The following is a 69,736-nucleotide window of genomic DNA, read 5'->3' as shown; positions in this document are numbered from 1 at the left end:
AACAGTGACGCCTAGCCTTTGACCCGACGAAGCGGTGTCTGAACGCCGGCGTCTGCAGGATCTGCGGTCTGTGGTCTGCGTTTGTGGGCCCCAAGCACTCCCGTAAATCCGGCGGAGTACAGCCGCCCGGTGGAAGCCCGACGTCAGTTCTGCTTCCGTCACGAGCACCTGCGCATGACGTCAGGTGGGACGTCACCGGGATTCCAGCGGTGGAGGGACCGACCAGTCCCCATGGCAGTCCACCGAGGTGATATAAGGGGCTGGATCGGACCGCCCATGCAGTGGAGCCGGCAGTGCCCTGGGATGAACGTGCTTTACGTAAGTGCCGTTGGGGAATGGCGGAGCCGCTCCGCGGTCGCTCGGCTTCAGGGAGGAGTCACTCTTCGCGCTGAACCGCGACGTGTAGAAGTGTTGCCTAAAATGTGTTGCTTTGGTGTCTTTTGAGCGCTTCGGCTACGCGATCATGTAACACCTGTAGGATGTGTCTTAATCAAAGATGTTAGAACTTCCCAAACGGGCTGTTGCCGGGCGTTCATTACTTTGGTAAGTGGACATAACGAACCAAAGTTAACCTTTGCTCTAACAGCGGAGGGGGGGGGGGGTATTGCGACACCCCTTAGGTATTCCGGAGATCACCCCCCCCCCCCCCGGCAATCTTGCAATCGTGCGCAAATTTTCGGTAGCTCGTGAGACCATCCATTTCGCATGTTTTCACATCAACAAAAACATATTGCTGGCTTTTCTTATTTCAAGGAAGTGGGCTCTTTTTAGAAACACTGTACAGCGATCCGCGGGTGGCGCGGGAGGCGGGGGGCGAATGACGAATCCGCCGGCCGCGTGCGGCGGGACGACCCTGTTACATTAACGGAGCCATACACCAGACGTGCATACTCGAAACCCGGTCAAGTGACATACCAGTGTACTTAGGATTGACTCAGGAACAGGCCTGTATATGTTTCGTGTCACTTTAAGGCATGGTGACGTACGTATAAGCAAGTGGATCTAAAGAAGGTCGATTTTCAGGAAAATTTGACCTTCCGCCCGGGAAAATGACATGAGCTGTTGACCTAGCAGCACTCAGCTTTCTGCCAGGCGCGCAAATCTGTTGAGAACAACTTACTGGTGATTTCCGCTAGTCGCTATCTTTCTTAGTCCGGAAAAAGCAGAGGTCCCATCGAACCACGTTCTATATGGCAAAGTCGTTGACAGAGAGGGATGGGCAGCTGGATTGTGGAAGTTAAACTTCTACGCCATTGATGATGATAAGAAATAATGTCATGCTTAAAACACTTCCTTGCAGCATTCCATCCGCCTATAAAAAAACGATCTGTGAGGTGGTGGCAAACTCTTGCGTAAACAAGACGTTCCGACGAAAACCTCTAAAAAGGTTTCCATGACAACACAAATACGCTGTTTCGAGACCTTCATTAGAAAGCCGCAGCGCCAGGTGGAGTCATAATCCTTTTCAATGTCGAAGAAAATTGTCTCTAAGTGGAGGCGCTCTTTAAACGCAGTGTGTATAACAGTGTCAAGTGATACAAGTTAGTCCTCTGTGCTGCGGTTTGTTCTAAAGGCGTAGTAAATACTGCTCAGAATACTTTTCTGCTCGTAATACTACGGCAATAGGACAGCTGCCACTTTTCCATTTATTTACATGCCAACCACATAAGAGAGATGGGCCTATAATCTCGCTTTGTAAGACTCGTACTGGCATGCGTTTCTAGTCGTGTTCTGTATTTGTATATGCGCAATGGTCACAGTACATGGGCTTAAAAGACCTTTGGATAGATATAATGGAAAAACGAACATGATAACGTATGCGCTCACCAAGCGCAACATTATACGTCCTGCCTCGTGGAGATGTATTATCACAAGATAATGCTATCTTCGCACCTTCGAGATTGGTTTTGGTTCTTGTCAACGAGCATCGTACATTTATCGGGTATCCAGCTACACAATTTACCGACCGAAGTATCGTCATATAAGTCAGATATCACGGGTGTGCAAGCTTTACGAGTGCGCGGCGCCTTCCTTTGTCTTTGAGACCCGTATTGCGATCCTTGATCTCGGCGAATTGGCATTCCGCGGTGTATACACCCCGTGTCGGGCCCTCCGCCCGGCGGCCCTCCAAGCCACAATCCCGTCACGGGCTTAGCTGGTTGCTGCCACGCCAGGATGCCGCGAAGGCGGCTTTGCTGGGGACAGACAGTGAAGGCATGTTACATGCAGGATGGCGTTCGAGCACCTCACCTCACTTATGATCTGACCTCACGAGTGACCTCACCTCACGTAGGACCTCGCCTAACCAAGATCTCACCTCACGTATGACCTCACGTGATCGGCTTCGGCGGCGACACCCAGTCCCCGGCAATCGCTGGCCGTGTCGCCTGGCTGCTGCACCGTCCGTCCCGGCCGCTGCCCCGTGCACCCGGCCGCTGCAATGTCCGTACCGGCCGCTGCCCCGTGCACCACGGCCGCTGCTACGTCCGCCCCGTCTGCTGCTCCGTCCGGTTCAGCCGCTGATCTGTCCTACTCGGCCGCCGCCCTGTTCGCCCCGGCCGCTGCTACGTCCGCCCTGGCCGCTGTTACGTCTGCCCCGTCTGCTGCTCCGTCCGCTTCGGCCGCTGCTCCGTCCTACTCGGCCGCCGCCCCTGTCCGCCCTGGCCGCTGCTACATCCGCCCTGGCCGCTGTTACGTCTGCCCCGTCCGCTGCTCCGTCCGCTTCGGCCGCTGCTCCGTCCTACTCGGCCGCCGCCCCTGTCCGCCCTGGCCGCTGCTACATCCGCCCTGGCCGCTGTTACGTCTGCCCCGTCCGCTGCTCCGTCCGCTCCGGTCGCTGCCCCGTTCGCCCCGGCCGCTGCTACGCCCGTCCCAACCGCTACTACGTCCGCCCCGGGCGCTGCTACGTCCGCCCTGCCCGCTACTCCGTCCTATCCGGCCGCCACCCTACCGCCCCGGCCGCTGCTACGCCCGCCCCGGCCACTGCTACGTCCGCCCTGGGCGCTGCTACGTCCGCCCCGTCCGTTGCTCCGTCCGCTCTGACCGCCGCCCCGTCCGCCCCGTCCGCTGCTCCGTCTGTTCCGACCTCTGCCCCGTCTGCCCCGACCGCTGCCCCGTCTGCCCCGGCCGCTGCCCCGTCTGCCTCGACCGCTGCCCCGTCTGCCCCGGCCGCAGTCTCGTCAGCCGGCGCCGTGTACATCACAGGACACGGGCTGTTGGACGTTGGGACACGGAATGCTACGTTCCGCTGGCTTTGAATAGACACAAACAGTTTTTGAACGCCGCTCACATACGATCGTTGTTTATTCCGTGCAAGGCAGCCGTCCCAAGTGCTGGTAGCCTGTTGGTAGTCCCAACTGTTGGTAGTCCCAACTGCAAAGCAGCCGTCCCAACTGCTGGTAGTCCTTCGGTTACAGCACCTCCGTGCTCTTGTACTGCTTGCTGTACGGATCAATGAGCGTGTCTAGACGGCTGAAGGGCGGGGAAATCCACTCAGCATCGCACCTAATGCGAAGATAGGATCTCCGCAAGAGGGATATGTTGCACGAGTTAACCAAATGCCTCCAAAACGGTGAGAGAAACATCGAAGACAGTTGCACTTGCATGACGCAAGGGTTCCGCAAGTAGCCCGCAGCTTGAGGGGTGTCAGCATGCCGCACGCCCCTGCTTCGCGCAGTATTCACAAGGATGGATTTGCTGTGCTTTGATAACTCAAGTATCTACATCTTGTGTTGTTGACATAAGCCATTTATGTGATTTAGTTTCGTACAAGTGCAACTGAATGTCTATTGTCGCATTTGTGGCGGAAGGAATGGCGCCCCCAAGACATAAAAATGCCTGCATAGCGATCCACTTGCACGTCATATCAGCTTGAATGTCTCACAACCACCTCACGCACACACTCACGTCCAGTGAAGACGTTTTACTTCAACCTTGGATCGTATGCCAGAGCAGCCGTCCCAACTGCTGGTAGTCCTTCGGTTACAGCACCTCCGTGCTCTTGTACTGCTTGCTGTACGGATCAATGAGCGTGTCTAGACGGCTGAAGGGCGGACGGCTATTGCGCAGCACGTGATTTTTTGGTCATATCAAATGACCTTGATGATCGGTCAAGGGTGAAGCTCGTGGTCATTCATGACTAGCATGCTTAGCCGCCAGGAAGCTTTAACCATTTGACGTCACCGCTGGTGAAAACACCAGGGGGTTCAGGAGAAACCGTTTGCAGACGTGGAACTGTCTGTTGTCGGGCAGCTGGCGTCGGCTGGGTGGGCGCTGTGCTGAAACGGTGGAGTTGGTATCTCAGTTGTTCCGACTTAAATCTGGATCAGATGATCTCCCTCATGGCAGGGCATATATATATATATATATATATATATATATATATATATATATATATATATATATATATATATATGTCCTGTTATGTGTGTAGATGAAAAGTGCATGTGTAGATGTGTAGATGAATAGAAATGAGTCTCTATGCTAGTCTTAGCCTGGAGTTGAAGTTCTCAAAACGCCCTGAAGAACAGGGCAGTGTGAATCATGCCGCCTGCAACTGAAATGGGTCCATTGTGCTAACGGTGAGCGCCTCACGATGGTCGTTTATCGTGCGACGCTTATTCAGGTGGACCAATTCGCGGCAGGCCACCAATGCCAGGGTCGAATGCCGTTGAGAGTGTTGGCATCGTGTTCAGAAAGCGGCGCCAGGGCTTCGGACACGAGCAATTAAAGACTCGCGCGGGTTTGCCCATCACTTGTCCTTGTCTCACGACCAAGTCTTCCCAGAACTGGCTCGAATTGCAGGCAGCATGTTCACATGGATGTCGGGAAATGACTGACCGCCCTGAGCTACAGATTAGCTGGCACCCTTACCGCTTTGCCGGCCACCAGGGCCGTAGGTCCGTTCTACACAGACGGACGCTACACCCAAGCTGCTCCCCGCAACATCACGTGCCAATGCATTTGATCGCATGATTAGGATCGATGACCTGGTTTGATCACACAACGGCAAGTTTTGCGACTTGTCGCAGCTTACGTTCCAGTCAACGCACTGGAATTTCAGAAAACCTTGGCATGGTTGCGAGGCTCTCTGTTTGTACCTTCATTGGGTGGCTGCTCCTTTGTCGTGGCTGCTGTTGCGCAGTTACGCGATTTGTGGCGCAAACTTATTCCTTAGGTTCGGCTAAAGAGGTTACGCACGAACCGAAGGGCAGTGGATGTGACCGGCCCTCCCCCTCCCCAGGTCATCTGTTTGGCCCTTGTGGCCGGCTGGGCGGCGGCCGACGTGTGCATGCCGCTCCTGGAGTGCAAGGAGCTGCTGGAGGAGGAGCCCATCGTGGACCCGTTCGCGGCCGGACGGCTCTGCACGCTCAGTGACGGCTCCGTTGGCGTGCTGTGCGGCTCTAGCGGCCTCATCAGCAGGTAAGCTCACGCTGGACTCCACGCGACCACTCTGCGCTCGCGTGATATGCTGCTAGCCTACCTTACTTTACGTGTGTCTAATTGGATAAGACCGGCCACAGGCTGTCCCCTCGGGCGTAGTATGAAAGCCCGAGCTCAGCGTGCATCAAACGAAGAATCCAACGTTTCTTGGAAGAGGTTTGCGCCATGCTCAGTGCCCACGACAAGTCAGACTTCGGTCATGCCCAGGAGACATGTCAGTATCCCCAACAACGTTACAGCTCTTCCTGTGTAACCAGACTCGTCTCGCCGCTTGACGAGCACGGTGTTGGTGCACGACACGATGTGTTTCTGACGAGCACGATGTGTTTTTCACGGGCTGCAGGTTCGGCGGACCGCAGGCGGCGGCGCCCTCTCCGAGCATCTTTTTCCCTGGCGAGATCACCGGCAGCAAGGGCGTGTTTGACTTGCGGCCCCTGAAGAACCGCCTCAAGGACCGACAGGAGCTGGTGATCAGCAACCTTGTGCAGGTACGGCTCGCCGCTGAGGGCTTTTGGTTTATATGCTTCGGCCGTTCTCAAGTCCTGTTCAAAGCTGCCGCCGTCATGAACTACTTGGGCTGTGGATTTTGCGGCCAGTGGTAAGCGATTGAACTCAGAAATATGCTACGGGCGCTGGAATGGTCCCCAGCGGTCCACCTTGCATGAGTCGGCTGTACATGTGAAGACAATACAGATCAGATTGGTGCTGGGTGATATGCATTGTTCTATTAAACCCTCGAGAGATTTTGAGGCCTTTGCGGTGGCTTTCACACAATGACGCAGGTCTTTTTTTCAACGCTAACTTTTCTCTATGCTTTTCAGAAGCTGTCAGTGGTAGCGGAAGCAAAGAAGAGACTAGAGGAGGTGGGGCGGGTGGTGAACCAGCTCGCTCAGAGAGGGGCCAACAGGGCTCGCGCCAGGTCACCAGAGAGCCTGCAGCTGTTGTTCTCGCGACCGCAGTCGAGTGAGGCTGAGCGGTCGGCAGAGGCATCGCTGCAGTCTGTTGAGGTACTGACGAAGCTGAAGGAGATGCGCGCCGTCGGCTCCAAGGCATTCAGCGCCGAGGCACCACTGTTCGGAGTGGGTCTGCAGGACCGCGCCAACTTCCCCGCCTTCCCCGTTCTCGGCGACGACAAGATTCCCGGCTGCGAGGTGCCCGCGCGCCCCAACTGTGCCGGATCAGGCAACTTCCGCACCTTCAATGGCGAATGCAACAACCAGGATGAGCCGCGGCTGGGGCGCGCGCAGACGGCCTTCTCGCGTTTCTTCCCGGCTGAGTACGAAGACGGCATATTCAAGCCGCGCTCGTCCGGCCTTGGCGGCCCGCTGCCGTCGGCACGGCTTGTCAGTCAGCGCGTGGCGAACACGTCCCCGCGCGACGACAACTTCCGCACGCTCTCCGTCATGCTGTTTGGCCAGTTCATCAACCACGACATGATTTCAACGGCGGCGTTCACGGTGCCGGGCGGCGGGGGACTGGCTTGTTGCAACAGTGACAACTCGTTCCCCGATGAGCCGCTGCACCCCATCGGCTGCAACCCGATCCGTGTGCCGGACGACGACCCCTTCTACTCGCAGTTCGGCCGCAAGTGCATGAGCCAGGTGCGCTCGCAACCGGCTCCGTTCGAGGACTGTATCGCCGGTCCGACCAACCAGCTGAACCAGGTGTCGCAGTTCCTGGACTCCTCCAACATCTACGGCAGCAGCAAGGAGCAGGCGGACCGGCTTCGTGCCTTCACCGGTGGCCTCATCAAGAGCAGCGACGGCAACCTCCTGCCGCAGGTTGGCGGCCGGTTCATCTCGGGTGAGGGCCGCCTAAGCGAGAACCCTGGGCTGGCCTTCATGCACACCATCTGGACACGCGAGCACAACCGCGTGGCAGCGGTGCTGGCGAAGAACCACCGAGACTGGGACGACGAGCGGCTGTTCCAGGAGGCGCGCCGCATTGTCAACGGCGAGTACCAGAACGTCGTCTACAACGAATACCTGCCCACTGTACTTGGCTTCAAGTACACGCGTGATCATGGTCTCGACCCAGCGTTCGGTCACTCCTTTGGCTACACGGGATCAGGTGGACCCGAGCGTTACGTCCGAGTTTTCAACAGCCGCCTTCCGCTTCGGACATTCACAGGTCAGTGCTTCCTCTCGAGCTCGTCTCCCTTCTAGAGGTTCGAGTTTCTGCAAGCCGGATCTGTTCTAGATACTCTCTGGTCATGTGTGCATTTTTGGAGCCCGGTCCGTTTCGGATGTCCCCATTTCAGTGCCCTGTCGCTGTCTGGCCACCGCCATTAGCTTGCTCTTCGGTTTTTATGCCACGGTCATAACCACGGCACCCACCCTTCCTTCAGTATATTTCGCTTTATTAGCAAATAATCACCTACACACGTCGCGTCATCACGGCCGCACATGCTGGCGGAACGTGCCATTTTGACCGAACGTCATCCGCTTCCACAGGTACAAGACTTGTTCATCCTACGCAGCGAGACAGGCCGCATCTTGAAGACGCTGGCCATGGAGGACACGTTCTTCCGTCCCGACCTACTCACCGGACCGGGTGTTATGGCGCAATTCGCGCGCGCACTGACGCGCCAGAAGCCGCGCTCGGTCGACAACACCTTCTCCGCCTCTGTGCACGAGAAGCTGTTTGCTCAGGGCGCGCCATCCGGGCTGGATCTGATCGCTCTCAACATCAACCGCGGTCGAGACCACGGCCTGCCGACCTACGTCACGGCGCTGGAGAACTGTCTGGAGCGCTCGCTCGACGGCGAGTGGTCTTCCCTGGCGCCGTTCTTCGATCCGAAAGTGCTGCAGAGCCTGCAATCGGTCTACGACAGCATCTATGACATCGACCTTTTCATCGGTGGTGTGGCCGAGAAGCGAAAGCCCGGTGCACTGGTCGGCGAGGTGTTCCAGTGCATCATCGGCGAGCAGTTCTTCGTCACCCGTTACGGGGACAGGTAAGGAGAAGATGAGAGGCATCCGTGGCTTATGGACTTTTGGATTGGATTGTAGTTCGATTCGTGTAGTTAAAGCTACACTGTTTGTCGTAGAGGTTAAAGCTCATTGGCAGAATTACGCAGTCTGCAATTTTATGTTCTTTTAGAACGAAGCTGCATCTTTGCGCCATCTAAATCGCTTTAGAGGCAATGAAGCATGCAACGGATCCGAGGTGTCATCGCCATAGATTACTTTTGATGGGCGCTTATTCCGCGTGGAACTTAAATCGACTTTTCAGATCCTCATCCCACTACATAAGTGATTTCCCTCAAGGGCCATCGGATCATAGAACCCTGTGCAGATAGATGAGCCGTCAAATGAATTCGCAGTCGCAGCAGCTCCTGACGACTATCGCTCCCGCAGGTTCTTCCACGACAACGGCGACATGCCCCACAGTCTGTCATTCCGGCAAGTACGCGAGATTCAGCAGTCAAGCTGGGCGCGTATCCTCTGCGACAACATCCAAGGCCTGCAGGCGGTACAGCCGTTGGCGCTGTGGCAACCCTCCGTCTTCTTTAACAGTTTGCGCGACTGCAATTCGTTCGCCATTCCCCGTGCCGATCTCAGCGTGTTCTAGGCGTGCGCACAACCTCCCCCCCCCCCCCCCTCCCCACCACCACCATCACCCAGCTCCATCGCCGGGTGGGTGCTGTCGGCGCCCCGGGTTTTCGTCTTGCTGCGCGACGTTGTGAGCTATGGCAAGTTCTCACAGCTTGGTGAATGCCGCGAGAGCCGTGGAGGAAGAGGGGCTGACAGTATGGGCGACTACTGACAGCTTAACGCTTGCGTTGCCTTCAACTTTATAAGCACATACCCGTCTGATGAATCTGCCATCACTGCAGCTGACCGGTTTTATCGAGGTCGCACCTTGTGACCCATTGGTTACTTGTATGTGATGTAATCGTGGAAATTGTGTGACATTCGTGACCAGGAGCTACCCATATCAACGACACCGTGGATAACGCACTGTTCGGCTAGCGCTCCCGCTAGCTAGCGCTAGCGCTTGTGTGCTCCTTCAGGGAGACCGCCTCTACGCCAGTGATTGGGTCGGGGAGCCGATTCCGTGAGCTCTGTTAATGAACGTGACGTAATCGCTGCCATATCAGTGTGTCAATTCAGGTGATCCGCTGCTGTCAGTTTCACGGACCTTGCGCGCGTCTTGTGTGAACCATGCTGCATGGCGAGGGGTAGGAGTCGTTCATAGTGGGGACGTAACCCTCCCTGGGCGACGAAGTTTGCGGTGGTTTTTGCTTAAGAGCGCATCGTTTCGCAGAGCGCAGTTCCCGGCACACTGACTTGAATGTTTTGGTGAGATACATGCGCTTTGACTATGTCTGTGAATGCAATCAAGGGTGCACGCAATCGTACGGCATCAGTGGTAACTGGTGTCGGTTTGTATTTTTTTGTGGGGGCCTTAGCCCCCCAATGTTGAGTTGAGTCCTCCCAGTGTTGGCTTGGATCCCTCAATATATTTGACTGGACCGCTGCAAAAAACGTAGGTAAGGGATGACCACAACAAAAAGGACTACCTTATTTAATGTTTCTGCGTAGCGGCGTCTCGTACTACTCTCATAACGTAAAGCCATGGATGTTCTCGCCGCCAGATACAAATCGTAACAGCTGAGTGGAAAAATGATGCAATAAACTTCACATACCCAGGGTCTAGACACGCGTTGGTTTGTAAGGTTAAAATGAAAAGCTCTGGAATGTGGGATGTCCTAATTCTTTCATGGCTAACCCCGTCCTCGTCCCCCACAACCAAAATACGAGCCGCCTCTCAAGGGCGCCATCGGCACCCTAAGGTGGCCTCTAAAGGGACGCCTTCACTTCCGATTAGGAGCGATGCGTGTGTCCAGTGCCGGCTCCCTGAATCCACTCCTGAATGACTTCTATGCTGCTTAAATTAAAGACTTATAAACTATGCAAAGAATAGCAGCAGATATTGCCTTTCACCACAATGAAGTAGGCTAAACCGGTGAGAAAAAGATGGGGGGATGGTAGGCTGTCAAGCTTTCGGTTCGCCGCCTCTTCCCCCCCCCCCCCCAATAATTTAAAAATCGATGCCCCTGTCAATGGTCATCTATGGAAGTAAACAGGTAGCGTCCATAACTTGATTTTCGAGGTCTTAATGAACGTCGCACCACAACATAAACGGGCCCTTGCCAAAAGAGAACCTGACATCCAGACCGCGCTATGTGAGCCTTCCGTAACTGTCGAGAACAGGCTGGGCAAAGTGACCACCAAAGCGCATGCGCACAGCTGACGTCAAGTACCGAACAGAGGGAATGGTCTCGTAAGAAAAAGGGGTGTTGCGTTTATAACATCAGCAGCATCAGCAGGGCCAAAGATTGTGTCAGTGCCAGCAAGGCCAAAGAAAGACGGGTTGTGAAATACCTTGACTGTGCGCTTGACGGCCGCAGCACCCGCACGATCTCCTACTAGAGCAGAAGGATGCGCAGGTGAAGGTTGTGCAGCATGGGCTCTATCATTGCGAGTCTAGCTGCCAATAATTCTTGGACTCAGTGATCATTGTTGCGGAGATATTAGTTCATCTCTATGACCAAAAGTGAAAGCAAGAGTGGAAGAGGTCGGCGAGAGGATCCCAATTCGTCCCAGACTCGGGGGCGTTCGTTGGATGGCCATGTGTATGCACAGCTTTCTTCAAGAGAGTCGGCATCATCAACGTCGGCTTTGCTCCTAGCGGTGAAACAATCAACTCCACAAGGTACGCGCCGGCACTGAAGATGGTGAGGGCCGGGACTGAACACAGTCATCTAAGCGAGGCTACATATTCTAGCTAAGCCTGTCCACACCAGGCAGCGTCCATCCCACACGTTACATGAGACAACGATGTTTGTTTTAGGAAACGTGGGGTATTCACGACCGGGCAGCCACCCTCTTCGCCTGGCCTGACCCCTGCTTACTTCTTCCTGTTCCTGAAACTCAAGAAGTAAATGGATGGAAAGCGTTACTTGACGCGGAGGGGCTGGAGCAGTACCTCATGTACCTCATTCTCGAGGGTGCCGGTAAAGAAGAGCTCGGCGCGGCGCAGAGAACATGGATGCAATAGCTTCGTATCGCGTGCGCCTTGGTAGTGAATTCTGTAGAGGCTACCGTGTGAAGTTGTGGAAACGCTTTAAGAAATTAGCTGATGTGCTTGGCGGACCGCTCGTAAAATTTTCATACCTAAGTTGTTCAGTGCATTAGCGGGGAATACATAACTGCATTCATCCCTTCTGCTAGTGTTTCGATGAAGGCATGTTTCCGAAATATCAACCCAACTATATCTCCGTTATCCTGGTTTGTCTCCAAGAAATAAGGCTAATACTACGGTCTGATCTAAGTGAATTTTGATACCGGTTAGTATCCACGAAAATCGGCTTACGCCTCCCGTGTGTTGTATGTCAAGGCCATTTCTAGCCAGACCTTGACAGCCACGCCGGATTATAAAAGCGTAACCCACAAAGGCACGCTATTATCTGCATCGCTTGGTAGTAGGGAACTGCTGCATCTTCCTTCTGTGTGGCAACCAGACAAGCGACAGGCAGCGGTAGAACATGCTCAAATGCCGCGGGAAAGGACCCCGAATGCATCAAAGGGCATTGATCAGTTGGAATAGCCTTAATCCTAGCGCTCAGGAAGGCCTGTTTAAGGAATCGGCAAGATTCGCCTTTAGCCGCTTATGACGCGCCAATAAAAAAGACAGAAACAAACAGATCAGGGCCGCGTAGGGGCTGCCGCTTATTTTGCCAAGATCCGTGAACCAGACAACATCTACCACGAATCGGTTGCCTGCGGGATCAATGACGACTGTATTTTGCTGTCGCGTGCCATTGGCGCAAGCATTTCTTTGCAGGCCAGGGCTGTCCTGTGAGCAAACGTAGGACTTACTTATTGCATGTCTGATATGAATTCTGATATGAATATTGCTCACTTATTGCATGTCTGATATGAATTCTGTTATCTTCTGATTGCGGAACATCATCTTCAATTGTAGCTTCAGGCTGCGGCGCGGCCAGCTAATAATTTCGATAAGTCGTTGGTCATCGGTGTTTTCGACCTTCATAAATTTCAAGCAAAGCATTCCTTCATTGTTGTATAAATGCTGTGCGAAGCCATCGTGACCAGGCTATGGAAACCCCGCATAAGCTGTGACGCTCTGTGCCAGCTAGAAACTTCTAAGACGCTGCGGTACCCTCGCGGTTGTTAAAAGGTTTCCCATATACAGACACGGCGCAGCCAATTGTGTTCAGAATCGGGCTCCTGGGGGATCTTTGCACTTCTGTGGACAACAGTGAGCATCGCTGTCTTATGTTGAGCCTCTCGGATGTCTCTAGCTCTATCGCATCGCTGTTTTTTCTGCAGCGGATGAGTAGTCTGTCCTGCAGCAGGGCGGGCTAATCCGGCCACGAACAATCCACAGCCAGCGAGCTAGAAGACCGATGGTTTGGGGTCTGACGGAGCGCTTGGTCAAACGCGGTGTCAGGGTCGACAGGGCTAGAGGAACGATGGCTCGGTCTGGCGGAACGCTCGGTCAGGCGCGGTGCGGTGTCAGGCTCGACGGAGCTAGAGGAACGATGCCTGTGGATCTGGCGGGGCGCTCGGTCAGGCGCGATGTCAGGTCGACAGAGCTGGCTACTTCATCAATGAATACGCGGAGACTGTGGGACTTACGGTGGTCTACGACAGGAGCGTGACTGGTGGTAGCCCTGAAACGACAGGAGCGTGACTGGTGGCAGCCCTGAAACGACAGGAGCGTGACTGGTGGTCAGCCCTGAAACGACAGGAGCGTGACTGGTGGCAGCCCGGAAACGACAGGAGCGTGACTGGGGGTAGCCCGGAAACGACAGGAGCGTGACTGGTGGTAGCCCTGAAACGACAGGAGCGTGACTGGTGGCAGCCCGGAAACGACAGGAGCGTGACTGGTGGTAGCCCTTAAACGACAGGAGCGTGACTGGTGGCAGCCCGGAAACGACAGGAGCGTGACTGGGGGTAGCCCGGAAACGCTTTCAGTGTGCCAAAACACCCTCTTATTTTTTATATTGCCAGAGCACTTTCATTTTCGAAAAGAAAACATCAGACATAAAGCAAACGGATCGAGGCCGTGTTCGGAAGCGCTTGTCATCAAGCGTTCCCTCTATCGAGTTCGAGGACAAGACAGTGTCAGTGGCCGCGTCCTGATCGGGGTCAGAGCTGAAAAAAATGGCCTCGCCCTTTTTTACACTTCACGCCCACGGCGGATAAGCGTCAAACCAAATAACCCAAACGCTGGGATGTGCGCGATTTAGCAAACGATATGAAAACGAGAAATGACGATTAGAAAAGCCCCTTGCGGACGCCGCAAGATCATACAGCAGCAAACGCATCAGTTCCATCTCCGGTTCCACGGTATCTGTTGATCGCGGTCACCGAGCGCTCTTCATAAAACGGGTCCAGGGACAGTAAGCCATGTTTAAACAGCCGCAGTTTCCAGAGCCTGAGTTCTCTGCAACGAGGCTGGGGCCGGCCCGGGCGCGACGGCCGCGGCCCAATCCAGCACACGTGCATCGCTGCATGTTCCGCACGTCGTGCAGGCGCCTGCACTGACGAGCATGCGCTAAAAACGGCAAACATTTACACAAATCTACGGTGAAGCGAACACCCGACTGCATAAACACGAGGAGGCCAGCGGCCGGCCGGTAGCCGGTGCGTGACGTCACCGTGGGGTTCAGCGCCTGCTCCCGCGTGAGCTGCAAACACGTTGTGCAAGTTGATTGCGCGTGCGTGGGGCTCAGACTTCCGAGATCGGGTGACACTGAGTGCCGGGTGAAGCAGGGCGGTGAAGAACACCTGACCGCCCAAGACAGAGGGATGTTTGATGCGATGCGGTCTGTGTGATAAGGGCGTGGGCAGATGTGAGGATAGCCCACTGGAAGGTGTACTTCGGTGCACCGATTAAACGGCTTTTGCGATGTGGGACAAGCGAGGGGGTGGCAGATGGGAAGCTGTCAGTTGCCATCACGAAAATGACGCTAAATAGCAGTGTATTGGGGCCACTCATCCACATATAGTTTAATGTCTGATGAAGCCACTTGTCCATACATAGTTCAATGTTTAATTGAGTCATTTGTTGACAGCCTGATGTGACATGCTCCGTTAACAGTTTAATGGAGCAACTTCTCTGTCGTACTGTCCTGTCCATTACTGACGTACCTTTACATTGTACAGTTTTGGGGTCTGTTCGGGGCGGTGACCGGTACGTTTGTCTCAATCATTCAGCTGGTGTCACATCTTCATTCGCTTTGGTTGCTGAACTTTGCCAGTAATTCTTACAAGTGTCAAAAGCAGGCAGATCCGCGGTTTGTGTAAGGTAGTGCGAGTCGTCGTGTGATCTGCAGATGCGTTCATCGACACACTCTTTTATCGTTACGACAGTTCGTTTTCTTTCCTCCGCAAGTTATAATCTGTCTCGTGCTGCTGCAACTCCACCCCGTCGAGCCGTGGACCCGGCTCCGCGGCTCCGACATGTTCTTTGAAGCTGCTTTTTACAGCTGAGATGCTTCTCGTTTCCATGTTGATCGGGCGGGGGGGGGGGGGGAGCAAGTCACGGCGATTTTGCAAGGTTGCAGAGAATCTGGTCAAATACCTGGCACGCCAGTTACCAACGATTCACATCGCACGCCGTATAGAGGATCAGGCTCGTTGTTGCTGAAAGCTGCAGAGGTCTGTAAGCTGTTGGGGAGTGTAACGGCCCAGCTCAAAGAATTGCTCAAAACTGATGTAATGCCCATCCGGCATGCGGATATGCTGGCAATTCCTGAATGACTTCTCTGCAGCGTCGCACTCGGCGAGCTTTGACGACACGAGCCCCGTATATTGCTTTTTTCTTACAAGAATTCCGATACTCCATCCATAAAGCAGCTGCAAAGCGCAAATACATGAAATTATCCAACAGTTAAGTGAGCTTCTGCAGCCTTTTTCAGCAAGTTTTAGCTAAACATTGAACAGACCGATGTAACTAAGAGCATAGGGTTAGTGCTCCTCAACGGGTGAGTCGATATTGGCATCGCAAGTTCAACAAGTCTTGCTCGCCGCATTGCATCACGTTGTGAAGTACAACATAGTGCAAGTTAATGCTTAAGTGACACTTTGTGTGTCATAATAATGACTTTGATGTGACTCACTGAAGTGGTTAAGAACACAAGAGCTTTAAATTATCATCTTTTGTTTTCTTGGCAATTTGGACTCCCGCTATCCGACTAATTAATGCAATTTAGTTGCATTGCATTATAAAGCGAAATGCAATCATCCACAGCCTTACTTCCCCAAAGGACATGGACAACATACCTAGAGCTGGCGTCAAAGGCACTACACCACGTATGCTCAAGCGGTTGCACTGCGCGGTAGGCAGCATGATGCCGCGAATAACACCAAAAATATGATGAAATAGATTCATTCCAAGAAGTGGAAGGGCCAAGCCTCTTGCTCGAGTCCATTCCTCCCATGCATCATCGTGAGGATAAATTTAAGCTTTAACATGAAGTGAGATCACGGCCCAGTGCCTTCTTCGCACGCGGTGATACGCACCAGTCGTATTCAAATCGCAATGACGTTCTGCCGCGCCGCGGGTAAGGCAGAACGTCTGAGCACGTCAAGAAGCCGAGTGTCGTTGTGATCACTGCATATTTCAATGTCAGACTTCCTCGCACGTGCCAGATGATGAAGACGGCGATGATTGCTTGTAATCAACAAGCGGTCTGCGATATTAAGGAGCATAAGCGTCCGGTCGACAACCGGGATGCAACATGTGATCACGGCCATTGGCAACGCTCTGCTGGACTCCCGGCCATCGCGCCAGCTATCGGACCATCGGAGCAGCCGTCGGACCATCGGAGCAGCATCAGACCAGCGGAGCAGCCATCGGACCGTCAGACCAGCTATTAAACCATCGGAGCAGCCATCGGACCATCGGACCATCGGGGCAGCCATCGGACCGTCGGACCAGCTATCGAACCATCGGAGCAGTCATCGGACCATCGGAGCAGCTACTGAACCATCGGACCAGCCATCGAACCATCGGGCCAGCCATCGGATCATCGGACCAGCCGTCGGACCATCGGACCAGCCATTGGACCATCCGACCGGCGATCAAACAAGCGGACCAGTTATTGGACCACCGGACCAGGCTTGGTCCATTGAATGTTGATACTGACATCGCAGCAGGGCGCTGAGAAACAAACCAGCAACGTTGAATGCGCTGATTGGATGTGACGCCTTTTTTACCTGAGAGGTATGAAATCATTTGGATTCATGGGTCCATTTGCCACCCAAGTAGCCACTGCATGACAGGTTTGGCAAAACTAGGCATGATATAAGCAGCGTGAAATCAGAAAAGTGGTCAGGGGTAAGACGTTACCCAGAACAATTCCGAGTGCAAACGGATATGATGTGTTCATTCTTTCCAAAGCATAACGCAGAGCTAATAGAATCGTTTTGAAATGATGAGGATCCGCCCAGCGTCTCAGTTAGCAACCGAGGTCCACCCAATAAAGTAACCTACCTTCGAAGACTCGCGGTCTTAGGGAGATTCAGCCGGCACGAAAGCATGCTCTAATCCCATTATTCCGATGTTATTTTCTTAAGACGGCTAGAGCCGTCCGACATATCCTCTGAGAGTCAACATTTCGATAGGCGCTGAGGCTGGGTCATGGCGTACCCCGAGGCGGTCAGCTGCTGCTCCACACACTGCTGCCTCCCAGCACCCACCCAGTAAGATGTCGCTCGATCTACGATAGGTGGCATGCGGCTCTTAACGTGCGTGCGCCTCATGCATGCATGCACTGCCTCCCAGTACCCACCCAGTAGGATGTCACTCAATCCACGATAGGTGGCAGGCGACTATTCGTGCATGCACTTCTCGCAGATGGCTGGACCTTCGAATGCAACAGATCGACTCGAGCTGCCGCCTGTACTGCCTCAGCGCCAGTAGAAAATATGAACCAAAAGAGATCACAGCGATCTCAAAATTTGGCCTTGCCGACCTAACGGTGGAAGCGAACCAAACGCACGGTGAGTTCAATGCGGGCGTTTCTAGCTGCACGCTATCACCACCGATCTTTCATCAATGCCGATGAAATAAGAAGGAACCTAGCGTCAAAAATAAATATTGTTCTTCATCTCGTGCTTACAGGAGTTGTGGGATCGTGATATACACTTTTTAGGATATGTAGGACATGCTAAATAAGGACGAACAAAAAGGGTACGGCACCCGGCAGCAAAATATGTGCAGAAGTCAAACGGTCTTACGTGAAACCCAGCCATTTCCAGCGGAATTTTCTCGCCGACCAGAAATACCAACGTTGGCGCCGTGTTCGCGGAGATCCGGTGGGTAGGTAGTTTCCAGCTTTGCTGCCCGTCGTGCGGCAGCCTCAGAGCGCGGTCCGCTGCGATAACGGCAAGTCAGCACATTTCATTCGCTTTGGAGTTTTATCTCCCCACAGCGGCATGACGTAAGCCTGGGGAGCACAAGCGCCGACGGCACGACCCGGCAGCAGCCGACCTAATCCCAGCACTTCCGCCTGCGCCAGTCGCAGCCGAAGTCGCAGCGGCCGCGGCCAAGCGCGCAAGAAGCCGTGCACCGCGTAAACAACCGCCGAATCCGGAAGAGACGGAGAATCCGGGTGGACGACCAATAAATACTCCGTGTATAAAAACTGACGCCCATCAGATAGAGACCACCGGCGCGGCGCCTAAAACCGTTACGCAATGTTGTGCATGTTCAACATTACATGACATCGGTTATATCTACTTGTATCGTGCCTGAGCGGGTTGTAACATTGGATCCGTATTGCTGCTTTGCTTTGCTTCTTTTTTCTTACCTTTGCTTTTAGCATCTTACATCTTAGCTTTTCCGACATCTTACGACGACTGTTCTCAGCGCTCGTTTTATTGTTCACGCACTTATTACAACAGTTAACGTTCGTGATCTGGTGATGGTCATCTGTGCCTATAATGGCACCCTGTGATGTAACCACATTCAACAATTTTCACGAAACGCAAGGCGATGTTGTTCTATTCGGTTCCTAACGAAAAATAAGCTGGTGCAGAAACCACCAGTTGATACAAAAGGACGCAGGTTTTCAAAGTATACTAAGTCTTGTTATGCTCGGACTACTTGGAGGATAAAGCTGCACCCGTCTATGTTATCATATCATTCCTGGTACCTGGTCTCTGCCCGTAATTGAAAGATCGTGCCATTCCGTCACGGAAATGACAAGTTACTAGTTCCCCATGTACACATGCATCTGAAGGGGTTGGGAACCAATGTCTGGTGTTTGCAAACCAGCTGATAGGATCCAGAAGCCTGGCGTTCGTGTTTATGAAACCACAAACCAGAACCAGGATCCAGGGTATCGCTGTTATGATGGAGAAGTGGGAACCAGGAACCAACACTGGGAGGCAGACACATGCCTGAATTGATAATGGTGCTAATAACAACCATTAACATTATCATGACCGTCATCTTCATCTTTTTATGCCTGCTGAAGATTGTGACCAGAGGGGGGGGGGGGGGGGGTGGATAGACATCAGAACGACGAAACGCACTTGAACCGCGAAATACTCGCCGTTGTTGCCATTTGAACCGCAAAACACTCGCCTGTTGTTGCCGGCTTTGTGGCATGCTAGTGTTGTCACCTGCACCGCAGGCTGAGAGTGCCAACGCAAATGGCTTCGCTCAGCTCGATACCACCCACCTCCCTTCGGAAAGCCCGCCAAGACAGCGGGGCCTCCCCCAGGAGGCCCCGCTGTCCGGCTGGCTTCTGCTGTGAACATTCTTTTAGGGATTGGGTGTACAGCCCAGTCATCCCGGACCACGTGCTGCGTTTCCACAGGGACGTCGTCCGTTGTTATCGGCGGGGCCCGCAGTTGCCCCTCCCCCCCCCCCCTGCGGCGCGACCTGTGCGCGCAGGCGCCTTGCCTGGTGGGCTGACCTGTCGCTAGCTTTCTGGCTTACGTATAGCGGCCCGGCTGCTATGCGGAGTAAGAACTGCAACATGGTGAGGGAGGGGGATGTAATAGGAGCGATACTAACAAAGGAATAGATACGCACGCGGCATTGGATAAAAGTAAGCTCCGCCTTACAGTGTCCTCCTACCAAGCGATGAATATCGTGGAGGGGATTGAGGTGACCTTCAAAAAATGTGATGTGTCATGATGCAGACCGGCATTCAGGCATAAACCACCACCCGATAGAGTTGCACCTGGGGAAACAGCCCAGCTTAGACCGTGGGACTGCCCCGCTAACCACTGATCACCCGGCTGCGACCCCGCCCTAGGATTAACCAAGCGAAGCTGGAGGCTGCGGCGGCGCGGCGGCAAGAGAAATAGCTTCGTCACGTGCGAAGCTCGTACTGAACGATGAGAACTTCGCTACTCCCACGGTTAGCGGATCTAGCGGGGGGTCATCATCGCAGCTTGAGAAATTGGTCGGGCTGGCGGCTCGTTAACGTTAGGCGGTGACGTCACAAAGTCACACCGGCTTGCGCGGCGGCGTTGCACGGCAACGCCGACTGCGTCAATTGGAAAACAGTACCCACTATTATACGGCCTTGTGGATCTAGCTACTCCGTCGGCCACGGAAGACTTTGTAAAGCTAGCGGCGAAGTGCACTGGTGGAAAGCTTCTACGCCATCGGCGGAAGCCCCATCCCCTGACCTGTTCCTGCTCAGTGTACTTGGGGCTACCGGGCCCGGACCTGCGTCTCGCAGCTCCCTCTGAGGCCGGTGTTAGCCGCGTGGTTGCAGCAGCAGGGCCCGCTACGCTGGCCCTGGCTCCACATGCCTGGCCCCCCGCTATTACGTTTAGGGCCTTGATTCCTTTCTGCGGAGTCGCACGGCATAATGCCATGCGCGGAGAATGGTGGCCCTCATCGGCTCCACTTCACTTCGTTGTTGATGACTGAAGGCATCGGCATTGCGACATTGCAAGGCATTGATGATGACTGACAGACGTGTGATGTACGACGCCACGGCGGGCCAGGCATGTGGAGCTGTGCACCCAATGCTTTCATGCCATAATTCATCCGTAATCTTGTCTTATTTGTATGCTCACCATGGATAATGCGAGACTATTATAAGATGGGCTTGTAGCACCTTAGGTCATGGAGGATCAGATAGGTATCGTGCATTGCATGTCCCTGCTCAAGGTGTCCTCTTCTGGCTGTTCAGCCGAGGTGGTGCTTGGTGTGACGTGCTGACGCCGGACATGAATGAAAGCAATGTGGTAGTGATAGCCGAACGAAGTGTGTTGTCTGAGATTTCAGCCGGCCAGACCAGGCCATCTGCCCGCTGGATGTTTGGTCATCATAGTGGTTCATGTAAATCCCTGCTATATATTCCCTCTCATTTTTGTGGCCAATGGAAAAGCTAAAGGTCTGTAGAACTATGCGACGTAAAGTGCAAATATCCCCTAAAAAAACAGATAATTAGGATGCACCGCAACCGACAAATTTGACAACATATAACTTGCACCGTGCGAGACTAATGTGTGCGACGAAGATATGCCTTCACAGGAATCCATGGACAGAAAGGCACCAGACAGCTAAGTTGATCAACGACGTCACCTCGCCTCAGACAAATGTCGCACTGCGACAGTACATCCACGACAGTACAGTTTGCGACAGTACATCCGCGGGACAGTTTTATGCCTCAGACAAATGCTAGCTACATCCACGGGACGGTTTTACCCTACTTAAACGGCCTTGACACTAATCACACTCACTTAAAGACGGTACGGTGATGTTAACCACACTTAAGTGACGGCGATGTTAAGCACACTTAAGTGACGGTGATGTTAAGCACACTTAAGCCACGCTGCGTCCGATGGACTGGCGCGCCAGCGCCGCTGCCATCGTCAGCGGTCGCCGCGTGCCGGCCCGGCAGCAGGCCGCCGTCCGCCGCCGTGAGACCGCGGCGCCAGGGCTCGACAAGGCCAGCCAACGGCGTGGGCCCGGCCGCCGGCGTCAGATGGCGCCGATTAGGGGGACGGCGGGGGGGCTGCAGCGGCCCGGCCGCCTGGCGGACCCGGGCTGGAGCCGCCGCCGCCGCCGCCGCCGCCGATTATGGAGGCGACGAGGGGGCCGCACAGCTCGGCCGCCCGCCCCCCCCCCCCCCCCCCCCCTTCTCCCTCCTCGCCGCCGGGGATGGCCCAACAGTCTAGCCTCAACAGCCAGTCCCTCCGAAGGTAATTACGGTTGGCGGCGGCTTCCCAGTGTGCACAGTTGGTTGACGACGACGGAGTTCACACTGCCAGCTATAGTGAGCTTTTAGCACGAACCGTGCCTGGCATGGCGAGTGAATGAGTATGCATGAAGTTGAATGAGACAGACTTGCCGTCATGTTGTCAAGCATTACGCTGACTGCTTTTAGGACTGTCATCTGCATCATGTGAGGGGACCCTGTCAGTGTCATCTATGTCAGTGTCATCTATGCTTTATCTGCATGACATAGTTTGTCTTCCTGTTTGTTGTTTATATGTCGCATAGACTCTACATAAATTAAGCTCAGATATCCTGCGCAGCAGCCCACAAAGATGCATTGCATCGTTTGTCTTTGAAGTTATACTGTAAAGTACGTTGGATTTATTGCTTCGGATAAACTGCCTCAAACTGAATTGCAATGAGCAGGACAATCGTTAGCTGAACTACTGTCGGAATGACGCTTCGCAACAATTCACCTCCCGTCCTCATCGGTGCTAATACACGTCTCAATACCACCGACGTCCAGAGCACCAGACTGGCGGACCGCATATCTTCACCTTGACACAACATGATGGCAACTTTCCCTTGTTGTACGTTATGGACACCGTTGCGCGTCATCTGTAATGCAGATCCCGGAGCGACGACGCACTGGTAGTGGCTAACGATACACTCAAACCTGCGATCGATTTTAGCGTGATCCGGTGGGAAAAGACTGTCCTTACTCCGAACGGCCGGGATCTGGAAGTCTGATTTATTCTCAATAATTCTCAAAACCGAATCGACTCGGACTCTACAAACATGTCACGGCGCTGTCTGCGTGAAACGCGTTGGATATATGTATATGTATATATATATATATATATATATATATATATATATATATATATATGGCAACACCGTGATCTGTCACGGTGCTGCCATATCCAAAGTGCTTTGCCATGTATGCATTAGTCGTGCCGCTCTGCTCTGGGTCCTAAGCAGATTAAGGCATGGATAGCCATTCCATTACGGTCTTCAAAGCCAGCTTGAGTTTTAACAACAGCGACCGTTATGGCGTTACCTGAGCGTAAAGCGAACGCTTCTTCACATTTACACGCCAGCACTGACGTCATGGTGGACTATCGATTGTTCGTGTTGCTGTGCGCCACTAATAATCAGTTCCAAAGTGCAATCTAGAAGCTGTCCTGGTGAAATGTGGGCCGGGACTACCCTGAACGTAAATTAAATGATTTTCCAAAGCCTTTGAGCGCATTATTCCCAACACAATATGCATATATACCCGGCCTCCGCCGCTAGGTGTCGGCTGCGGCGTCAATACCGCGCGGCAACAGGTGACTGTAACGCCGGTTGTCAGTATGTTTGCTATCAGACTATTGAAACCGCTGTTTAGCCAATTGCCTTTTGTCGTTGGAACACTCAATCTAACATCGGTGCAATTACGGATACATACGCGGTCATGCTTTTATGCTAATGAAGAAAACACAGACAATGAGTTTTGGTGCTCACGTGATATTTCTATGACGTCATAATACCTGGTAACCTTAAGATAGCACGCGCCGGGGGTGTAATTTCCTTTTCAGTTGGAAAGCCCCCCCCCCCCCCTCCAACTTTGAGAAGCATAATTTTTCATTGATCAGCTCTCAGAACCGCGTTACAAACTACGCCGTGGTCTGGGGATTACACTGTACATGCATATACTTGCATCGAGCCCGGGATATTGTGGCATGTACTTGCATCAAGGCCGGGATATTGTGGCGAGAGGGGAAGACATGGGACGGTAGCGAGCTGAGCCAGCTCAATGTCACCAACTCCCATAGGCGGATCCTGAACGGGGGGGGGGGGGGCCCGGGGCCATGATCCCCCAAAACTCTGAGAGTATGTTTTGGCCCCACAAATATATTCCCAGAACTTCATAAAAGTTTCGTCTTCTTACTGTCTGTTTTAACTTTGATGGTGCGGTGTCAAACATTTCCTTCCGTTTCGGAAAAACTTCATGAAGAAAAGTTGGCAGCGATTTGAGTATCAAAACAAAACGCGTGTTGACGCGGCTTAGTCATACTCGGCTTATGCTACGAGCTTTGTAAACATGCATGCTGTATATAGAAGATTCAAAAGCATTTCGGTGCTTGAATGGTGTCCCTACTAGGTACTCGCGAGAGGCACCATGCACTGGACCTCGGATCCCCCACCAGCCATCTAGCGACGAACGGTTGCCCCCCCCCTCCCCAAAAAAACGACTCCAGGCTAGATCCGCCCCTGCAAAAACTCCTTCAACACCTCACGAGGGAAACATCTCTATCCATCATACACAAAGACGCGGTGCACGTTTTAACACTAAATGTCGCCTACTTCCTGATCTACAAGGAATCGTCCAATTCGGGACTCGCAGGCACAGCGTGTGTTCTACATCACTGCATTGACTTCCACTAGCTTCAGCTAAGCGTTGTCTGATGCCAGCGGAACTTTAGCGGCTAAGTGGAAAAATCAACACAATGAAATCACAATGATCAACACACAATCACAATGATCAAGACAATGAAAGCTCAATGGCTACTGGCGATATCCATTCTACTTTCAAAGAATATATAGATGGTCCAAGTGTTAGTATTATAAACATGGTATTATGTGATAATGTTACAAGTTTGTAGGCGACCTGCCGCTATCCTAAATTTGTTGTTTTACACATCCGGGAACAGCTTTTTCTCTCGCTAGCAGTACTTTTATCTGCCTGTTATACTCACTTTAGTTTATGACCGGGCAGGTGTCCAGAATTTCAGCTGAATTGCCGGGGTACGGCATTGTTCTCTCCATAGACCTTTTGTGATCTATTTTCACACTGTTCCTGATAATGTTTGGGGCACTGATGATCAGGTGAATGAAGGCCGCATGCAGTTCCGGGTGCATACCCCGCACATGGGAGCACCTGGGCGGACCATCTACCACACATCACAGACCAGTATTCACGGAACATGGCAGCAGATGGAAAAGGTGTGGGCGAACGTGGACCCACCAACATCAGGACAGGACTCAAGGACAAAACCGCCGAAGTGGCCACGCGAGAGGAGCCCGCTTTGATGACGTTCTCAACAATGATCACTCATCACTGATGAGAACGCTGCCGGACCCGCAAACCACATCCGAAACTATTTTTCCTGATAAGTCGACACATTCGACTCCGAAAGGCATAAAACCCTGCGAGCAATTGTGGAGAGTCAATCACCAACGTGGAGAGCCCCGGAGCGATCGAAAGTGCCCATATAGGGCACTAGTCTATGCCCATCGAAGCCGTGACAGAAACTGGATGACCATCAACTGGAAAGCCGCAACGTGAGCGAGCTTCAATTCATTAGATGGCATGGAGCAGTTTATGTTTTTTTCTCAGCTCAGTACAAGCTAAAAATACCACTGAGCGTGACTTGCAAAATCGGGTCAATAATAAATGATTCTCGTTCGATTAAGACCTCACAGAGTTTCTAACGAATCGATGTAGGATCTCCGAGAAGATGGGACAGCCTCAGACAAATGTGAACGCCCCGCGATCGAGCGATCGAGGGTCCGAGGGTACATCACACACATCATACAACCACCAACAGCGCTGGGGGCTCCGAACAAACGGAAAGAACCAAGACTGAGACTGACGCGGCAGGTCATTAAGCGATCGGGAGCGTCCCGACAGGTTTCTGGCCTCTGGCGAGCACGCAGGACCCTCCAAGTGAACAGGAAGAACCCAATGTGTTAGGCCGCTGAGTGGCCGGAGGCATTTCGCCGATGAACGTCTAAGCCCCCGGCTACAGCGTTGCGACCTCTAAGTACATCCAAAAACATGCCCAATGTCAATGTGGAAGCCCCTAAGCGTTCGAGGATGTTCGGCTTGACGGTTTGACAGCTAGCGTCTCCGATGAGAACGAAGGACACCCTATAGATGACGATGATATTTCGAATTTTCGGGTTCGTCGACTACACCGGCCGTTTCGCACCTAGACATCACCAGCGCAGAGCTCCCCCCCCCCCTCCCCCCCTCGGATCGGCCGCTGGGGTTTTCACGGCCTTCCCCAGAAGGATGATGGTGACGCGCCAGCTCCGCCCTTCGTTCAATGAGGGGAGGGAAAAAGTTTCAAGTCAGCCTTCAAAACATAGCTCCTGGCATAGAAGAAACGGCCGCTCCACGGCGGAGAAATGATCACGTTGCGCAGTGGAATGGTGGAGCGCTAAGTGAAACGCACGAAATGACCATAGCCAAAGCGCTACTATCGCGTTTTATTTCTCGGTTGACTGGATCTGCTGTTTCCGCTTTTTGCGCATATCTAGAGTTACCCACGTCCTTCATAGTGCGTCCGGCACGCGTGTGACGTCACGCGTGGTCAGCGCAGCTGGCGGCGTTTGGCGATGAAGAACGTCGCCAGGTCGGCTTCACCGGCGTTACAAGCCCCCCCCCCCCCCCTCCCGCCCCCCCCCCCCCGACGGCATCTGAGCGCCGCGTGGACATTCCAAAGCCCCGCCGAGGCCGCAGATATGGCTGGCCACACCGCCCAGTGCGGCGGTCACGAAGAGAGCGACCACAGCGGGGCGTGACCAGCGGCCGGACTCGACCCCGTCCGCGGCGGTCGTGCAGAGCATCGCCTGTTGAAGCGACCGCAGCGGGATGACCAGCGGCCGGACTCATCCCCCTCCGCGGCGATCGCGCACAGCATCACCTGTCGAAGCGACCGCAGCGGGAGGGCCAGTGTGGTCAGGACGGGCCCGGACCAGGTCAAAAGGTGGCCCAGGTGTCAAAAAGGCGGACAGATGAGGCCCGGGTCAGATCAACGTACAGGCTCATCCGGATCCGAGTGTGACCGTCTTCTGGACGGCCTGCAGTTCATTCATCATCATTGATCAATCATCATCCATTAGCATTGATCAATGCATTACACCATGCATTTTAGTCTATTTTAGTCTGACTTCATCCAATCCTAAACGACCGATGCGGGCACCAAACATGTATTGTACAGGCATTTTGTACCGCCCTGTCCCATACCAGGCGGCGAACCGTGGGTGGAACGCCAGTAAAAGACGGCCTCAACCGACGCTAAAAGCACGCAACGTGCACAAAGACAGCGCCACCGCGTGCGACATTTCACCAGCAACAAACTCAACGCGTCCCATGCGCATGCCGTGGGACGCCTGGGCACAGCCGGGGCCCCATAGTTTCGAATTCATCCACAGCAGGCTCGTCTCGTCGCTCGCCGCCGAGTGGACCGCCGCCTCCCGGCGACTGGTAGTGTCGCTAGCTCTGCGTGTCTGTGTCGTCCTCGTTGTCCGTGGCCTCGCCGCCCTCCGCCCCGTCAGCCTGCGCAGGGGGCGAGGTCGGTGAGGGGACGACACGGAGTGGCGGGCCCGCCGGCTGGGACGACAGCAGCCCTTTACGAGCGGCCATTGCGGAGAGGCGCCACAGCAGCCAGTCGTGAAGGGCGGCTATTGTAACAGAGCTGACTAACAGCCGCTCGCACAAATCATCTCGCCGAAAACGCAGCTAAGCGCGTGACACCACTTCCATACCTTCCCACCACGCATATCTGAAGGACGCACATTGCGATAATTGAACGGGAAGTCGGCAGTATCGTGGTTCCCTGCGCGAGGAGGCGCGCTTAACTATCCTAAAGAGCGGGACACCCTGCGGTGGTCGTGCCGCCCTCAAAGAGGTATTGGGTTTGTTAACTTCGGAAACCTCCAGACTGACGGATACCGTGCGGCGTGCATGTTAGAGGCACTCACTCAAGAACAGGGGACATGGCATGACATGACGAGGCATGATCGACGGCCAACAGAGCGTCTGTCACGCCCACAGAGCATCTGTCACGTCCACAGAGCGTCTGTCACGTCCACAGAGCGTCTGTCACGTCCATAGAGCGTCTGTCACGCCAGCAGAGCATCTGTCACGCCCACAGAAAGTCTGCCACGCCCACAGAGCGTCTGTCACGTCCACAGAGCGCCTGTTACGCCAGCAGAGCGTCTGTCACGCCCACAGAGCCTCTGTTACGCCAGAAGAGCGTCTGTCACGCCCACAGGGCGTCTGTCATCCGCCAAAAGAGCGTCTGTCACGCCCACATAGCGTTTGTTACGCCAGCAGAGCGTCTGTCACGTCCACAGAGCGTCTGTCACGCCCACGGAGCGTCTGTCACGTCCACGGAGCGTCTGTCATCCGCCCAAAGAGCGTCTGTCCCGACCACAGAACGTCTGGCATGCCTACGGAGTGTTTGCTACGCCAACAGAGGGTCTGGCACGCCAACAGAGCGTCTGTCATTCGCTCCCCTCCGGGTGGGTGCAACATGCGTTAACCGGCAGTCTTCATCGCCACGCCCCCGTGTCAAATGTCCCAAACATAAGTATCGCGTCAAATGGTGTTTGTCGAAAGTCACTTGTCAGTCTGCTAACCTCGTCGGAAAGTGGTCTAAATCAGCGCAAAGCCCCTGGGAAGATCATCAGAAGAAAATCCACCCACAGAGCCCCACCCCAACACCCACCTGTCACACTCACCTCAGACCCGACCACCCGCGTTGGCCACCCGCCAAGGCTCACCTGTTTGACAGCCGTCAGACAAACGCCGTTCTCCACGTGACCGGTCTGGCCTCCGGCACCGGCGCACACGACCGTCAGCAGCGTGTGCGGCGGTGCCGCCCGGTACAGCCGGCGCAGACGCTTGTCCAGCTTGCGGAGGTGGCGGCGTGCCTGCTCCTCCGACAGCGACCAGTGCAGCCGGTCGCGCAGCTCCAGGTGGCAGAACGTGAGGTCGGCCGAAGCCAGGGCCGCGCCCGCCTGGTCGCACGCCTGCCGGGGCGGGGAGGGAGGGGGGGGGGTCAGAGGGGTGCTCCTGTGCTCGCGCGCGGACGGGGGTCAGAAGGGTGCTCTTGTGTTCCTGCTCGCGGCGCGGAGGGGGGGGGGGGCGTCAGAGGAACGCTCCTGTGCTGTTCGCGGCGCGGAGAGGGGTCAGAGGGGTGCTCTCGTCTTCCTGCTCGTGGCGCGGAGGGGGGGAGGGGGCGCCAGAGGAACGCTCCTGTGCTGCTCGCGGCGCGGGGAGGGGGTCAGAGGGAGCTCCTGCGCTCCTGGGCTCACGGCGTAGAGGGGGAAGGGGGGCCATCAGAGGGGTGCTCCTGTGTTCCTGCTCACGGCGCGGAGGGGGAGGGTCAGAGGGACGCTCCTACGCTCGCGGAGAGGAGAGGGGGGGGGGGGGCGTCAGAGGAACGCTCCTGTGCTGCTCGCGGCGCGGGGAGGGGGCGGGGTGTCTGAGGAACGCTCCTGTGCTGCTCGCGGCGCGGAGAGGGGTCAGAGGGAGCTCCTTTGCTCCTGGGCTCGCGGCCTAGAGGGGGGGGGGCAGGCACAGAGGGACGCTCCTGTGCTCCTGATCTCGCGACGTCCGATCGTGACGCCTGGCCTCTCATCCTGACCACTGCAATGAACCTTCCATTCTGCAGTCCCCGTTCCACTTTATAATACTGTCTGATCGGAAATATATATATATATATATATATATATATATATATATATATATATATATAAATTGGCATGCCGCCGATGTAACGACGCTCTGCACTCTGCACCGCGCCGACCGCTCGGTCTTATGGCCCACGCAACCATCTTTTATTCAACAGCGCAATCACTCGAATACAGCTCGTCTTGGTGTACACCCAGCGCGATTATGCGTCCACAAGGACTGATGACACCATGTAGCTTTACGAGGCGCCGCAGCACAGCTGACGACGGCGGCGGCGGCGGCGGCGCAGACCCAAGGCCAGCAGCAAGCAGCGCACCCACCTGCCGGTTGCTGGGCGCCTGCTTGAGCGTCAGGGACGGGTGATTGGTGGTCTCGCAGGCCACGCGGTAGATGTCGGCGCCCGGACCAGATGCCACGATCGCAGCTGCCGCCAGAAGGGGCGTCAGGCACTCCCGGGCGGCGGAAGCGGCGCGCGCGACAGACGCGACGCGGCGGAGCAGAAGGCGGCGAGAGGTTTCGCTGAAGTTACGAAGCGTGGTGTGTCACAAGGCTGACCGAATGCCGTGTCATTCTGTTCCAATGATGCTGTGAAAAACGCGTGCGGTAATCGCGCCGCGTTTTCGGAGTCGGAGCTGGTGACATAGCATAAACAGCACGCACTGATGACGACCCGCTCCTCCGTGCAGTTAAGCAGGCAGTAGCCGCCCATAACCCCAATCTGACGACCATCTCATCCGGAGTTCACGGCCATGCAAGAGCCGGCGGCGGCAGCAGACGGAGCCCGCCCATGACAGCCGACCGTGACCGGCGCTGGCGAGATCGGCAGGTGCATGCAGGCGGGCCGAACAGCGGGGGAGATAGCAGCCGCCCATAACTCAAGCCCACATCGGTGAGCCGACCGACAGGATAAGCGAGCGGCAGCGATACACGGTATGGAATCGGCTTCCTCGTCAAAAGGATCGTTGCTCATGCGGATCAGCAGAGTGGACGGCATACTTCCAGATGGACAAACTGATACTGTCGCCATATCAGGAGCGCACTGACTCGACACATGCTAATGGTCTCAACTTGGCAAGCTCTGCTCATTGAAGGCACTGCACGTACCAAAAGGACGAGATTATATGCATTCGATGTTCACAATAACATTCTGATGCTCGCAGACCACCAGGATGTGCATACCAGCTCTCATGCACACTCATACATACAGGCATGTGCACATGCATACACACACACTATATATATATATATATACGTATGTATGTATAATACACACACGCATGTATGAATACACACACATACCTTCATGCATGCATGCAAACATGCATATATATATATATATATATATATATATATATAATACCGGCGCTCGCACGGTTCTGCAAAGTAGTCAACACGACCGTGGGGTGTTCCAGTAGCCGTCCATAACCCCCTCTCCCCTCCCATCCCCGGCTCACTCACTGGTGACGCCGACCTCGTCCATGCGGCTGAGCAGGCTGGTGTAGTAGCCGTCCATATTGACGGCGGCGGGCAGGGCGCCGTCGTCGGCCGGCTCCGGGCCGGTGCCGTTCATGGCCGGCACGTAGCCGCCCTGCGCGGCGTCGCCGTAGGCATAGCCGCGCGCCAGCTTGCGCTGCACCAGGCGCAGGGAGGCGAGCGCGTCCTCGGTGGCGTCGTGGCCCGTCTCGTCGTTCTGGAGGGGGAGGGGAGAGGAGGGGCTCTGTAATGTGTGTGGGGGGAGGAGCGCTGTGCTGTGGCGACGGAGGCGATTAGAAGTGGCGCTGCGGTGGGGACCGGCACGGGACGCTGACAGCACGCGGGCGGCGCTCCGTTGGACTCGGGCCGAAGGATTTCTCTCGTGTTGTCGCCTCGATTGTCTGACGGTGGCGGGCGTTTGGCGGGGTGGAGGACCTCACCTGTATCGGGCGTTTGGCGGGTGGAGGACCTCACCTGTATCGGGTGTTTGGCGGGTGGAGGACCTCACCTGTATCGGGCGTTTGGCGGGGTGGAGGACCTCACCTGTATCGGGCGTTTGGCGGGGTGGAGGACCTCACCTGTATCGGGCGTTTGGAGGGGTGGAGGACCTCACCTGTATCGGGCGTTTGGAGGGGTGGAGGACCTCACCTGTATCGGGCGTTTGGAGGGGTGGAGGACCTCACCTGGATGGTCTCGCCAAGAAACATGTAGGAGAGCAGCGACAGCTTGGTCTTGCGGTGGCGCACGCCCGTGATGTTGAAGATGACGCTGGTGTCAATGATGTACGGGTGCATCATCTGGCAGGGGAAGGCGGTGACGTCACTACGGGTGCGCCCCTGTCAGCGTCAGCGTACCTCCGGCTACGTGACGTCACAAGACACGGTCCGGCCACGCCGCAACCCCTGTTTTGAAGATGACTGTCCTCCACAACACCGCCAACTTCACCATCCCGCAGCCCATGACAGAACAGCTGCCTTGGATGAGTACCCGTCGCCAGCAACGAGCTGCAATCTCTGCTGCGTATTGACTTTGCAGCCGCCTTTGATGACGTCACGGTGATGAACGGCACACACCCTGCGGCCCGACGGGATAGAGGCGTAAGCGGCGCAAACGCTTCAGAACCGGTTGTATAGCCCTGCAGGGGCGTGGCATCTGCTCGTAAACCTTTATGAGCAAGGACAAAAGTCTGCTCCGCTTCGCTGGCAAAAGCCAGATCGCTACGCTGCGGCCAGAAGGAGCACGGCCATCTCCCGCCGCTCTACGCTGCGCCTCCCGCGGGTTGCAGCTTGCTCTGCGCTCAAGAATGTCAGCAGCAAAGAAGCGCAGCGTACAAGTCTGAGCCAGCGTCCCAAAATGCACTCAGTAGTGTGCGCAAGAGGTAAATATAACTTGATGCCGCCGGAGCTCTAGCTCCCCAGTGGTCTCCAGTCTCACACAATCCGTTGGCTGGTAATCCCTCGCCCTCCGACACCCCGAGCCACGCCGTCTGTCCTGCCCGTCCCAGCTGTCGAGCCGGAGGCGCCTTGATTTCGGGTCGACCGCCGCCCGGCTCGATGCTGATTGGCCAATTTTGAGTCAGGGGAGGAGCAACAGCCAGAACACCGCGGGTCGGGGTGCGATAGGATGAACAATCGCTCCCCCTACCGCTCAAGTGGCCGAATATCACACACCGGTCTGAGCAAGGACTCAAGCTCAATCAATTAAATGGTCCGAGCTGGTCTCCTGAGCCCACATATATTTTCATAATCGGATAACCCCAACCTGATTTTAGCCGGTCCTCAACGAATCTGGGGGGGGGGGCTGACCCGGCACCCCTGACCTGTCTCGATCTCAGCCCGGATGTTCACCTGGAGGCCATCCTGACCCGCCCCCACCACCATCCAGATGTTCACCTAGGGCACCCCAGACCTGCCCCGACCTCCGCCCAGATGTCCACCTGGGGAGCATCCTAACCCGCCCCCACCACCATCCAGATGTTCACCTGGGGGCACCCCTGACCTGCCCCGACCTCCGTCAAGAAGTTCACCTGGAGCGCGCGCAGGTCATTGTTAAAGCTCTGGCCGATGAGAATGGCGTCAGCCGGCAGCAGGCGCCGCAGGTCGCGCTGTACGTCCTCCAGTCTCGTGGTCACGCCCTGCGGCGGCGAAGGAGGGCAAACAGGATTAGTTCCACGGAATGTTATCGTAGCTGATGTAAGGCAAGCCCGGTGATTGGCCGTCACCCAAGAGCCGCGCCGTTGGTGGAAGGCAGTAAATACAACAATGCAATCGTCGCGACCATGAAAACATTGAACAAGGTCGACTAACATCATAGTGTGGCAAATCGCACATGGTTGCAAGGATTGCGTTATTAACATGTTCACAGATGTTCGTTCCAAAGTATTCGTTGCATTCGTGTTCATCTGTTACAGTGACGCTCTTCTGTTTCGAAATACCCACCAAATGAGATGTATTTAGTCACATTATTCTCTTGTTGGTCTAAACTAAACTATAGGTGTGTGCATGTCATGTTTTGTGCTCCCAAATGCTTTTGTTCTTGTTTTACGGCGAAGCAGTGAATTTACGGAATACGCGTGCACAAGCGCACCTACGTCCCTCTGGAAAAACAGCCGGTGGCCACGTCTTAAGCACACATGATCCCGGGACGCCGCGTGCCGCAGCCCCCACAGCCGCAGAGGCGGCGCGGTCCACGACAGGGCACTGCCCGCCCCTCCCCTCGCCTCTGGACCCACAGCGCGGCACGCCCCGCAGCCCCCCCCCCCCCCCCCCCAGCCGCAGAGGCGGTGCGGTCCACGACGGGGCGCTGCCCGCCCTTCCCCTCGCCTCTGGACCCACAGCGCGGCGCGCGCCGCAGCCCCCACAGCCGCAGAGGCGGCGCGGTCCACGACAGGGCGCTGCCCGCCCCTCCCCTCGCCTCTGGACCCACAGCGCGGCACGCCTCGCCCCCCCCCCCCCCCCTCCCCCCCCCCCCCCCAGCCGCAGAGGCGGTGCGGTCCACCATAGGGCGCTGCCAGCCCCTCCCCCCTCCACAGCTGGCCGGCGGCTGACCTCGAGCCGCTCGGCGGTGATGCCCGAGTAGCGGGTGAGGTAGTCGGTGATGGGGTTGTCGGGCCGCACCAGCGTGCCGTACACCAGCTCCTCGGCTTCGCTCAGCACCGAGATGCTGGTGAGCTCGCTGCCCTCGCGCGTCAGGCACATCTCGCAGTCTACGGCGAACATCGGCGAGTCGTCGGTGACCTGGGGTGGGCAGCGCGGGCCGTCACGGCACGGAACCCAGCGGCCGGCTGGCGCCTCAGCGACACGCTGCTCTGAGCGAGAGGGTTTGATTACGACGCCGTTGCTTCAGACGCGTTCGTGTGATCGCAGTCTCCAGGTCAGCGACGTCGGTCTTGTGAGGACGAAGCAAACGATCGGCGCAGACCTCGTCAGCCGACGTCCTTCTACCTGGCCAAATCGTGTCGATGTCAAGAGCGTGACACGCACAACTGCACAGCAAAACCGAACCCCCAATGTCTGCTGCTTGCGTCTCTCAAGTGATAACTGGCTACCGCCGACGGCAACGTGCCCTCCCCATTTCCTACCATCTCGAACACAACCTTGCCACGAGAGCACATCCACGTCTCGGGGCACCTGTGACGTCTGCATCTTCCTAAATCTTCAGACATTTTCTGAGGCATTGCAATAGTTACCATCCGCCGGAATGTCACCCACTAAACCAAATCATCCCACTCTCAAAGTGTCCCTCCCACTCCAGCCCCAGACTAACCGGCTTGTACTTGTCCTTGGTGGGCACGAATCCGCGGAAGGCCTTGCTGTAGAGGCCGGCGCCAGGCAGCGGGTAGCCCTCCTCCATCAGCTGCGAGATGTCCAGCAGCAGCGCCGTGCGCCCAATGGCCGCCGGCTGCGGCAGCGCCTGGGGCAGATCGCTGCCGCCGCCGCCAGGGGCGCTGGTGTCGCCCCACTGCCGGTGGATGAGGCCCGCCTGCACGGCTCCGTCCAGACTCCCCAGCTCTGTGGCGGCGGACGGCGGGACGTGATCAGTCATCGGATGACCTCACGGTCGGTGGGACGCTTCCAGTCACGCCCCATGTATCGCGGCGGACGGCAGGACGTGATCAGTCATTGGATGACCTCACGGTCGGTGGGACGCCTCCGGTCACGCCCCATGTATCAGCGAACCCTAAGTGTCGCCATGCTCGTGTGGAGGTGGGACAGAGGCAGCTCCCTCTGGCTGGAATCGAGCCCAAATGTGCCGATCGCGAGCACCTCCACAGCCACTCAAGCCCCATCCCGTGATGTTATCGGGACCGGAGAGGCCGGGGGGTTTCTACATGCCGATGATGGGTAGTGGCACGCCAGGCCCGAGCGCTGGGGTGTACTATGCTGCTCACGCTGAACGAGCCGGTGCTTCTGCGTCATGCTGAGCGGCACGTTCAGGATCTCCTCGGCTACGCTGGTGCCGTAGTGGGCCGGCGAGATCAGCTCCGTCTGCGGCAGCGCCATCTCGCGTCAACCGTCAGGATCGTGCCCCGCCATCGCTACCTGAACAGAGCGGTGAATGGTAGCTGTGTCTCTCGGCACCTCGTGTCGCATCGCACCTCATCAGTCACGTGCCTGGGGTCAGCACCACGGGTCAAGGCGGGCAACATGGCAGCCAAACCCCTACCGGAACGACAGTGTAGAGAGTGAAATCAACATACAATCATCATCAATCAACATACTTCAAGTGCACTCACTGCTATCATCATCTTTGTGAATACATATTTGAAAGCTGATTACATCCATTGGTATGAAAAAGCGATACACAAATAAGGCAGCGCAGCTGCGACGCCCCCTAGAGTCCGATGGGGGGATGGGTCGGAGGCGTGTCCACGCCGTACCTGATGCGGGAAGAGGGTCAGCGTGGACTTCATCAGGTCCTGGTGTAGCTGGAGGTCACGCAGGGAGAGGCCGTCCACCACCATGGCCACCGTGCGGGAGATCCGGTCCGCGTTCAGTAGGTTGCACCACCTGTCGGTGCGCAGGAGCGGCACGTCACACCACGTGGAGGGAAATGGTGGCCGAGGTGATGCTTGAAGGAACAAGGGCGCCAAACGAACCGCGTTTAGGGCTCGGTTGTGGTGCGATATCATTATCAGAGATGTCCATATCATGCTATGTTACAACGTCTCTAAGAACGAGTGTCATGCTTCATTACACACGGGATCGACTGTGCAGGTTTCCGCAAGCTCAGAGACACCATCCCACGCTGGAAATCATTTTACGCCTTGTAGTATGCAGTAACGAGCTTGCAAACCGAGCACGCGCGGCGCACGCCTGCCCGGTCACCGCGTCAGACGTATGCCTGAGTCCCTATCAGGACGTCTCGACAGTACGGACATGGTGGGCTAGGGCGCGCAGGCCCGCCCGGTCTCCTCGTTAGAGGTGTGGTTGAGTCCCTATCGGGAGGTCCCGGGTCCAGTCCGGGAGGTCCCGGGTCCCGAGTCCGGGAGGTCCAGATCCAGTGCGGACCTGGTGGTCCAGAGCGCACGCATGCCTACCCCGTCCCCGCGTCAGAGGCATGTTTGAGCCCCCATCGGGACGTCTCGGTGGTACGGACCTGGTGGGCCAGGGCGCGTGGTCCGGCACGACCGCGTTTAACAGCAGCGTCTGCACGTCCCGCATGAAGATGGGGGTCCTGCTGTGGGCGGCCATTAGCAGGGAGGCGTGGTCGCCCGTGGAGGAGAGCTGGAACTCCGGACACCGCTGCAACGGAACAGGTCACGGGGTCAGGTCACCAACGGAACAGGTCACAGGGTCAGGTCATCAACGGAACAGGTCGCCGGGTCAGGTCACCAACGGGACAGGTCACCGGGTCAGGTAACCAACGGAACAGGTCACCGGATCAGGTCACCAACGGGACAGGTCACCGGGTCAGGTCATGAACGGAACAGGTCACCGGGTCAGGTCACCAACGGATCAGGTCACCGGGTCAGGTCGCAAACGCAACCCGGAACCCAGAAACACAACGGATTTGACACTCGTAGCGCTGCAGTGCTGGCTGTGCCTATGAACTGGGTCCTTCTCGTAGGTCCGGCCATTAGCTCCAATCGGGTCGATGAAGGGGTCAACTATCATGGGCAAGTCGCAGCGTCAGTCCGATACACAGCCACGGGAGTGACTTTTTGAGCCATGCCGCCGTTCACCTCCTTCCTCCGCTTCCGCCGCAGCGAGGTGCGCATCGCCTGGTAGTCGTCGGCGCTGATCTCGTCCGACGGCTCCGCCTGGAACAGCGGTCAGACGGCGCTGCTGACGGCAAGCAGGAGCCGACAGGCGCACAGTGCTGTCACGTGGGCGCGGGGCCTAGGAGGCGTTGAAAACCCTTTCCAAAGAGATTTCCGACTAGCATGCACTCCTCATCGCATATATATATATATATATATATATATATATATATATGCATTAACTTTCCCTAGCATTTCCATCCCTAACAGCTTCTCGTTCGGGATACAGCTAGAAGGGCTACTTAAAAGCACCCAATCGGCACACATATATGAGATATTCGCGTCCAAGTCCACAAGGCTGCCAACTAACGCTGCCGGCCTTCGTTTCGACCGTAGCGAGGCGGCGGCTTCTGGTCCCGTGGCAGGTATTGTCCAGGTGGTCACGGCACAGTGGGGAGATAATATTGGTGACACAACAGGGAAACAACAGTGGCACTGCTGGTCTGGAGTCGGCAGCGTCCAATGAAAGGATCGAAACAACCATTTGGAGAATGCTCGCATACTGTGCAGTCCTCATGTGAAAAGCAAGCAGAATTGTGAGCCCATTGCACTTCTGAAGTCACAACTATCCTTCTTATCCGTGGTTTCACAGCTCGTGGACTCGTCCGTGACGTCACAGCTTCCTTTCTCGCGCCGGTGACGTCACAATGCCTACCTGTGTCGTGTCTGCCGCCGAGGAGCCTGCCGTCGGGGGCCGCTTTCCCGCCCGACACTCGTGCTCGCCGGAGGCCGCTCCCTGTCGCCGCATTTAAACATCAGCGCAAGATGTGGTCACCGTAGACTCAGGTGACACACCATACTGTGTGCCAGACTGTATCAAAGCCTGGATTTTCGTCCTTGGCGTGTGTATTATTTTGTTCCAAAAACTCCTCACGCTGTTCCTTTTGGGAGAGGTATTCCCCATCCCGTGGTGTTACTGGATGATCGGAATGTTTGCATATTAAAACCAGGCCACCGCCATACAGCAATCGAGTTCAGCTGGGCTCTACACAGCCATGAAGTAGTGGCGTTCATAAGTCCTAATTATAGCCATTCATGGCGAACGGGCAGTCCCACCTTGCCTCCATCCCGCGTCCTGTCATTGTGCAGCACCACCGCCAGCAGGGCCTGCAGCTTCCGCCGCCTGCGCTCGTGTCGACTGAGCGCCTTCGACGAGGAGAGTCTGGGCGCCTGGACTCCTGCACAACGAGCGCAGAGCGTCAACAGAGCGCTCCAGGCACGTGGTGGTGCGCCTGCGAAGCCTGCACAACGAGCACAGAGCGTCAACAGAGCGCTCCAGGCACGTGATGGTGTGCCTGCGAAGTCTGCTGATGAGCCAACGTCGCCGCCGACCGCGAGCGACGCGCCAAGGGTTCGTGAGAGCAGGTGAAGGCCACCACTAGAGGACTCGGACTGGAGCTCGTGAACGCTTTCGCCGGACAAGGCGACCGTTTAACGACGGCGCCACTCTGCTCCACGATCGACGACCGGGGCGTCCTGTAATGTGACGTCACGCATCGCGAGCGACCCCGACAACACGGGACGCGACCAGTGGTCAACTCGAGCCGAAGTCTATCCTGTTCGCTACAGTTATCCCCACAGCCAACTCGAGTCTATTCTTTTCTAATCTCTGCGCTATTTAACGTAGTGCAATTTCGCAAACCACCGCCGCTCACGACAGTCGGGTGCGTACAGCTGGCGAATACAAATACAGCAATGGTCCTCGAGCGTGAACATTCCTGAACCACCTGGGTGCGGGAAATTAGTATTTGACGCTTGTCTGAAAGGCATGGCAGCTGGGCACAAGTTCGATAGTGCTAGCAAATGTCCTAACATGGTGCATTGTAATTGCGCGGTAAAGTCATGTCCACTCATCGCCCTCTGCGTGTCCTACTCCAACAGTTTTGGTCTGCCTCGAAGACCAACGGTCATGAATGAAGACCAACGGTCATGGACGACGCTGGTCACGAGGCCAGCGCCGCTGCCGGGGTCACGGCCGGGCGGCAGGCCACGCCTCCACACCCGGCGCGGACCGTTGTGCCGTGCGGGGGCCGACAGGCGGCGGCGGGTGGCGGCGGGCGGGGGCGAACTCACGCGCGCTGGGGCTGACCGCGCCGCTCAGTCGGTCCTCCGGCGTCGCAGGGGCGTCCAGCGGCCCGGAGCCGCCGCTGGTCGCCGCCGAGGCTGCCCTGGACGCAGCGCAGAGGTCAGACACGCACAAGTGACCGGGGACTGTTGCGGATCGGGCTCCGCGCTGGCGGTGGTGCGTCCGCTAAACCATCGGGCACGGTCGACACAAAAATACCATCGCGCAACGTATATAACCGGTGATTTTATACGCAAAAGTAAATACTTAAACTAGCTACAGGCATCAACGGCTTGTTAACAGGTGTTACGTTTATGAAATACATATGCTACGGAGATTCCGTACAGCGGATTGATCGACGGCAGCTTACTTGGGTTCTGAATTTGCCTCTGTTCGCTTCTTCAGTGTGTTTGGAGCCGCCAGGAAAAAAAGCGGGTTGTGCTGAAACATATTCAAAACTAGCTGGAGGAGTGGCAATGGAAAATCTCTCTCATTCAACAGTGCAATAAGGGTGGCTTATTGGGCAATGTGGAAAAAGTTGCACATAAAATGGCATACAAAATGGAAATATCCATAAGTGCAAGATGTTAAAACCAAATATACATGCTTCAAATTCGTCCAGTAACAAACACTGTCCAGGTTGAGAAATGTGGGAGCCCCAAACAAACAAACCCACACTCCATTTTGAGAGACACGACAAAAACTACATGAGAGAAAAAACTGAGCCAGTCACTTCCGCAGCATTACAGCGCTGTGAAAGCTGGTGACATGAGAGAATGTAAAGCCAAAGGCAGCATCATAAGCAAGCAAGGAGACCATTTGCTGTGAACTGTTAGGTACCTATTGAAAACCTTAACATGCAATAAAATGGTAGCTTAACTTCCCAGAGCATTGCAGAATCAGATGCATTTGTGTGAGTCTGGCATTACTACAAACCATCAACTCATGTGTCACATACACCAAAGACTGATCAGCTCATAGCTGCAGAACTCACCCGTAAGGCAGCCTCTAGTACTGAACATTCTGACATGGCTGGGCAGTGTTGTGGCTGTAAAATAACCACAAGACATTACACAGGCAGATTGCTGCTTTTAGTTATATTCACCTGCAAATTAGCTAAGACAATCAATGAGCATACATTCAACACATCATCTTGAAATATATTGCAGCATGCCAAACACATCACCAGGATGGGTTGGAAAAAATCCTGCTGTGGCTATAAAATATATTTGCTTCCTAACCACCCCCTCAAAACTGGACATCACCACCATCACACACCATTGCACAGGAAGAACAAAGGTGTACAAACAGAAACAGGGTATTTTCATGGCTGATGTGACCAAAATGGGTTCTTCCCACTAGCATACAACTTATGGCTAGGCAAACACTGATCTTGCCAAGCACTGGGGCACATTAACACGTGCTCGGTGGGGGGTCAAATTGAGCCTCCCAAAGGTTTTTTCCAGAATGGTTTCTGAGCGGCGCGGCACAGCCGCGCCAAATTTCGCTTAGCTGTAGACAACTGAATAGCAGATTGTTTGGTACAAAAAATTAGATGTGACCTTGTGGCCTTGTAAGGTTGTTGACCTATGGCAGGTCAGAGCCAAGCTAGGGTTTCAGAGAAGACAAGTTCTAGGGAATCGTTCAATCTGATGCAATGATGGAGAGTTAGACAAGGTCACACATCTCTGAGATGCTTTACTAGGCAATGCAAATATTGAATGAGCAAATTATCTTGACCTAAGGTCAGGTATGAAAGCCAGACCAAGCTCAAAACCAACCCGTTTATCAATCTAGGGCTTGCTGTTTGGGGTACTTTCTGGTGCTCATTTCAAATTTACTGAACACAGAAACCACATTATACATTGTCCATGGACTTCTTACAGGTCAGAATAGGTCATTGAGCTAAAATGACCCCAGTCAACATTTTTCTTCTTTTGAGACATACTGCCCAGCATAATCATTGTCGCTTATCCACATGCAACACTTGGAACAGTTTTGTATGATTTTGGTCACCATGACCTTCAAAAGGTCAAAAAGGTTACTGACCTTGAATGAGCATGTGGCTATTTGCTTAGAAACAGATAGCTGGATTGTGGAGATACTTTGGAAACCAACCAGGAACTTGACCTTGTTTGACCCGATTTGACCCAAAAGTCATGACCTGCAAACCTCAAATTTTGACCTGAGTTCACATACAGATCAACATATCCTGCAAATTTGGTGTCTAGCTCTCTTACTTCCCGAGATATCAGGGGGTCAAACCGACCCCCCACCCGAGTGAAGGGTATCTAGCTGGCCACCCGGGCACATGTTAAGCTTTAGCCACCAAACTATGATGCTGGCCTAAAATTTCATAATTACATGGTGTAGTCAGGGTTCATATGGCAAACAATGCTTTACATAGGCTCTCATCCCAGAAATCCATCTATTCAAAGGGACTTCAACTTATCTGTTAAAGAAAGAAGCGATTTCCACAGCCACAGGATGGGGAGTTGGCAACAGTACCCATCATTCTATCTCAGGCAAGACATATACATATAAATGATATTCTGTATATCAGCATATCTGCAGAGCCAAAGTTTCCTGCATGATGTCCCTTCAGCAAATGCTGAGCAATGGTCAGTTATAAGTTGATTAAACATTGCTTTTGTCATTAAGGTCACCTACATAGTTAACATCACTGAATGGTTGGCTGACGTATACCGCTATTTCATTATTCACATAATGAAAAGATTAGCAACTCCCAGGTGTGGGAAAATGTGATCAAGTCAGTGTTTCTATTTCTGAACTATTCGGCTACACATCTGCAATAGAAATAAGCATAAACGAGGCCAGAGAAAAAACGCTTGTTACCCTTCCCACCTGGGTGCTGTCTTCGAAAATATCGTTTACGTGCAAGTTACCACCCTAATTTTACAGATACAACCCCGGATACATGCCGAGCGTCGTGGAGGACCATTTAAATGCATGCAAGAAACGCAGCGCAGTCAAATGTCTTCAGAGTGTCAATATTGTCTTCCCGTACTTTTTCCTCTGATTTTCTCCTCACCGACCCTCAGAAGGTGTCTACGTTGATATAAAAAGCGTTCATGTCGGCACTAGATTTACATGTGTATTCAGGGTGATATTCGGGACCAACAATATTCTTAAATTTAAAAGGGTATGGCTGCAAACTGCACTGCATGATCTTCAATAGGTCTATTTCGGTTCAATACCCCATGCAAATGTGAAACACTTCCCTCATGGAATATTCAATATGTGACTGACAATCCGCGCCAACGCATTGCAATCATCCGGGGTGTGAGCGGGATTTCCCAGGGGGAAGGGGTGCAGCTCTATTCATTGCAAACAAATAGCATCACACGCGCAACATAAACGCTTAGTTTCTTTCATGACACTGTTATAGCACGACCGGTTTGCACTTAGGTTAGTTTTCGGTGTTCATTTCGATTCTCCAATTTTCAAGAAATCTTCAAGTGTCTATGTGCGAACAAAACTTTGATAGGGGTGGGGCCCGTGCCTCGGCGTCCCCCACCTCAATCGCTTCACCTACATAGCCCGTTTAAAACCGCTGCCAGGCAACACGCAGGGGCCCCGGCGCTGCTACACGCTCACCCCCACACGTCTGGATTGGCATCACATCGGCATTCCCGCTAGCATCCTGTCTTGCATGTTTCGCAATACCTGACGCCGACGGAGCCCTTTATGAAGACGAGATCTACGAAAACGTCTCGCGCAGAGCAACGTAATATCTGGAACGTTATATTAACTAGTTTAGTGATGCAAAGCACTGAGACCGCCGCGTCGCACTAGGTAAATGCAGTAAATGCGGCAGTACCGGACGATCTACAATGTTGCAACGGCACTGGCCGATCCACAATGTTGCAACAGTACTGGACGATCTGCAATGTGCCAGAACGCACTCTACACAAACTCAATAACCCACAATATATTTGGATGACTAGGAAACTCTGTCGCAGGCCTCGCTCCCCGGTGTCCAATTCATCATGTTCGCTCCTGGTCTGTCCCCCAAGATGGACGCAAGCCGTTATGCCAATGTGTCGTGTATTTGTCAAAAAAATCACTCCTGGCGCTATGATGGATTTCCTTCCCATCATTTGGAATAGCTCAAAACAGCACCCCGCCGCGCGGTTAACAGACAACTCCCTGACAGTTGGTGGTCATCAGAACAGTCGGCGACGCCATATAGAGACGCGGGATCGTTCAAACAGGCGCGATGAAATGAAACAACGCAATATGAAGTTCTGGTCGATACAACATCGGAGCCGACGAAATGACACATCCGACCACAAAAGCTTCGCAAACACCTGTGACGGGACGCCGCGTGCCACGTCAGACGTCATCCAGTGACGTCACCAGAAACCCGCCGGTCTCCGATGACGTCACAGTCAGCCGACCGGGCGGCGGCGGCGGCGGGCCGGCCGCCTAGATGAGCAGCTTCTCAATCTCCAGGTGGAGACTCTGGATCTGCGGCTTGAGCTGCGAGCCTTCGTCGACGGTGACCGCACAGGCGATGACGGCACGGGACACGCCGCAGGCGCGACCCAGCGCTGGCGACACGGGTCACAGGGTCAGGCAGGGGTCACAGGTCAGGGCACAGTCCACCAATCGGGCAGAGCATTGACGGTGTCAGAGGCATCAGAACTCAGTGTTAGGCCAACCAATACCACGCCAGCAGGATTGCGGCACAGGTCAGAGTTCAATAATGGCCTGAGTACCGGTCATAAGTCAGGGATCGAACCTCCCATCTGAGCCAGGGGTGTCGGTAGTGCAGTGGTTAACGCGCCTGCGTCAACCACTGCGCGTCTGGGAAACCAAAGGTACGGGGTTCGATTCCCCGCGGTGCCCGCCCTTCCTGCCACGGTGAGAGGCAGGCGACGCCATATAGCCTCAGCAGCTGAGTGCGTCATAAACCCCCAACGACCGGCCGACGACCTGAGCCACTTTATCATTAATTGTCATGAGCGACTTGCGCCTAGCACCAAATACTCCGTTGAGAGTGAAGTAAAACAAGCACAACCACCATGGTTAAATCTGGGTGCATGCATGCACCCAGCCATAAAAAATACTCCCATCAACACACTGCAAGTGATCTCCATTTCTGTAAGTTCCCTCACATCAGCATCGGCTCACCCTGCTTGCTGCGCACGAAGACATAGGGAACGTTCTTGTCCTCGCACAGCAGAGGTAGGTGAAGCAGGATCTCGAGCGGCTCGGCGTCGGCTGTCATCACGATGAACTCGGCCAGCCCACGGTTCAGCGCCTTGGTCGCCTCGTTCGCCCCCTTCTTCAGCTGCTTGTAGTTAGCAGCTTGCTGCACCAGGTTCAGGATCTTGGCAGTGAGAGCGGCGTCCGCCAACGGGTACGCCTTGGGGTTCACCTCCGGCTCCGCCTGTGGTCAATTTAAGTATTTCATGAAGCAATAATTTTTCATGACACATTCGCTGAAAGTTCTTTGGCCATTAGCCAGTGACAAACAGATCGCAGGAAGGGTTGATCATTGTTCTACACTCAGACCGCGACACATTTTGAATGTCTGACATGCACCCAGACCAAAACAAACCAGATCATGGATGGAAAAATTGTTTGGACCACTGTTCTGTCAGGTGTGTTGGTAAGTACACGACATTTCAGCCAGCTAACTCTACAGCTGTAGTGAGGCATTACTGAGTCCTGAAAGACTGGAGGCTGTCTGCCTTTCAGCCATATATGCAGCACAGCACCAATTCTCTCTGGGATCACCAGGATTCAAACCAAATGAGGATGAGTCTGAACAATTAAACCATTTGTGGTACTGATACCACCTCTCAATCCTTTCATAGAATTGATCAACTAGCACATGACACATGGGGTTGATGATAATCATGAATGACAACTGTAAGAAAAGCAGCCCTTCCACTGAACTTTGACATCTGTCCGCTGATCTGAAACAAAAGCCTTCTATAATGTTGCAATACTCTGGACTTGATATGTGAGAAGATTACATGGGATTAGCCAGGAGGAACACTGGCAAAGTTAAACAAGCTTCATACATGCATACATAACAAGGGTGGTATTTGAACCTGATGAAGTTGGACCACTGAAAGCCAATTTGGGACTATTTCCTACAATTCTTAGATAAACCATCATCTATATGTATATATATATATATATATATATATATATATATATATATATATATATAGATATATATATATATGCCTTCCGATCAACCCACCTGTGGCGAGGTCAGTTCTGTCACTTTAAATGCTCCCTATTTGCCCTTCACAGGTATGGCCTGTGGCCAGTGGCAGCATCACGCAAAGTCAGGTGACCTTAGAGGACAAGACGGACATCGCCCAGCATTCGCATTCGGGCACCATGTTAAGCTTTTGTCACTAATTCCAGCTGTTGTCTGGGACGGCATGATCGGATGGTAGGGGTCAGGACTTGTGCAAGCACTGCTTTGTGTGAGCTCTGATCCCAGAAATCCCCTGTTGAAAGAGTCTGGATCAAATCTTTAAAAAAGAAACTAGTGCCACAACAGACACATGCATCAACTAAAATGTCCCAAACAACATTGATTTGCCCTACCCTTGATTCATCTCCTTCACAACACAGACAGACAGGGGAGAGGCAATAGGTATACACTGTCCTTTTCAAATTAAGTCAGCCGCACACTGCCCATTTGGATGGTAATATCCCTTGTATCTCCCTGGCAGCAGCAATGATTATAATGGTACTGAACAGCTACAAAGAAAACTGTAGCTCCAAAAGGTTGGACAGTTTTAGCTTTTGAACAATGCCTCACCATAAAAAGGTAAAACTGGAGAGTTGGCCTGAACAGGATTGCACAGTTGGTAATGTTCCATTTTGCTAGGTCAATACCTCAGCCCACTACGCCCATCAATGATCTCTTTTTCCAACACCTTAGCCTTGCAAGCCATTATATGAAAACCGTTCTGCAGCAATGCAAAACTTTCACATGATTCCTTTTTTAGTTCTCAGAATAATTATTGTAGTCTTGTGCTTTGAGCACTTGTTTTGGCTTTCCCCACATAACAGTACAAAATATTTACCTAAAAGCATCGAGCACACCTTGACAGGGTTTGTTAACTACAGCAGCTGCATGGCACAATCAGAATACAGTGGTTAGCACCAAGCACCCTAATCTTCTTATGAAAAAGTGTCTGTATATCATTTCTACCATTCAAACACACATTGTTTAACTTCTGCTTTGGCTGGAGCAGCATCAAGTTTAGCTCTCATTATCAGATATGGATGTAAAGATGAATATTACTGTCAATCTGTGCAGCGATACATTCACCACAAATGTTTGGAGGTATAAATAATGAAGCCGTGAAGTTTTCAAGATGGAATTCATCACATGTCCTAGTTCTGAATGCCTCCAATGTTTCCAAAAAAAGTTTTGCATATTTCTAACCAATATTTAACTAAGTTTACTTGGAGCTGAACTGCCCATGTTCTATAACCTGACATACACCACATGTGGATCAGACAATCTTGGCTGCACTGATATGCACACTTAACATATTAGGAAAATGTTTGAAACTGAAAATATCTCTAAAACTGACAAGAATCTGCTATAGGTAAAATCTAAGTAAAATGTATGCAAAAACTACACCAGTGTAGGCAGAATCTAAGATCAGATTAGTTTGGAGGAACTTTGAGGACGCAAGGAGGAAGTTTTTTGCTGACTGGACGTCCAGTGCATTCCACGAAATAGTTCCTTACCATTTCGTTAACTTCGGTGCAGTAGAAAAAGTGCTGTTATAAAGCTGCCCCCTTAGACACTGTTTGATGATGGATATGAGAAGCCTCTCCGCGACTTATGTCGCTTCACCGAGGGAAATCAATCTCCACGAACCGCACCACCAACACAGCCAGACTCTTCCCGCCCGGCAGATTTCGGAATGAGCCCACGTGGGTAACGTTCACGGACTTAAGGTACCAGGTTAAAGAGGGGACACTAAAGTACTGCAATTTAACACAAAAAAACAGTCAGGTAAACTTTATCACATCTAAGTGGTCAACAAAAAGGGTTCACACACGACCATTGAAACTGTTTTACAAGCTGAAACTGAAACCATAGACGAAAAACTAATACTCAGATGTCACAGAAGATCATAAGTGCGGTTAAACGCGGAGGTCATATTGCAAAAGTCGTCTTATTGGGAAACTTTTCACTTGACTCCTGTAATTGTACAAGTAAAATTTAGGTAGGTAATCCTAATATTTAATTTGATATTACCGCCGTCATACAGAATTATATATTCCCTTAACCTATATATGTAATGCTTATTGCATCACTGGCGCATTAAACACAACGGATGAGAGGATAAAAATGTTAAAAGCACACTAGCGTCCGCTTTGTAGAAACGTCTAGGGAACTAGTGAATGCCGAGGCGTCATCATTCTTGCCTTGCCTACACCGCAGAATTATTCCTTTTATTTATATTTGCTTGTCATGCAAACAGCATAGAAAAATGAGTGCTCCTTCCCCCGAGCGTCGGAGGGGCTGTGCGGCGTCGGCTTCGGGGTGACTGTAGAAACTGTTACTCATTAAAATAACGTTGAGGATCTACGGGAAGCTGTCTTGTGCACACAAAATAAGAAACGCGTTACAGCGAAACTTCCATCTTACAACAGTGAATACTGCGACCAATTCCTCACGCATTCCCACGGTAGCTGGTATTCCATGTCATCACTTGTTAAGTGGATTCATATCGTCAGACCATTGCTTGTTCTGCAACTAAGACTTCTCTGCTTGGTTGGCCTGTTTACCTCCACCCACAGAAAGCGTTAGTTAGCAGTCCATAACATGATCTTTACGTCAGTAGTTGCGGCAACGAGCTATAAAGTTTAACGTCTGAAATCACCAACATTTTCCAATCGCGACTGCAGGAGTTTAAAGGCAACTCGGCCTGTTAATCCCCGTCTGTTCGAGATCCCGCTCAGGCATTCGAACAATGCCATTTTATGGATGTGATCGGTGCGCATAGGCGGATTCTGGGGGGGCACGGGGTCATGCCCCCCACCCAAACAAATGAAAGTATGTTTCCCCCCCCAAAAAATCCCAGAACTTCATAAAAGTTTCGTCAACTGACCGTCTGTTTTAACTTTAACTGTTTTAACTGTTTTGTTTTAACCTCTGTTTAAGATTCAAAAGCATTTCGGTGCTTTTTTCGGTTTTGAATGGCGTCCCTACTAGGTACTCGCGAACGGCACCATGCACTGGACCTCGGATCCCACACCAGCCAGCTAGCGACGAACGGTTGCCCCCCCCCCCCTAAAAATACAACTCCAGGCTAGATCCGCCCCTGTCGGTGTGGCATGTCTTTCCGAGCCGTGTCTTGTTGGTAACTTGCCCACCGGCAAAAATATGCTGGAACGCCGCAACCATGTTTCCTCTGCGACGTCGGTATGAGTACAGCCAAGGCAGTTGGAGGACTTGGATTCTCTCATGATATGGCAGGCGCCCTACTTCTTGGACAAGACGCGCAGCTCATCGCTGGTCCGGCTCCAGCTGGTCCTAAAGTAGCTTGCCGAGCGGACTTCAGGTGGTGACGTCATACCCTGGTCATTGTCAACCTCATGCCTCTAAGCGTGTTTGCATAATTCGGCCGATTGACGTCATTGACGTCGATTGACGTTGCAGTGTATTGCGGTTAACGTGCGATCTTTGTCCCGGAAACAAGCGTAGTGGTTGCACATTGGTGGAGGGGTGGAAAGACGTGATTTGTACCTTGTTGCTTTCCACGCACCGTCATATAGCTAACGTTCGATGCTGCCCGAAGTTGGAGGGGGGGGGGGGAGGGGAGAGAGTCTGCCGCTCTCATCCGCGGCCCGCGGAAAAACACACACTGATACCCTGGTACCTGGCAGGCAGTTTGTATTTTGGAAAGAACAGGCCATTTACGTTTGAAAATTCTTCAATATCCAGGGTCCCCCATTCAGGGCACCCCACGTGTACCTCGGAACTTAGCCCAGTAATTAACAGCCGCCTGGTGCAAGGCTCAACGCAGCTTAACCACATAGCCCCCACCCTCTATCGTTACCGAATAATGCCTCGTCGGCACGCCGGAATCCCACATCAACTCATGATACTTTGTCGCTGGAATCACGCAACGGCACACCGGAATCCCTCGTCGGCTCTTAACACTTTGTCGCCGGAATCACATGTTCGCTCATATGTATGAACCTCGCCTTCTGGAGTCACCGTAATGATTCTAACAACAGCGCCCGCGGTGACCGAATTAACTAACAACAGCGCCCGCGGTGACCGAATTAACTAACAACAGCGCCCGCGGTGACCGAATTAACTAACAACAGTGCCCGCGGTGACCGAATTAACTAACAACAGCGCCCGCGGTGACCGAATTCTTGAGCAGCGTGAAGGGTCAGTCACTCATGGTCATCTTAGGGAATCCCCTTCTGTGGCCGCAAGCCAATCCATCAAGGAAAAACAGCTAACTTTTCCGACAGCCCAATGCCCTTTTCCGACTTGCACCTTCTGGGAATCGCAAAAAGGCAGCTGAAAGTCGAATCCCACGTTATGGATGTGTCCCACCTCATCTGCGAGTCGCGGAGAGATCGACCGACAGCCAACTCCCTTATTTCTGTAAGGAGTGGGACCTTTCAGCCCCCGGCTAAACAATCAATCAATCAACTCATCAGTCAATCAATCAAACAATCGGCCGCGGCCTGCGTGCCGCGTGGGGCTTTCTCCATCGTTCCCCGCGGAGATCACGACGTAAAACATCTCAGAAACTCATTTAGCATCTCGTGGCAAAATCCTTTGATTGCAGTCGTGAAAAATTCACAGTCGCCCCCAAGCTGTACTTAACATCCGAAGCATGAGAGATTATCAATTTGACGTATAATGTGGACCTGGCTATGGCGCGTCATCCCAGTATGTACAGCCGGGGGCACCGCAGGTCAGCGAAGGGGTCAATATGTTGCCTTCGTTGTACTTAAATTCTGGGTACATAACGTACCCCAGCTGCCATGTTAGGCCTGTGCATTATTCGTTTCAAAATTAGCATTGGGTCAATATGTAACGACGTTTTCCCTTGTGCTTGTAACATTCCGACAAAATCGACCGCCCGGTTCGTCGTGAGGCCTGGAAACACACAAGTGATATTTGTTGTATTACCGGTATCAGAGTACCCTAAGTCAGTAATCATATCAATGCATAGTGATGCCCCCCCCCCCCCCCCTTTAACTTTAGAATCCTTTATGGTAGTGTTCCACATTTCTATGGGTGCTTGAATTGAATTAACCGTTTCGGGGACAGTCCACAGCCCTGCTCTTCTTAGACCTAAACCCCTCTAGTTTTTTAGCTCCAAACCCGCGAGGATGTGCAGACCATTTCGGGGAGAGTATTTCAAGGTGACCTTGGCAATCATGACGTTGTACTAACGCCATTCAAATCCTGCCATCCCATAAACTTTGCGGCGATCAAGGTCAAGAAAAATGTAATTGTCGAGTCATTCACATTTGGCGTTCGTGAGCAAGAGCTCCAGGTATATAACGACTGTTAAATGGATCCCAATCGATGCTGCACAAGGTAAGATGATGTAATCAAACAATGACGTATCGAGGAGCATGTTTATTAAACAGAGCAACTGTGCCGCCTTAAGCAGTCATTTCTACTTCAAAGTATATCAAAAGTCACAAGTGAGGTTTTTTCATCATATCTGATGATTGCTTCAATATCTTCAAATGCGAAACACTCCTTAAACGGGTGCGCGGTGGATGCGACCATGTGTACACGATGCCATGATCGAATCACTATCGGCAGACAATGTTAACTCTTCACCTGCCGACGTGACTTTTTTAATCAAATCACTCCTTCATGGCACATTGCTAGAGGCTGCTGGTCGGCTCGTAGCGTGATTGCAAACATGCGGCGGTTAGTGGAAACAAAATCAATGCGCAAAAACAAAACTCACAAACGCGCCCGAATAGTTCGGTCGTGTGCATGAGATACACGGTATTAGGGCTATCGTCTGCCAGTGCAATACACTTGCCCGATTAGGAATCCATTTTTTTCGGTTGACCCCAGAGTGCCACACTGAACGATAGTGGGCCGGCCGCAGTAGCAATTGCAAAATTACGGCGTCCAATTTATAATACATTTAGTCTTTCGCTGTGGAGGCGACCACGTGTAAAAGGAGTATTGACGGTCGACACAAATTGCTCATCGGGCGACACGACATTTTCTGTTCAAACCTTCCAGGAGTTAAGCATTGCTAACCGCCATCGGCTAACTTCGACCGGCGGCGTGATTACCGACATTTAACGGCGTGGGTAAAATGATTTCAACACTGCGCAAGTAATGCGGCTGTGCGTATCCCATAATGCTGCTGCTGGGCTGCAATCGGCCAGCGCAACAAAGTTGTACGATGGAGACATCCATTTCACTCTGTCACCCCCCTTCCTACAGTTACCCGTTTAACACTTTCGGTCTATTCACAGTGACGATTTGCAGTTACAGCGTGAAATTTAAAATGTGTATGCTGCGGCTGCGATCATTTGCAAGCGATTTCATTTTCAAAGCACTATCTGCCGGTAATGTAAGTTGCTCATCAGCCGACATGACCCCTGAATGAGCCCGTCTACAGGCCAGAATGCGCCCTCTACAGGCCACAATGGCCCTCCGCAGCCAATGAAGGCTCCTTCACGGGCCAGAATAGGCACTCTAGAATGAATAGAGCTCTGTACATACCAAAATGGGCCCTCCACAGTCGGTAATGGGCCTCTACAGGTCGGAATGGGCCCTCTACAGTTCAAAATTGGCCCTCTACAGTTAGCACTGGATCCTCCACATGTTACAATAGTCCATTTACATCTCAGACCGAACCGCCTGTACACCTAAATGGGCCCCCTCTTAAGGTCAGAACGGGCCCTCTGCACGCCAGAATGTGCCCTCCATAGTGAATAATAGACCGTCTATATATCAGAATGGATCACTTTAGGCCAGAATGGGGTTACTACAATAAGAAGTAAACCTTTTTCGGGTCAGAATGGGCCCTCTACAGACGCACAATTACCCTCTTCTGGTCATAATGAATCCTCAATAGGCCAGAATGAGCACTTGACATGTCAGAATTCACTTAACAGGCTTACATGATCCTTAACAGTTCCGAACGGGCCCTCCACCATCCAAGATCAGGTGAGGTGGAAGGGGAGGGGGCACCCCCAACTTTCAAATTAAGGGGCGAGCTGTCCCCACGCCTCCCCCCTCCCCTTCCAGTTCCCGCGTCCTTTGTAAGCGGTCCATTATTGACTGCGGAGGGTCTATTCTGGCCTGTGGAAGGACCTTTTCTGACCTTAATAAGACCCGTTATGACCTGCACGGAGTTCCTTATATCTTGTAGAGGATTGAGTCATAGCTGTGGAGGGTCAATTTTGATCTGTAGAGGGCTATTCTGGCCTTCAGGGGCCCATTATGACCTGCAGATGGCCAATTACCGACTGTGACGGGTCCATTTTGACATATACAGGGGCCCATTCAGGCTTGTAGATCGCCTTTTTGCACTCCTTAGATTTCGGACTCGTCTGCTCTATTCTGGATAAGTCGACTCGGTCGCACAAACCAAGATATAGAAAACTTAAGAGTTCCATGGAACGCGTCGCGTTTCTCTCCCGGTTAGAATGCGCTCCAGGGCACGGCACAGCCCGGCGGACAGAGCGTTCGGAAAAGACCTTCGCACCTATTGACGTTCATGTGCCGTCGGTTGCCCAAGGTAATGATGGCAACGGAGTTTCACGTTAACTGAACGGTGGACTGCAGTTGCAGAGTCTGTCCCGCGGCCAAGGGCCGCAAAGGCTCGGACATCTCGTTATTTATTTGTATATGGTGGGCTAATAAAGCGTACTGCCTTCGAAACGTGCTGTTAGCGAGCAAACGGGCCGTCGCTGCGGCCGCGGCGGCGGCGTCTCCGCGATGGTGTGAGTAGCCCCTCTGCCCATTGGTCCCCATCATCTGGAGCCCATACGTGGGCCACGTGAGTTTATGGGGACGCGCGGGCGGGGACGCACGGTCCCTGCCGAGCAGTCCACGTTCAGGCCCCGACGGCGTGGCTAGACGCGAGCCCCGTCAGCGTTCACGACGACGACGACGACGACGACTTCGGAGTGTGCGACGCTGCCCTTCCAACCCCTCTCTTACATTTGCCTTGCAACTCTTTGGCTGATAGAGAGTCTTCACTTTCAACATCTCAAGTCGATGGTCCTCCGGAATACTAACGAACTCTTTCGCACGAACACGTGCCTTGTCAGAGAGGAACACAATGGGTGGTTTCGACCAGTGACCGATTTACATTGTCCACCCATAGTGGTCATTGTGTGTGTGTGGGAGGGAGGGGCGGTACTCCCCCCCCCCCCCTCCTCTGGATCAGCATACCAGAATGGGCCCTCCTCAGGCCCTCTAAGTTGAAGGACGGGGCAGAGCTGTTCCCAATACCCCCTCCCCACCTATCCGGTCCGGTGCCCCTGTATGATTGCTCTTTTGCAAGTATAAATTGGGACCTGAGAGCATCAGTTTCAGAAAGATTGATTAAACCGTGTGCTTCGTGTCAATTTTTGACGACTTTGAATAACTAACTTAGTGATATATGCGGTCGTTTTCGTTGGGCTAGCAATTTTGTTCGTAGCTTCTGAAATCTTAGGTAACTGCATTGTTCGCGCGTGGTTGGCCTCTGACTCTGACTCAAGTCTCCCGTGACTTGTTAAAATTAACACAGCCGTCAGAAGTCATCATAATCATAACAGATAGTGTAGTTGTATACTGCGGTTAAAATGATGCAGTTTTTAAGAAAATCAGATGACTAGTTTGCGAGTATCAAGCTGGATGCAGAACGCGCAGTGATATAAAGTTATTGCCAAGTTGGTATACGAATCCGACGTATCAGCGACAGTTAGGATATGACGCTGCTCTTCGGACTGTGACCATTGTCAGCGGTGCAAAAAGTGCCCGGGGTGCACATAAATACGGTGAGGTACGTTGTGGCTAATTTGGGTGGTATGTGTTTTCGAAGTCTCTGCGCGTGCCGGTGTCAGATCCCATGCTGGTTAATTATTGTTAATGAGACGCCAGAGAAGCTCATACCGGTCTGCAAAAACTCTGTCCACGGCGCCCACGCGACATCGGTCCACAACTCACATTTGCATGTGCCAACCTCAGGCCGGGCTAAATTCTGTTATATTTTACAATTATTTTTGTGCAAAAATTTTTGCCTGAAATTGCCTCCTTAGTGCAACAGTTCTGGTGTACATGAGCTGAACTTTGTGTTGTGATGTGGCTGCTGTGCTGGACATGTTTAGCATAATATGTATTGTAGGCAGCCTGGGGCTCATACGCACATTGACCATTGACTGGTGTGATTGCCACATGGTCTGAGCAGTCAGCTGACAGCTTAACATCTTTGGACTAAGATGTTGCCACAATTTAATCACTGGTACCTCATGTCTACATTTTGCAGGGACCAGATTAAAGTGAAAACATGGCAAATTTTACCAGTAAAGAGCAATCTCTGGATTAAATGAACAGGCACAGGAATGATAAAATGACTAGTTCTTTAGCCACTCAGAGCAGCTAGGTGAATAATAGTTTGCCGATGATTCGGTCACAAATGTGCCACAGTAATTATGGCAGACAGCTCAAATTTGGCTTGGAGGGGTCTCAGCAGGGACTATGGTTGCAAGGATAACTTGACTGTCACACTAGATTTAGATTTCCCCTCATTTTATTTGCTATGCATTTGTATGAAAGTCTAAATGGAAAGCAGATTGTAAGATTTGCTGGATTTATGTTGGTACAACTTATGTTAATGATAATGTCCAATGATTGATCTTAGCCATACATTTAATAGGAAGGGATGATCAGGCTTGGTAACTTTTGATACCTCCTCAATTTTTACCAGATTGGTGATTACCTTTTTCTTAGGACTGTCCATTTCATGGAAAATTAGTAGAGCTCCTGGGAAAAGAATATTTTGTAACATATTTCTCATTGCTGATTTTTTTGAAGTCCTGTTGCTTATTTAATGGTTAGAAACTAAGGAAACTGTATATTTTGGGAGTAATGAGCTAAGAGCAAGTAAGATGTGTCATCCTGTGAGCAGCAGATATATGCCTGGACTTCCAAAAAGATCTTAGAATCATACCAAAGGGTACCACAAGCATGAAATCCTATAGGACCTTGAACCCACCCTTGGAATCCAGGCAGACATCTGGTGGGCAGGGTTATATTTTTGTTTGGGCTGATAAATATGATATTGAAAAATAAAGGGTTTGTATAGTCATCTATTATTATGTGTCATCTATATATGGTGCTATGGTGGCATGGCAAGAGTAAACTTGGATGAAAAACTTTGTTTTAAAATGGAAGAGTTTGGTCCATGTACCAAGCCACACTAACAGGAGTATTACATTTTATTAAAGAGTCAAGAGTACATTTTTCCAGATTCAATAAAATTTAATTAGAATCAATTTTTCAACACTTCCTGTAAATTATGATACTGACTCCAGCTGAGGCATTGGGATGCTATTATAATCACATGCTGGGCAGCCTGATCTTTACTTGGACTCAGCATGCAAGCTTTATCCAGGATAATTTGGATCAGATTGCCTGTCAGATAAAATTACCTGACTTTTATGGTTTGGTTCACAGCCTGATAGTGTTGCATACATCTGATGTTTATCATCTGTCAATGGTACTGCACATCAGATGGCATGATTTAGTGATGTAAACAGTTGCTGACACATGCTGCTGTTCAGTAGGCACATGGCACATGTCCAAAGTGGGCTGGCATTTGCAGCACTGGCCATCAGCAATGAGTAGTTGTACTTTATTGCTTAAAAGTTTTTTGGAGGGATGGGGACAATGTGTTCCCTCCTTCTTGCCATTCTTTGCAATCCTGTAAGGTGATGCCAGATTTATGCAAGGATGAAGAGAGGTAACTCCCCCCCCCTTTCCTCGATACCAGTTTAAGTGTGGCTACTAACAGGAACCTTCCAGAGCAGCCTGGTCCAACCGCGCCGGCGTCGGTCAGCACGCCCTCCTACTGCGGCGCCACTCCGCCACGTGACCGGGCCGCGCCAGCCTGCCCCTGGCCATGGAGGCGGAGGTGTCAGTTCGCGACGCGGCCGCCTCGGTGCTGGTGGCGCTGCTGGTCGGCTTCCTGGTGCGCCGCATGCTGAAGCGGACGCCGCGCGTGCTGACCCGCGACACCCGGCGCGGCCACCGCTGGTCCCACACCGGCATGTTCTCCCAGGTGGGACACTGGGGCATGGACTCAGGCGCTCAGTCATCCCGAGTCGGCGTGGTCGTCGGGGCGTCCCGCTGTGCCGTGATGCTGGGCGAAGAGCCGAGGCTGATCATGAGCTCGGTAATTGGCCCCGCGAGGAGCTCATGGGAGAGCTCAGTGGTTAGCTCATGGGAGAGTTCAGTGGTTAGCCCATGGGGGGAGCGCAGTGGTTAGCTCGTGGAAGAGCTCATTGGCTAGCCCAGAGGAAGATGCAGTGGCTATCTCAGGGGAGGACCATATGCCCGACGCCTCACAAGCTGTCACAAACAGGAGCCCACTTAGACTCTTCCGCTCGCCGCCCGCGCCCTCACACCCCTCCCCCTCCGTCCGCCAGCCGAGCTACTGCAACATCTGCGAGTCGCTGCTGATGACGTCACAGGGCGCCTTCTGCGACGCATGCGGCGTGTGCGCCTGCCATCCGTGCGTGCGCTCGGCCAACAAGCAGCTGACCTGCAAGGCGGTGACGTCACGCGAGACTTCCCACAAACACCACTGGGTGCAGGGTGAGTCGGCCGGTGACGCGCCACCCAGCGCATCGCCCGGTGGAGAGAGGGAGGGAGGGCGTATAGGGAAGATCAGGATCGCTCCACGGTAGAGCGTGTGGGAAGGAATCGGCTGGCGTGGAATGACCTCCGCAGTTGAGATATCCTTAAATTGAAATAATGCTAAAATCTAAACTCTAATCATGTTAATCAAACTTAAGTCCTTGTCGCCTACCTGTGTGACAAGGAGGTTGGAGCGGACCATGCCGGACTCCATGCAAATGGATGTGCCCGCCGCCGCGCATGCCCTGCCGCGTTCCCCGTCGTGGATGAAGCACGGGCACGATTGGGGAGTGCCCGAGCGAAGTTTGGGTTGGGTCCAGTCAGAGTTGTTTCGGCACCAACGTGGCTCTGCGAGTATCGTAACACGGTGATGGAGGATGTAGATAGTCACGGAACCGCTGCTTCGGCCGGAATGCGTGTGATTTTGCCAGGTATATCATTCTCACTTCAGAACGGTCTCAAAACGAAAGTAATATGCCTGAGCAAAGGACATCGAGCTTTTTCGCAGCATGCTGCGAACTAACAGCTCTGCCACGCACGTGCTTCGAGCTCCGCAATGATCGAATAAGTGACATTGTAACATAAGTGGCATTGAGTGGTTGGCGTCGTGGCATGGGTGCCAGTGACGAGGACCGACTCCAGTGGCATGGGTGCCAGTGGCGAGGACCGGCTCCAGTGGCATGGGTGCCAGTGACGAGGACCGACTCCAGTGGCATGGGTGCTAGTGACGAGGACCGGCTCCACTGGCATGGGTGCCAGTGACGAGGACCGACTCCAGTGGCATGGGTGCCAGTGACGAGGACCGGCTCCAGTGGCATGGGCGCCAGTAACGAGGACCGACTCCAGTGGCATAGGTGTCAGTGACGAGGGCCGGCTCCAGTGGCATGGGTGTAAGTGACGAGGGCCGGCTCCAGTGGCATGGGTGCCAGTGACGAGGACCGACTCCATTGGCATGGGTGTCAGTGACGAGGACCGGCTCCAGTGGCATGGGTGTCGGTGACGAGGGCCGGCTTCAGTGGCATGGGTGCCAGTGACGAGGACCGGCTCCAGTGACATGGGTGCTAGTGACGAGGACCGACTCCGGTGGCATGGGTGTCAGTGACGCAGGCCGGCTCCAATGGCATAGGTGTCAGTGACGAGGGCCGACTCCACTGGCATGGGTGTCAGTGACGAGGGCCGGCTCCACCGGCATGGGTGTCAGTGACGAGGGCCGACTCCTGCGGCATGGGTGTCAGTGACGAGGGCCGGCTCCACCGGCATGGGTGTCAGTGACGAGGGCCGACTCCTGCGGCATGGGTGTCAGTGACGAGGGCCGGCTCCAGTGGCAGTGACCGTGTCCGGTGCGTGCTCCGGCTCGTCCGCGTTGGACGGCCGCCAGCCCGCGGCCGTCCCGCGCGGACGGGCCGAACCGTGCGTCGGTCTGGGAAGACGCGCCGTTTGTGGACTGAAGTGCGGGGGGATGGGGAGAGGACTGCGCGCGGGCAGCGACGCTTGACCTGCGCGTGCGCGGCCGGCCGCAGGGAACCTGCCGTTCGACTCGGCCTGCGAGGTGTGCGAGGCGGGCGTGGGCGACTCGCCGGCGCTGGTCGGTCTGCGCTGCTGCTGGTGTCAGCGCACCGTGCACGACGAGTGCAGGAGGAACATGTCCGAGGTGAGGACTGCTGCGGGGAACGTGAGCGAGGCGAGGACTGCGGCGGGGAGCGTGGGCGAGGTGAGGACTGCTGTGGGGAACGTGGGTGAGGTGAGGACTGCTACGGGGAAGGTAAGCGAGATGAGGACTGCTGCGGGGAACATGTTCGTGGTGAGGACTGCTGTGGAGAACGTGGGCGAGGTGAGGACTGTTGCAGGTAACACGTCAATAGTGAGCATCGCCGCTAGGAGAACATGTCCAAAGTGAGGACTGCCGCTGGGGAGGGGATGTCTGACCTGAGGACTACCACTGGGGGTCATGATGGTGAGAACTGCTGTTGGGACGTGTTTCGAAGGAACCGTCCGACAATGTTCCACAGATGTCTAACCATAAGAGTTCCACCTGATACAGAGCACGTGACGCCGGTCCCCTCTCCGTCCGGCTATGTAGCGCACCTGCGTGACCCGCCCTCTGTCACGCCCACCTGCGCGCGGCAGGTGTGTGACCTGGGCGAGTTCGCCGAGTTCGTGGTGCCGCCGCACTGCGTCAAAGTGCGCGCCACCCGCACCGTGCCTCGCCGCCTGGCCATCTCCCAGGTCGCGGAGCCCGGCGCGGCCGCCAACAGAGACTGGACGCCGCTGGTGGTGATCGGTGAGTGAGGCGGCGTCAGAGGCGCGCGCGCGCGGGGGGGGGACGCCTTCGCGCCGCGCTGCCCACCGACGGTCGTGTGACGTCACGGACGGATACTCAGATGGGGCGGACTGGAGGTGGGATAATTATTGTCGTTTTGTCGACGGTCAATATAAGCCCAGTGGACAGCAGCCCGGTAGACAGTATGCCGGGACAGTACGATGATATCTATGATCTTAGCAGACTTCACATCGTGTAGAATTAACAGAATTAAGGCGTAGCTGGGTAGTTCGTTCGGCTCTCAAACCATCCAGGTAAAACACATGTTATACCTCCCAGTTATATTGCCGTTGTACCTCCAATTTGTATTGTCGCTCTGTCCGCGTAGATCCGCGGGCGTGTACGCGAACATCGGCAGAACAGTCGGGATTCTGATCACGTGCATCGCAGGCACTCACTGTCGGCGGCCGCCGCGCTCCTGTTTGTTTGGCGTGGGTCAAAGGTCCGGTCGCAGACCTCGTGCGCAGCGTCGTGCTCTGCACCCAGCTCTACATCGCAGACCTCGTGCGCAGCGGCGTGCGACTGCACCCAGCCGGCGTGCTCGGCTGGAACCCCGTCTGCCTCTGACGTGACTGTACCCAGCGGGCGTACCCAGCTGGAACCCCGTCTGCCCCTGAAGTCACTGTACCCACCGGGCGTACTCAGCGGGCGTACCCAGCTGGTACCCCGTCTGCTTTTGACGGAACTGTACCCAGCGGGCGTACCCAGCGGGCGTACCCAGCTGAGACCCCGTCTGCCCCTGACGTCACTGTACCCATCGGGCGTGCTCAGCGGGCGTACCCAGCTGGGACCCCGTCTGCCCCTGACGTCACTGTACCCATTGGGCGTACTCAGCGGGCGTACTCAGCTGGGACCCCGTCTGCTTCTGACGCCGGTGGAGCGGCCTGTCCGCAGGTAATCGGAAGTCGGGGAACAATGACGGCGAGCAGGTGCTCTCGGCGTTCCGGAGATATCTCAACCCGGCGCAGGTCAGCGCGCCGCCTGCAGGCAGGCCCGGGGCAGGCGGCGCAGGTCAGCGCGCCGCCTGCCCCGCCGCCGGCACCGAGCGGCGCCCAGTCACGCCCCGTCGCTCGACCCCAGCCCAGTCACGCTCCGTCGCTCCACCCCAGCCCGGTCACGCTCCGTCGCTCGACCCCAGCCCAGTCACGCCACGGCGCTCGACCCCAGCCCGGTCACGCCCGTCGCTCGACCCCAGCCCGGTCACGCCACGGCGCTCGACCCCAGCCCAGTCACGCCCCGTCGCTCGACCCCAGCCCAGTCACGCCTCGTCGCTCGAACCCAGCCCGGTCACGCCACGGCGCTCGAACCCAGCCCGGTCACGCTCCGTCGCTCGAATCCAGCCCGATCACGCCCCGTCGCTTGAACCCAGCCGGGTCACGCTCCGTCGCTCGACCCCAGCCCGGTCACGCCACGGCGCTCGACCCCAGCCCGGTCACGCCCGTCGCTCGACCCCAGCCCGGTCACGCCACGGCGCTCGACCCCAGCCCGGTCACGCTCCGTCGCTCCACCCCAGCCCGGTCACGCTCTGTCGCTCGACCCCAGCCCGGTCACGCTCCGTCGCTCCACCCCAGCCCGGTCACGCTCTGTCGCTCGACCCCAGCCCTGTCACGCTCCGTCGCTCGACCCCAGCCGGGTCACGCTCCGTCGCTCGACCCCAGCCCGGTCACGCTCCGTCGCTCCACCCCAGCCCGGTCACGCTCCGTCGCTCCACCCCATCCCAGTCACGCTCCGTCGCTCCACCCCAGCCCGGTCACGCTCCGTCGCTCCACCCCAGCCCGGTCACGCTCTGTCGCTCGACCCCAGCCCGGTCACGCTCCGTCGCTCCACCCCAGCCCGGTCACGCTCCGTCGCTCGACCCCAGCCCGGTCACGCTCCGTCGCTCCACCCCAGCCCGGTCACGCTCCGTCGTTCGACCCCAGCCCGGTCACGCTCCGTCGCTCCACCGCAGCCCGGTCACGCTCCGTCGCTCGACCCCAGCCGGGTCACGCTCCGTCGCTCGACCCCAGCCGAAACTGAATCCACGGGGCCGACCAGGCCTGCGCTCGGCGCCGAAGTCGGCGTCGTTGTGGTATAGACTCGGCGGTTGCAGTTTGGGTGAAATGTGGATCAAACATGACGGATTCTGAGGGATTAGTGCGTATTGTCGTATCTCCCTCGTGCCGTCGTTGTATGTGACGGTGTTGCGATTTTCTGTCATCTTCCTTTCTCCCTACGCATACCATGGTTCACATTTTTGACTGTTTTGTCAGTACTAACCAATAACCGTGTCTATTTATTTTCTCTCCACCTCGAATGGAGAATCTCAGCACTGTCATATGTTTCTGTGTTGGTAGCTGCTGTGAGTCGCATAACAAAATAAGTTTCCAGTGTCTCTGCCCTGCAGCTGACTTGTGTGCCAGTATAAGTACATCTCATCGTGGTGGTAGCTGGCCGAGGAGGAAGGTCAGGAACGGTGCCATCTAGTGAGCCACGTCCGGACTGTCAGTTGTCGATGTCACCGACAGGTGGTGGACCTGGCGGAGCAGCGGCCGGAGGACGGCCTGGAGTGGTGCCACCTGGTGGGCTCCGAGAGGTGTCGCGTTCTCGTGGCCGGAGGTGATGGCACGGTCGACTGGGTGCTGAACGCCATCGACAACCTCAAGCTCGAGGCAGGTCCACTGCACTGCTCTGGCACTGTTGTCGTTTTGCAGCGGGGTAAAGTTGCGTTTGCCAGTTGCACTGCTCAACCCCATGTATTGTTGCATTTGAAGAAGTTTGGTTATGTTAAGCTGTACCAGTTTCGCACGGACGGCAGGTGCAGGGTGCTCTGTGTTGAACATATTTCTTTCTTGAACGCGTTGAACATATTTCCGTTTATGTAAGCCCTGAACCCTTTGGTGTGAAGCTAATTGCGTGGTCGGATGGTCTCATGCCCATCAGGTATTTGGGAATCGTGATTGTGTACTAACTGTACACATTGGCTGACTAACACAGCATCACACTGCGGTAAAGCCTTGCAGACATCCATGAAGTCTCCGCCAGCCATCATCCTGCCAGTGGTTGTACTCCAGCATGAGTTAACCGTTATCAAGCACATTTTCACGCCGATCACCAGCCAATGAGCGCCGACATGTCCGCCTGTGTCTCTGCCGCCATCTATGCGCCGCCACCAGCAGCGGTGTTTGCTTTGGCCGCCGCTGGTGGCGCTGTCCGCTGACGCTGGCGGTGCCGCGCAGCCACCGCCGGCCGTCGGTATCCTGCCGCTGGGGACCGGCAACGACCTGTCGCGCGTGCTCGGCTCGGGCGAGGCCTACACTGAGGTGGACCCGCAGCGGGTCATGCGGCGGCTCGCCGACGCCCGGGTCATCCTCGTCGACCGCTGGCTGGTAAGTGAGCTCCGGCGATGGCCGCGCCGCTGACTGAGCTGGTGCTGTGCCGATCCGGGTGGCGTGCCCTCGCGGTTTGACCTGCTTTCAGGGATAGCTGGATAGGAAGGCATCAGTGTAGGATATGATTTGCTCCACTGAGTCCCCCCCCCCCTCCATTGTTGAGGCCTTCGCTTGCATCTAAAACGTGTGGTAAAGTAATTAAGCTACTGTACCTACTGACGCCATTATACTGGCTTGGACAGCATCAACTATATCTGAGGTTGTGCGATTATGTAAGAGGCGAGGTCCAATGTGCGCGAAGTTTTCTTTTGTGGTTCTGCCTAATCCGTGGTTGGTAGAACCAAAAACAGCTGATGCGATGAGCTGGTTAAGGTCGATTTGAGCTTGGGTGTTTTCGGAATATCTATGGGTTTAACTGTGGGAACACTGATATTTGCGAATACACTAATACATATGTCGACGCATGCGAATATTGAGTCTGATATCCCAAACATGAAAGATCAACTATAGAGAAGCTTCAACAGCCGTCAGGTAGATTCATTCTTGTCAACCCTCGCGCCTACTAGAATGTAACGGACCCGTGACCCCCACGTAGGTCCGGCTATAATTAACATCCCGTAGCTCCCAGGTACGTTACTGACCTGGCACGCTGGCACTGCTCGGTGGAGCACACTGGCTGCCGGCTCATGTGACCCCCGTGAAGCGGATGCGCCTGATCCTGCCCCTCTCCGTCGGAGGTGTACCGGCTAACGTCCCGCCCCTTCCCTTGCCGGAGGTGCAGCAGCTGACCGCCGAGCCCTGGCCGTGCCGCAGGTGCAGCTGGACCCCCTGCGGCACGTGCACCTGCCCGGCTCCACGGTTCGCATGACCAACTACGTCAGCCTGGGCGTGGACGCGCTGGTGACGCTCAACTTCCACAAGACGCGCGAGTCGCCGCACTACCTCTGGAGCAGCCGGCTGGTGAACAAGGTGCGTGCCGGCACTAGAGGTGGGGGGGGGAGGGGGGGGGGGGCGGGATGACGCCTGGTGCGTGCCGGCCCGAGAGGGGGAGGCTGACACCTGGAACAGCCGGCTGGAGAGGGGGGGGGGGGGGAGGGGGCCGACACCTGGAGCAGCCAGCTATTGAACAAAATACCTGCTGGCCCGAGAGGGGGCGGGCTAACACCTGGAGCAGCCAGCTGGTGAACAAGGTGCTTGCCGGGCCGAGAGAGGCGGGCTGACGCGTGGCCAGGCCTGGGCACGCCCCTTCAGTCCGGCTCCTGACCTGCTGACCGGGTGTGCTCCGGAAGCCTCGGCTGAGTCATGTGGCGCGTGTTTGTTCAGGTGGGGTCGCTGTGGAGCTCTGGGAGATCTTCACAGGTCATAGGCTGCCTGTTGATTTGTTAAAGGTAGTGAAGTTTCTCTAATTAATGGTGGTTTATTATTTACCTGCTCTGGCTGTTTTGTGGCTCAAGTAGAATTGAACGGCATGTATGTCCGAAGTCCAGACTCTGGACCCTTTTGGTGAGTTCATCCATATAATGGCAACACAATACAGCACAGACACTAATATAATGCAAACAAAAGGTGACCATTCAGTCAGCTGAGCACTCACTGACGGTGGCTTCTGCGGGTGTCTGTGATACTTCGTTCTCGGGTTTGCGTGCTTTCTCTGCGTATTCTCCTCCGCCATGATAAAACCAGGGTTTGAATCTTTCCGGTTTCGTGCACGTGCGCTCACGTTTTTGCGTGGTCCGCGAGATAGTCGCGTCGGCAGACAGTCAATCAATGACACCACCTTGAGGCGCCCACGCGTGTCAGCGTGCCCGGGCTCTCTTCCGACGCCTTCCGGCCGCCTCAACGTACCCCCAACGCCCGGGTGTGACAGCCTCCCTGCCCTGTCGCCCGCAGCTGATCTACTTCTGCTACGGCACCAAAGACGTGCTGGAGCGCGAGTGCAAGGACCTGCAGCGCAAGCTGACCCTGAAGATGGACGGCCGGCTGGTGGAGCTGCCCGACATCGAGGCGCTGGTGGTGCAGAACATCGCCACCTGGGGCGCTGGCGTCAGGCCCTGGGAGCTGGGACAGGGTGGGTGCTGTCCAGAGGTGGCGGGGCTGGTGGTGGGGAACTGGGCTGGCACAGGGTCCGCACAGGTGTCTTGGAGCGGAGCAGCGGCGGGGCTTGGTTCTGGTAAGCGTGTCTCAGTTACGGAGATGGGGCGAAGCTTTGTGGACTTCGAGAGACGCGTAGTCGGGTCTCCGGAGGTCTTCGATGATCCATTGCGCCGTGGTGTCCTGTCGTCTCCGTTCGTCTCGCGCCGAACCCGCGCATCCAGGCATCGACTGACCTGGGCGGGCTCCGACGGTGCTGCCATCTGGACGCCACGACGCCCGTGTGCGCGAAACTCACCAGCGTTGGCTCCATAACACAACGGCGTGCTGTTGTTCACCAGACCACCATAATGTGATCGCCTGACATCGCTTGCCGCGGCGCGTTCGTGCGAATGCGGTAGAGCTCGGCCCGTGCGGTGATTGGTCGGACCGCCGCCGTGCCCCTCTGGTGGTGACCCCCATCTGCCCCGCGGCGCAGGCGCCGGGCCCGCCGGCCGCCAGCGGGCCGACGACGGCCTGCTGGAGGTGTTCTGCGTCTACTCGTCGTTTCACATCGCTCAGATGCAGGTGGGCCTGTCCGAACCGCTGCGGCTTGGGCAGGCCCGCACCATCGAGGTAGGTGGCAGCCCTGGCGCAGCGGCGCGGCCCCGGACGGCCGCTCCCTTCGCTGGGGCAGGGGCAGGGCGGGCGGGCTCGCCTAGCACCGCTGTGGTGTTAATAGCAGAGATGCGGTTTGGTTTGTGACGTTGACTTTTTGAACGGCTATAGCCATCAGTGTCGCAATATGCTGTGTCAATCGTAGCGGGAAAAAACCGAAACGCAGCCCCGTGGTGACCCTCATGACATGAAAATGAGCATGTACCCTGCTTAGATCGCGCGGTGCAGGGCCAGAAACGGGGCATTATTCGTGACGATTTTGGGTCTTGGACCATTTGATCCTAAACCAAAGACTAGCCACCCTCATGGAGTATAGTTATCTTTGAAAACAAATACTTAAGGGACGCCCACGTCCGTGCCCTGCGGACCAAAGATGCAACCTAAAGTTTTTCTTAGTGCAACTGCCTGCCGAAACTAGGCCTCGAGCCCGCACCCTGCGGCTTGCGGCAGGTCCGCCACTCCTAGCTGCGGCGATTGAGCGCGTGACCATGCCTATGGGCTGGGAGGTTAGCCTCTGCCTGCGTCAGGTCGGGGGAGATCCCCTCACCTGGGACTCGTGACCCGAGACGAGCGTGCCGCACAGGGACAACCGGGCAAGACCTGCCACCTTGGCTGGTTGGCTGCGTGCATATGTGTTCCAGCCGTCCATGTCGTGTTTGTTTTCATCCCAGAGGGCGGCTCGCGCGGTTATTATCGCCCACTTGATACATAGACCCACGATAGCGATAGACCCACGATAGCGATAGGCCCACGATAGCGATAGACCCACGTGATATGGTTCTGACAGCAAAAGGTGAAAATGTGTAGCGCAATTTCTTGGAGATGGAGTTGTCGATATTCGATTTAGCTCGAAGACCTGCATCTTGTGACCTAAAGACACAAATGCGGAAATATTTGCTTCCGAAATATGTCCAAATTTCCCTTTCTAGGGGTATAAGTGGTTCGATGCGCCGAAACCTGAAAGTGCTTCTCCTGGTCAGTTAGCGTGGTGGTAGTTACGCCAGTTTTACCTTTGGACGGCAGAGATGCATTCACATAATTACGGCCAAGTCTGATATGTCACGATCCTGCGTGACAAACGAGACCAGATGAGATGAGCAGCAGCCAATCAGCGTCCGGCGAAGCACCAGCCGGCGCGGTGCACTGCTCTCGAGCTCGGCACCTGTGACTAACCGGTGCCGCGGGGTCGCCCAGGTCACGCTGTGCTCCAAGGTGCCGATGCAGCTGGACGGCGAGCCGTGGGAGCAGGGGCCGTGCGTCATCCGCGTCTCCCACCACAACCAGGCGCGCATGCTGCAGATGGCGTGGCCCGAGGGCTGACCGGCCGGGCGCGACCGATCGCGGCCGCAGGGGCGAGCCGGGTCAGGTCAGGGCGGATGAAGCGGGGTCGGATCAGGACGGACTAGCTCAGGTTGGGTCAGCAGGCAAGGCCAGGCCGGGGACGCCGCTGTCAAGGCCAGATCTGGTCAGTCGGAGCCTCCTCCCGTCCGGGGCGGGCGAGGGCGAGCCAGTGACGGCCGAGCTAGGGCAAGGTCGGACCGGACCGGGCGAAGTCGGCGGACCGTTACGCGTCGTCCGGGCCGCTCCCGCCCGTCCGGTGTCCAGCCTCGCCCGCCTGTGGCGCCGGCCGCGCCGCGGCTGGAGCCGCCCCGGCCGCCGCCGAGCGCCGGGAGGCCGGAGGAGAGACAGAGAGAGAGAGGGCGGGAGCGGCCGGCGCAGCTCTGCGGTACGGCGGCACTTCCAGCCCGGCGGCAGCCGCCGCCTGCCCACCGAACACACCAGCGACACGCACAGTCCGGCCCGTGTCGGCAGCGCTGGTGACGCAAGAGCTGACCGAACAGCGCTCCTGGATAGCGGCTGGATTGTCAGATGGGCGGGGCCCGTGTGCCGCCCGCGTCGAGCTTAAGCCCGGGTGGTGCATGTTAGTGTCAGTGGTGAAAGTGTAGCATGACCCGTTTTACGCAGCCCGAGGCTCGTTGTCTCCATACTTTTATTGTTATTGCGACTCGCACGCGCGGTGTCCTAAGCGTTGACCGCGGCTCTTTGTCACGCAGCAGCGGTTCAGTCCAGCGTTTGGTTGTTGTGTTCACGTCTCGTGCCAGTTCTTGTCGCGCGGATGTCGGTGTGTGACTCGTCGTGTTTTAAAGTGTTGTTATTGCGCGCCGCTGTAGCGTGACCCTCGTGTTCTTCCTTGGCGTCTCCCCGCGCGCCCCGCGCTGTCAGCGTGTGAACGCAAGTAGAGGTGACGACCGGCGAGCTTCTGTTCCTAGCAGAACCATTGACTGCTGGTTGTGCTCCCTGCTTTCCCCGCCAGCGCAAAGCGTGCACTGTTGTCGGGCATTACTTCCCGTGTACTCTGCCTGTTCGTGTGCCTGCGTGGCCCGCGGTCCGCTAGTGCGCTGCTGTTGCGGAATAGTGTCCTGCGTCTCGTCCGTCGACCCGCCTGCCAGCGCGGCTGACGTGACGCTGGGGCCGGCCTGTGTCGGCTCGGGCAGCCGCTGGGGCCGGCCTGTGTCGGCTCGGGCAGCCGCTAGGCTGGCCTGTGTCGGCTCGGGCCAGGCAGTCGCTAGGGTCGGCCTGTGTCGGCTTGGGCAGCCGCTGGGGCCGGCCTGTGTCGGCTTGGGCAGCCGCCAGGGCCGGTCTGTGCCGGCTCGGGCAGCCACCGCCGCTGTGCCCTGGCGTACGTGGCAGGGCCGGGGAAACGGAAGGGATGGTGTGTTCATAGGGAACGCAACATGTGTAGGAAGTCCGCGGTGACCCCTGTGGCTTATGCGGGCGTGGTTATTATTAGTTCGGTTGTGCTGTAGGCGCGGGAAATGAAGTTGTATGCATCAGACGTATCCATTCGTGTTCAAGCGGATTGACAGCTGGGATGTTTTAATGGGATGTATTTTTCAACTCTTTGTATTATTTTGTTACGCGCTTTCATTTAACTTCGTGATGCATTCCAAATATTTACAGTACCTGCACTTCTGTGTCAATAAAATGTATCGCGCTGAACCCGAACGTGCGTGGTCCGAACTTTGTGAGTTTTTTACAAAAAAAATAGCGAAACCAGTCTGGACAAGCTACGGCCCATTCAGGGGTATTGGGCCCAGACGAAAATTGCGGCCGTGCAGGAGACAGGAAATTCGTGCGATTGAGCTGTAGTGGAGGCCATGTGCGAAACGAGTGGTTGTGGGGTACCGTGGACCGTCGGTTGGCCATCGTGACTCACGGCTGTAGTTCCATTTCTTGTTTAAAAAAACGTCATTATTTACGAGGTTTGCTGAACTATTTTCAAAGCATTTGCTTGTAAGCTTTCTGAACAACCTTGCTTGTCATCCAAACTTCCAATATGATGCAATTTTACCCACCCATTAGGTTCAAGCGAGAAGGATAAATTTCCAATTGGAAAACATCGCACATTCCGAACAGAGTTCGATCTCGGACCTGGACGAACCGAGGCCACAACGACATGACTGAGCATGGTTTTACCGAGAGAGGAAGGGGAAATCTACGAGACGAACGCACGTCTTATCAAGCGCGCTCGGCACGTGCTGTGGATCCACAGTTATGTTTTTGCAGCGCTCCTTTTAAGAGCAATGATCCGCCAAAAGACGTTTTTAAACGAAATTTGTAAAGTTGTGGCGCAATCCTTCGATCTCTACCGTGTTTCGCTTTACCAGGAGCTCTCCTCAGGAATCGTCCATAACTCACGTTGCGTATTTTTGGCTGTTTTCAAGCCTTTCCTGCTGACACTGGTCGCGTCGGGCGAACACCCCCCCCCCCCCCTCTCCCTGCCTGGTGCCACTGCGTTAAGTGTGCAACCGGACAGCGTTAAGCGTGCAACCAGACTGCGTTAAGCGTGCAACCAAACTGCGTTAAGCATAGCGTCCTAAAAAGTGAACACCCATTTAGCTCGTCATTGCGCAGAGGCACGGGACAAGGACGACGTGTTGTTTATCATGAGAGAAAGCTGACGTCATCCGCCTGGTTTGAATTCGTTTTTTACATAAATAACTGGCACGGATTGCAACCACACATGAGTGTAACGTCACACTGCCGTCACGTCTGACGTCATTCCCCCTGTTACGCTACTGCCCCTCCCCTTGTTGCGCTTCGGTCACGCCCATACAGCCTCGATCCATGCGTAGTGTAATAAATAGGCCTGTGCAATAATTTTGTAATGTTTTTGCCTTAGCACCGATCGAGGCTGGTCGGCGAGTACCATTTTTGCGTGGGTGGCGTGTTAGTTTATGGGATCAGGCCGATGGCGTAGCGGAAGCCACAGCGTCCCGGGTGCTAGGAACACGCCGAAGTTAAAAATCTGTGTTTGAAGCCTGAATTTGGTTCATTCTGGAAGCAGTTTGGGAAACGCTTCTGATAAGTCCACTCGCTCGAAGGAAAAACGCCAGGTCCCGGCAACCAGAGCAGATGCATGCTTTAAAGATATTGCGCAGCCTAGACGAATGTGCCGTCTACAAATGA

At 54.6% G+C, this 69,736-nt stretch overlaps 4 protein-coding genes and 1 long non-coding RNA gene across 6 annotated transcripts; 3 read left to right on the top strand and 2 right to left on the bottom strand.

Moving 5' to 3' along the window:
* The first annotated feature begins 309 nt into the window (after positions 1-309).
* Positions 310-9,015, top strand: LOC119114123 (peroxidase). The gene is made up of 6 exons (XM_037238337.1): positions 310-318; positions 5,243-5,421; positions 5,786-5,930; positions 6,264-7,529; positions 7,896-8,398; positions 8,802-9,015. Exons 2-6 carry the CDS (start codon positions 5,291-5,293, stop codon positions 9,013-9,015), a joined length of 2,259 nt encoding a protein of 752 aa, XP_037094232.1. The 5' UTR covers positions 310-318; positions 5,243-5,290.
* A 17,624-nt stretch (positions 9,016-26,639) lies between these two features.
* LOC119113843 (uncharacterized) lies at positions 26,640-41,897 on the bottom strand. Of its 2 annotated transcripts, none has more exons than XM_037238068.1 (18): positions 41,812-41,897; positions 39,941-39,994; positions 39,317-39,387; positions 38,955-39,049; positions 37,938-38,059; positions 37,537-37,617; positions 36,804-36,881; positions 36,218-36,363; positions 35,499-35,628; positions 35,010-35,106; positions 34,385-34,629; positions 33,667-33,855; positions 32,646-32,753; positions 31,303-31,416; positions 30,605-30,836; positions 29,467-29,570; positions 28,234-28,482; positions 26,640-27,004 (listed from the first exon to the last, which is right to left on the bottom strand). In XM_037238068.1, the coding sequence occupies exons 2-18, from the start codon at positions 39,974-39,976 to the stop codon at positions 26,942-26,944; spliced, it is 2,160 nt and encodes a 719-aa protein (XP_037093963.1). In that variant the 5' UTR covers positions 39,977-39,994; positions 41,812-41,897; the 3' UTR covers positions 26,640-26,941. The 2 variants fall into 2 exon arrangements, with proteins under 2 accessions (XP_037093963.1, XP_037093964.1); XM_037238069.1 differs by lacking the exon at positions 41,812-41,897 and adding an exon at positions 40,996-41,076.
* A 1,098-nt stretch (positions 41,898-42,995) lies between these two features.
* On the bottom strand, positions 42,996-46,873 carry LOC119113802 (NHP2-like protein 1). The gene is made up of 3 exons (XM_037238036.1): positions 46,705-46,873; positions 44,104-44,362; positions 42,996-43,520 (listed from the first exon to the last, which is right to left on the bottom strand). The coding sequence occupies exons 1-3, from the start codon at positions 46,705-46,707 to the stop codon at positions 43,396-43,398; spliced, it is 387 nt and encodes a 128-aa protein (XP_037093931.1). The 5' UTR covers positions 46,708-46,873; the 3' UTR covers positions 42,996-43,395.
* A 9,132-nt stretch (positions 46,874-56,005) lies between these two features.
* Positions 56,006-62,251, top strand: LOC119114122 (diacylglycerol kinase epsilon). Its single transcript, XM_037238336.1, has 7 exons — positions 56,006-56,252; positions 56,620-56,788; positions 58,351-58,481; positions 58,958-59,111; positions 60,045-60,118; positions 61,655-61,798; positions 62,201-62,251. The coding sequence occupies exons 1-7, from the start codon at positions 56,094-56,096 to the stop codon at positions 62,249-62,251; spliced, it is 882 nt and encodes a 293-aa protein (XP_037094231.1). The 5' UTR covers positions 56,006-56,093.
* A 125-nt stretch (positions 62,252-62,376) lies between these two features.
* LOC119113371 (uncharacterized) lies at positions 62,377-64,434 on the top strand. The gene is made up of 3 exons (XR_005095899.1): positions 62,377-62,515; positions 63,332-63,487; positions 64,409-64,434. It is a non-coding gene; the product is annotated as an uncharacterized LOC119113371 (long non-coding RNA).
* The last annotated feature ends 5,302 nt before the right edge of the window (positions 64,435-69,736 follow it).

The sequence above is a fragment of the Pollicipes pollicipes genome, unplaced genomic scaffold (assembly GCF_011947565.3).
Source record: "Pollicipes pollicipes isolate AB1234 unplaced genomic scaffold, Ppol_2.1 Scaffold_7262;HRSCAF=8765_pilon_pilon_pilon, whole genome shotgun sequence".
Taxonomy (NCBI): Eukaryota; Metazoa; Arthropoda; class Thecostraca; order Pollicipedomorpha; family Pollicipedidae; genus Pollicipes; species Pollicipes pollicipes.
This window is presented reverse-complemented; position numbering and strand designations above follow the sequence as displayed.

Bases quoted from the DNA above. Each gene is read 5' to 3' on its own strand.
- LOC119114123 (XM_037238337.1), top strand. From the start codon at position 5,291: ATGCCGCTCCTGGAGTGCAAGGAGCTGCTGGAGGAGGAGCCCATCGTG. The intron at 5,422-5,785 runs GTAAGCTCACGC...CACGGGCTGCAG, and splicing joins TCTAGCGGCCTCATCAGCAG to GTTCGGCGGACCGCAGGCGG. The intron at 8,399-8,801 runs GTAAGGAGAAGA...TCGCTCCCGCAG, and splicing joins GTCACCCGTTACGGGGACAG to GTTCTTCCACGACAACGGCG.
- LOC119113843 (XM_037238068.1), bottom strand. From the start codon at position 39,976: ATGTCAGAATGTTCAGTACTAGAGGCTGCCTTACGG. The intron at 37,618-37,937 runs GTGGGACTGCCC...ATGCGGCGACAG, and splicing joins GGACGCGGGATGGAGGCAAG to GGAGCGGCCTCCGGCGAGCA. The intron at 31,417-32,645 runs GTGAACTTCTTG...TTCCCCTGCCAG, and splicing joins ATGACCTGCGCGCGCTCCAG to ATGATGCACCCGTACATCAT.
- LOC119113802 (XM_037238036.1), bottom strand. The intron at 43,521-44,103 runs GTGAGCCGATGC...CCGTGTCGCCAG, and splicing joins CTTCGTGCGCAGCAAGCAGG to CGCTGGGTCGCGCCTGCGGC.
- LOC119114122 (XM_037238336.1), top strand. From the start codon at position 56,094: ATGGAGGCGGAGGTGTCAGTTCGCGACGCGGCCGCCTCGGTGCTGGTG. The intron at 58,482-58,957 runs GTGAGGACTGCT...TGCGCGCGGCAG, and splicing joins GCAGGAGGAACATGTCCGAG to GTGTGTGACCTGGGCGAGTT. The intron at 61,799-62,200 runs GCAGGTCCACTG...GTTGTACTCCAG, and splicing joins TCGACAACCTCAAGCTCGAG to CATGAGTTAACCGTTATCAA.